At 29.8% G+C, this 72089-nt stretch overlaps 5 protein-coding genes across 10 annotated transcripts; 4 read left to right on the plus strand and 1 right to left on the minus strand.

Annotated features, from left to right (window-relative positions):
- The first annotated feature begins 3749 nt into the window (after positions 1-3749).
- On the plus strand, positions 3750-15124 carry LOC107165159 (charged multivesicular body protein 4-like). Of its 6 annotated transcripts, none has more exons than XR_016189435.1 (7): positions 3750-3943; positions 4000-4219; positions 4298-4475; positions 5800-5914; positions 11078-11149; positions 11222-11377; positions 14239-14376. XR_016189435.1 is itself a non-coding variant. In XM_089216091.1 (7 exons), the coding sequence occupies exons 2-7, from the start codon at positions 4024-4026 to the stop codon at positions 14491-14493; spliced, it is 741 nt and encodes a 246-aa protein (XP_089072217.1). In that variant the 5' UTR covers positions 3750-3943; positions 4000-4023; the 3' UTR covers positions 14494-15124. The 6 variants fall into 6 exon arrangements, 3 of the variants coding, with proteins under 3 accessions (XP_089072217.1, XP_089072218.1, XP_015368744.1); XR_016189437.1 differs by having other exon boundaries at positions 11078-11131; XR_016189436.1 differs by having other exon boundaries at positions 11222-11362; positions 14239-14374.
- A 9095-nt stretch (positions 15125-24219) lies between these two features.
- On the minus strand, positions 24220-27773 carry LOC107165148 (charged multivesicular body protein 4-like). Its single transcript, XM_015513247.2, has 5 exons — positions 27361-27773; positions 27115-27292; positions 25383-25497; positions 24313-24445; positions 24220-24257 (listed from the first exon to the last, which is right to left on the minus strand). The coding sequence occupies exons 1-5, from the start codon at positions 27554-27556 to the stop codon at positions 24220-24222; spliced, it is 660 nt and encodes a 219-aa protein (XP_015368733.1). The 5' UTR covers positions 27557-27773.
- A 10096-nt stretch (positions 27774-37869) lies between these two features.
- Positions 37870-38589, plus strand: LOC149060609 (52 kDa repressor of the inhibitor of the protein kinase-like). Its single transcript, XM_089229807.1, has one exon. It carries the CDS (start codon positions 37870-37872, stop codon positions 38587-38589), a length of 720 nt encoding a protein of 239 aa, XP_089085933.1.
- A 7345-nt stretch (positions 38590-45934) lies between these two features.
- On the plus strand, positions 45935-59902 carry LOC107165161 (armadillo repeat-containing protein gudu-like). The gene is made up of 10 exons (XM_015513261.2): positions 45935-46105; positions 49875-50051; positions 52870-53016; positions 53118-53330; positions 53448-53596; positions 53663-53989; positions 58525-58996; positions 59127-59315; positions 59485-59706; positions 59777-59902. Exons 1-10 carry the CDS (start codon positions 45935-45937, stop codon positions 59900-59902), a joined length of 2193 nt encoding a protein of 730 aa, XP_015368747.2.
- Positions 59903-62611: 2709 nt separating this feature from the next.
- LOC149060610 (uncharacterized) lies at positions 62612-63569 on the plus strand. Its single transcript, XM_089217213.1, has 5 exons — positions 62612-62831; positions 62886-62953; positions 63018-63144; positions 63210-63353; positions 63435-63569. The coding sequence occupies exons 2-5, from the start codon at positions 62889-62891 to the stop codon at positions 63483-63485; spliced, it is 387 nt and encodes a 128-aa protein (XP_089073339.1). The 5' UTR covers positions 62612-62831; positions 62886-62888; the 3' UTR covers positions 63486-63569.
- The last annotated feature ends 8520 nt before the right edge of the window (positions 63570-72089 follow it).

The following is a 72089-nucleotide window of genomic DNA, read 5'->3' on the forward strand; positions in this document are numbered from 1 at the left end:
AGTGAGTAATCGTGTTTTTGTTTTTTACAGGTAAAAAGGTAAAAAGTGCGCAATCGTGTTGCACCAGCATATACCATATATTTGTTAGATTATAAAAATGGTTAGGTTAAGTCGAAGTTTTTTAGAACTTGGGTCTTGTATCTATATTTAGGAACATGTAGGGTAAGTATGTAGAAACCTTTATTTTTCAGGTTGAACTACGCCGCGGGGATTGCTTTCGCATTACTGCCGCGAATAGGTAGATAAGTACCTACCTATAAATTATAATAGATGCCTATTCAATATTTTAGGAAGGTACATAATTGTAACTATTTGAAAACTCTAAGAAAGCTTAACAATATTTTATGATTTTTGACATTTATTATTTGATGGCCTTAATGTCCCTTAAAATCTTGGATACCGGCGTAATATGATTTGTATGTTTTTTTCGAATTTTTGTAGTTTGGAAATATATGGTCTATTTAGTTAATTTTTTTGCTAGTATTAATGTACTTAATTAGTATTATACATTGTGAGATTTCTAATATTTTACTACCTTTGCACTAGTTACCACCCATGAATCAAGGAGCACTTAACTCATAAGTCGCATGTTGACCTTAATCCCAAGTTGGTGGAACTTATAGCCATTATACAGTTTAATTAATGAAAACTAAAATAAAATAATATTAATAATAACAAGATAATAGGTGGTTAAATCATAATAAGATTTTGAGTTTAAGGTAATCATGATGTTTGTATTTTGGATGTCTTTAGAATAATAATAATTTTTTAAATATTAATTTGAGCATGGCATTACAATTTAGAATAATATAATTTGTTTAGATTATATTATAATCTATCATAAGTATAACGAGGTATAATAATAACACGCTGATTCAAAAAAAAAATATAATAAAAATAAATTAATAGGTACACTAACCGGTCACAAGTTTGATCGTCAATTATTAAAAATTAAATTGTAATTATAAATATAAATAATATAAATATAAATGAATAGGTACACTATAATAACCAGTCACGTATTTGATCGTCAATTATTCAAAATTAAATCGTAATTATAAATATAATAAAAATATATATAAACACATAAATGATTTTTTGGGAGTATTGATAGGTACATAATAATATTATAATTCACAATTAAACATTTTTACAATAATAATAACACACAATCTTTAAAAATTCTTTTCTGCTAATTTCGCCAGATTTGTATTTCTCGATATAAGAATTGATTGTTAATTTTTTTGTTAAATATGCTCTATATAATAAATAAAATAAAATATAAAGAGCGCAATTCAGGGGCGGACTGGCCAGGTGTGCTAGTGTGCCGTAGCATACCGGGCCGGCTCAATATATTGGCCGCCGGGCCGCTAGGGGCTCATGAACATCAATTGATAATATTAGTATATTAATAATAAATGTACTTTTAAATTTTAAATACCAAACGGTTAAAGACTACCTACTGCTATCAATTGCCGGCTATTAAAACGATACAGTAATAACTAACTAATAAGTTAATATTTCATAGTCGAACCACAGAATAGATTAAATCTATTCTGTGGTCGAACTATGTAGTTTATAATAATATAATGTACATTGTATCCAGGCTCTGATTTACGCATGTGCAGGCGGTGCTCTAGGACAGGGCCCCCAAATTTAAAGGGCCCCTTCCCATTCCATACTTTGCTACCATAAATAAAAGATATTTTTAATAAGTAATAACTAGTAAAATGTCTATTATAATTAAATAAATGGATTGAACTTATTATTGTTAAATATGTACCTATTATTTTTTTAAATTTTTTGTTAAAAAAGGACCCCAAAGTTTATAGTGCACCAACCCACCAAATATGCATTTATATGCAAAATTAAAATTGGTCTACGGATTCAATAAAGTCTGAATCTCCGACATTTCAAACCATTTTATAAGTGCATGTACTTAGTATCACCATGCAAATGCATAAAATTCGTCTCTAGTTATGACTCTAGCCTATAATTAGGTAATAAACATGGATTTAGAAATTAGTGAAGCTTTCGAATCAAAAATTAATTTCGTAGTGTGCAAACAAGTTATCTTTTTGGTGTTTATGCACAATCCAGTATGGCAGTATCGCCTAATACATTTGATAAATAAATACCCGAAAAAGTATGTAGGTATTATAAACATCTTATTCATAGAGGATGGTATAAACGGGTAGTGCCGGCCCCTCCGGCCGACAGTAGAATACTGGGTAGTTTACCTCCCAGTCCGCCCCTGGCGCAATTGTTATACTAACCGTAAAATATAAGAGGCGCAATTGATACAATGACCCTAAAATGTATGCAGCGTAATTGGTACACTGACCCTAAAATATATGCAGTGAAATTGGTATATTGACCCTAAAATACAAATTTTGTTTTAGGCGCAATTGGTCCATGCCCGTTAAATTTTCGAATATTGCATACGTATAAGGTGATATGCAATATACTAAGTAAAAACATAATTTTGTAGCTTAAATTTTCGAGTTTTTGATAAATTTTGTCAAAATTTGAACAAAAAAATGTTTATGTATAAAAATTACTTTTTAATTTTAAAAATCTTAAATTATTTATCATCTAAATAATATTATACATCATGACCATCATGTACCTAACACAATTCGTTATAGTGTTATACCTTTCTATTGTTTTAAAATATTGATGCGCATTTGATGTACGATAATTTGGTACAGGCGAGCAGACGATGCGAAAATGATGATATATGGCCTAACTGACAGCGTATCATGTATAACGTATCTAGTGAGGAATCCGGGAATTGGGCCATAATTAACTCTTTAAAAAAAAATGTATACGTTAATTATAGTTTAACATTTTTAACAAGTGACCCGGTAATTGGGCTACTTATCACTATTTTTAACGATTTTTTATATTATATAAATTGCATATTGAAATTAGAAGCGTAGGAACAATAAAAGCCAGAAAACCAGCTTTAATTCGAAAACATTATATTTTTAATGAAATAAAAAAATTTGAAGAAGCGAAAATGAATAGATTTAAATTTGTGAAAACGGTATCTTATTATGAAAAAAAAATTGTAGTATTACCTAGATTTAAGAAAGAAAATTGTACACAGATTATCAGATTATATAATAAATCGTATTTTTGTATTTATTAGAAAAAATATTTATAAAATAATAATTATTTGCTAAATTTATTAATCTTATATGTTGAATTCAATTTATGAAATTTTCGTATGGTATTATTTAAAAGTAATTGTTTTAAAAAAATATATATATATTAGGCAAAAAATAATAATTAGTTGATAAATGTTGTACATTCATATATTTTTTTTCTGTACGTTTATGGTCCAATCTCCGTGTACACTTTAAAAATATAGTTAATATAGATTTAATTTGTGTCCTGATCTTCGGGTAGTAAAATGTAAATAGATATTTTATACGAATCAGGTAGATAAAATGTGGCCCAATTACCAACTACCCATCATCAGATGATGGATAAAAATTAATTTACAATTATGCTAACTTATTTATAAGTTAATAAATATATACTACCCTTTATTAAAAAAAAATATATATAATTTGATGATCATATAGTAACCATTAGTACGGCAGCGCTCCCTGCAGTGTTAATTTATCTTCTCAATACACCCCCAGTTGGCATCATTTTTAACAAAGGTTGGTACAACAGTTACTTATTTTATCACGACGCTATCTTATGATATTATGTTATACTATCTCCTTGGCGTTCAATTAGATGGATTCTCTCTAGAAGACTCATTTTCTAGAAGTCTCTACAAGACTCGCCATTGTTATTTTTGTTGATGTAAAATAGTTAAAACACGTTTTTTGAAATCGTTGTTGATGGTTCAAATTTCAGAATGTTTTATAAATTAATGAATAAAAGTCATTGAAGCCCAATCTTTTTGCGTGTATTCTATTTGTTTGTAAGTAAATACACACGTCTATTAGAGTACACTGATACTAATGCTACAATTTACAGGAATTAGTCGCGCCCGACAGTAAAATGAGTTTCTTCCGTAAGTTTTTCGGTAGAAAGAAAAAAGAAAAGGAATCTTCGACTAGACCATTGGATGAAGTCGATGTATTGTATAAATTGCGATCCACCGAACAATTGTTGATGGCTAGACGTGAAATAATGGATACAAATATAAAAAAAGAGTTGGCTATAATAAAACAAAATAACATCAGTAATAAACGAGGTATACATTGGATAGAGTGCTTAAAATTAAAAATACTTAATAATTATTTCTTTAATGTACTGTGTTTTTTTGTTTAAGTCGCCTTGAATGCATTGAAACGTAAAAACTGTTACGAAAAACAGTCATCCCAGATTGAAGGAATTTTATTGACAGTCATAAAACAACGCCTGGCCTTAGAGAATGCTAACACAAACAAAATATTAGTCAATGTAATGAAATCTACTTTAAACACCGTTAAAATGACCAATCAAAATATGTAAGTATCATCAGTAGGGTTAGGATGTTAATGAATTTTGCATATTTTTTCTTTTAGTCGTGCACATCGCAGACCAAGTTATAAATTTGTTTTGTGCAACATAGAATCAGATACATTCAATTTTATTTTGCATATTTAGGGATTTTTATGAATAAATCCATATATTGAAAAAAATTGTAAATAAATGCATATTTGGCCACAAAAATAGTAAATAAATACATATTTTGTCAAAAAATACCTTAAATACAATATAAACCTCAATAAAAACCCATAGATAAGGCACAGTCGGTTTCACATTTAACGAAAATGAGAAAATATGAAACCCGTAGTATATAATTAACTTATCTTTATTACTTACTTAATTAAATATTAATTTACTGTAATTACCTATATTTTTAATTTCAAAATATCATATTTTTATATATTTGTATTTAAGTTTAAAGTTATAAAAAAAGTTGTAAATTAATTTAAAATACATTTCAGATTAGAAATAAAATTTTAAAATGACATGTTTAATTTTTTTTAAGGGCATATTTTGATATTTACTGTGCATATTTGCATGCATTTTTTAGTGTTTGTAAGGTCATAAACATCCTAACCCTAATCATCAGCATTGTAATTGATATGTAGCTGAATAGTTTAAGAATTTAAAATTTAGGTTTATTTATGTTTTAATCAATACTGAATGATATTAACTATTTATATGTTTAAATTAATAAATAGGTAATTTCTTAAAAGAATCTAAAATACTTATGTAATAAACTTATATAAAAATATTAATAATGATCAGCTACTTATGCTCTAAATGTTTGAATCTAACACAAATTACATAGTTATTATATCAATAATAGATATGTTATTACTTTTTACCAATATTGTTATAAATGTGAGTAATAATGATTTGACTGAAAAAAAATTATGGCAGCTGTTCTGTGGCACCATATCTTCCACAATAAGACAGTTGGTGGTGTTCTATTTACACTAAGGATTGCCAAAATTTAACGACTGACTCTAAAGGTTATCAATAATATGGAAAAGAGGTGGAAAATAAGCGAAATCGGTTGCATTTTGGTCAGGGCACGCTTTACTGTTTACTTCTCTCATGGAATGGAGTTGTAGCATGTGTACAGACCTTATTGATAGGAGACATGTTATTTTAATAATCAAATTAATTAAATAAATCTTTATAATTATTAATTTTATTTATTTATCAGCTCTCAGTTTTTTTTTTTTAGTATGATTTCAATGGTTGTTTTTCATGTTATAAACATTTAATTGGCCTAAAAGTAAAAAAAAGAAAATAAGACATTATTTATTTTTACAGCAATATAGATGATATTCAAAATATGATTGACGATATTGCAAAATCACATTGTCTAACTCAAGAAATATCAGAAGCCTTTTGCAATTCAACCACATTGGAAATTGAAGATGATGAGGTAAGATACTATTGCTTTAAGAAGATGTCTCTGTCTTACTTACAAACAAGATGGGGAATTTTTGTTAAAAGTTTTAATAGTGTGCTAATAGTTTTGATATTAAAGTAAATCGACCTATTAGGTATAAAATTTAAGATTAAAAGTTTGGACCCCATGTTGGTTTTTATCAGTATTATTATTTTTAAGTATGCCAAGACCACAGATAAATAAAGTAACTAGATAGTAGACTTAGTAATAAGAATGAAGCAAAGGTAGCCATATGCCAAAAGTGCAATGTTTAAAAAACATTAATAATGATAAGAATTTTTTAGTTGATAATAGTGTTAATTCATTAAATAATTAATTGTTAAATTAATGTTTGTAAATTTTGGGTGTTATTTTCTTAAAATTTAAAATTACAAAGTATAATATTATCATGGTTTATTAATAACATATTTATTTTTACACACAAATCTCAGTATTATGTTTTATTTACAGAATAAAGATATACAGAATAAAGTAAAGAGTAATGTAAAAATAAGTTATTGATAATTTAGTTATATCTACTATGTTTTATAATAACAATTACAATTTCATTGATTTGAAAATAAAATAAGTTTTGTCAACATGCATCTTTGGCTTACTAAATTTAATATAATATCAAGAGAAAACATTTCTCCAAATGATTTTAATCTTATTTTTAAGAACTTTATTGTTATTATAATGATTAATATTAATTTGTATGGTCATTCAAAAAGAGTTAAATTGTAACAATTTAATTCTGGAAATATATTTTTTCTTATATAAAAATGTTGATAACAAGCATGTTTAATAATTATTAATTTTTACATCTAGTTGTGGAACATGAAGAGATTTTAAGTTGTTAGTAAGATATAAAAATATATTTTTTCTTCATTCAAAATTATTAGAAATACTGATTTAGAAGCTGAAATAAGACCACCCCTATATTTAGATAAAAAATGTAGAATAATAATTTTTTTGCAATGACTATGTTCATTGGGGTTTTTTATTAGGAATTAGTATCTACAGCTGAAACAATCTAAATTAATATTTCTCAATGTAACCACCAATACAACATAGAATGTTATGTTTGACACCTTATAATTGACATAAATAATTGGAACTAACATAATTAAGGAGTTTCACTTTTTTTAAAGCAATATCGTTAATTTTATCTATAAAAACTTCTTATCATAATCAATTTATTTTTATTTTACTACACTTATATTCAAAGCGGAACCAATTGGATCATAATCAAAAGTAAAACAATTAAAATTAGACTAATTTTTAATTTAGTTCTTCATTTAAATTTGTTTGATTGCTGTTTGTATTGAAAAAAACGTTAGAATTATTATTTGAGGCGAAATGCCGTCCAATCTGTTCAAAAAGTAACTATAGGTGGTCCTGAGAAAATGTATATGTAATGTAAGTATATAACTAAAATTTGTATTTTGTGAAAATAATTGTTTGGATAAGGAAAAACTGACTTAACTACAATAGCAAACCCTAAAATAAAAGTTTTTTTTATTAGAAGTATATAATAGGGAATTTTTAAACTGAACATTTAAATTGAATTTTTAAGTAAACATATATTTAATTAATGGCACTATAAGTTTATAACTTCTCCAAGTTTAATTATGTTATTAGAGAAAACAGGAGACTAAAATCCTTTCAAAAATTTACTTTTGTAGTCGAGAAAAACAAAATTTCGGTCTATTGTTTGGGAATATTTTATTGTGGTTTCAACATGTTCAAAATTAAGAAAATATGTATTAAATACGTTTTTAGTAAGTACGCAAAAAATCAGCTGTAAATGAGTTAAGGGTTTGCGTTGCATATTTTATCTTCATCTTGTTATTAAATCAAGCAATATAAGCCATACTTAATTTATTACCAAGTTTTAAAACTACTTGTTTTTGATAGTTAAATAGTCGTTTTATATGGTCCCATCAAATGAAGCCTTTTTCAGATTCTAACACAAAATTATTCGCTAGTATATTACAAGCAAGTTTTATTATATGATAGGTATCTGGAATGAAAAATATTTTTGTTTTTTTCTTAGGGTGTTAAAATCAACATTTTATGTCATTATAACTTAAGCCAAATTCACAACCTAATATCATTAAGCAAGAAAAATTAGTATAAGCTAGGGTGACTATATGTCCTGTTTTAAATAGGATTATTCTTTATTTCAGCTTTGTGTCCTGTTGTTCTGACAAACTTCTTCCAGGACGCTTTTTGTCCCCTAATTTCAAGTATGTCCTATATTAATGCCTCCTTAGCTTTAATTACTGTTATTTATAATTTTTGGTATTGTATATTGATATATTATGTATAAAAAAATCGTTTTTTACTATATTTTTGTGCTAAATAATTAAAAAGAATAATTTAAAAGTCTTTACTTTTCAGCTATATATTGTAATTTTGGATATTTGTTTTTACTATAATTTTATTATTGTTGCATTTCATTGTTTTTGGCAACGTAAAAGTGTAATATTTACTATATAATAAATATACCCGATTATAGATCAAAAATAATAATAATAAATACTAATTATATTATTTTATATTTTTGTCCTGTATCTTATTATTTTAAATATAGTTAAGTTATAATATAATTAGTCACCCTAGTATAAGCACCATCACATGTAAAATTGCAAACATTTAAACCAGCATCATAAGCATGGGTTAATGCTGATTTTGTAAGTTCAGCTTGAGATACTTTTGTGATTTTATTTTATAGAAAATAACTACTAATACATTTCAACACTTCTGAGGCTGAAGTATAAATACTTCCAATATCTATTTTGTTTTGACAATCACATTGTCCCACAAATTTCTGTAATTTTTCATTCGATAATATTTATTTTTTATGGACATGGAATAAAACATAAGACTACAATGTTTATAATCAGGATTTATATTTATATTTAAATATCAGTAAATACTTCTTTAAAAACTTGGTTTTCCATTTATACTTAATATCCAACCACAAATAGATTTACAACTAGGTAGGTTCATAAAAGTCCTATATATTGTATATATAAATTATAATTTCATATCTAATACACCTAACCATATTACTAATAAACTATAAAGCTATTAAAGCTGTTATATGTTTTAGGATAATAATAGTTATAAAAAATTCCTTATTTTAATTGGTATAGCGACAGCCAACAGATTTTCTAACTTTATTTCTAAATTCATTAAGAAATACAATTTTTGTCATACCATTTAACTTATTACTTAATAAACTTCCACATTGGTCATCAAGTAATTCCATTGATCGTAGATTTTTCAATAGATCATCAAGGTTTTTATTTTTTTTTCTTGCGAGGCTTTGTTTTAATAATTTAATTTTTTTTCTTAGCTATATTTTTCTTGGTGTATTTTGTGTATTACGTTCACAGTTTTTGATTAGACAACACAATGAACTAATAATTGTTTTTTTTAATGAAGTAGCCCAGTGGCGTGGTGAACTTCATTAAGTTATGAGGCATAGTTATATTGTCAGACCAACCACCCACTCCACCCATCACAAAAAACATTAAACCATTTTTTTAAGATAAAATATATTTATTCATTTAAATAATAATGCTTTTTTTAACACATTAGATGATCTTTGAGGACACCCACCACCCCTCAAACTGAGGCATGTGCCTCAAATATAGTCCTTCATCACGCCACTGAAGTAGACAACACTATTATTGTATCAATATTTGTAAGGGAATCGTTTTGACTGGAGATGTTAAATTCATTTTTATAACAGTTTTCATATCTAATAGTAGATCTTCATTTACTTTTAAATGTGTTTCAACTATTTCAAGTTTATAATGTGTTGGAATTTTTTCTTCAAATGTTGGGCCAGGTGTAATAAATGGAACCGCCAAATCTTTTAAACATAACCGGTAATTTTGCCCTCGGCTAATTTTAAAATATGATGGTGAAAAATGTTCACTACAGAGAACAATACATTTTGGAGGAATGAATCCTTTTTGGCAAACTTGTCTATTCTAAGTTTTAGATATTATCCTTCAAAGGAAAACTAAAAATATAAACTATTTGTTTTAATATAAAACTGTCGGGTTATGATTTTTTCACACAAGTACTTATAAAGCGGACGTAGGTACTTACTTAAAAAATGATCTTTTTTATTTTTTTTTGTCTTATGTTCACACATCCATGTGCAGAGCATGACACTACCATAGTCTTATATTAATATAATTATATTATATTTGGCATATTATAAATTAAATGAAAACAATACAAATGATTTAAAAACTAAAAAATTAAAATTTTTATTACACTTAAATAAAAAATCACAAAAATCAGAAGTGGAAATGGTGAGAATACTAAATTTGATGTCATTTTTATCATAACATTTCAAATGTAAACATTCCCTTGTTGACATATGGTGGCCAGTTTCACAGGTTTATAATATATTTGTATAGCATGGTATACAAAGTCGGCTATTTAGTTGTTTAATATATCTATGGTTAAAATATTTTTGAAACTAAATTTTAAAATTATGATATTAATAAAATCCAACATGGGTACCCAGATCTAAATTTTATAATAGGTTGATTCACTCAAATATCAAAACTAACCGCTCACTATTAAAACTAGTGAACAAAAATTTGCTGTTGTTTAAAGAAACAATAGGTACACACAGGTGCAATATCTAAAATTATATCAAATCATAATTTTGGATATACAGTGTATAACACGAAATTAATTAGATTTTTTCTAAAAATAAATAATAATATAATTTAAACAATTTAAGGTAATATATGATTTCTCAGTCTTTTGTTAATTTAACAGTTACGTTTATGACATTTTATTGTTTGAATATTTAGTATACTTATTATTTAGAATTTTTACATTAAAAAAAAAATCTTAAATTAATTTATCTTTTATAGTATTTAAAAGTATAAAAATTAAATTAAACCAAAAATGTTGTTTTAATTTTGTTAACACATGGTTGTGCTTAATTTAAGTTTTTTTTTCATATATTCACATATTGAGATATTGTGTAAATAAAAACATCTATCTCAAAATGTTTATAAATTTGGTTGAATAAGAAACAGAGGGTAATATTGAAGTATAAATAGATGATTCAATTGCTGTCTGTTTAATAAATTTATTTAATTATTATTTATATAGGAAGAGTTACAAAAGGAATTAAAAAATCTTGAATTTGAAGAATTGGATAAACAAGTAATATATTTTGATCAGGTGCTTAATTTATATAGGTACTGACACATTTTCATAGTGTATAGCTAATTTTATTTAATTGCATTAAAATAGGTTGATATAATACTATGTTTATTTGTATACATTACCAATATGTGGGCGATACTGACTGTTAAAACTTTAGATACAATATTATAAAGTCAATGGCATTAAATCTAAGTATCATGGGGACAACTATTCAATTTTTTTGAATGGGTGGGTATGTTAGTGGTAAGTGTATGTGATGTTGTTAGTAAAATATATTAGTTGTACATTGGGTAAGGGTTGAATGCTAAATGTAGGTACACTCTGCTTTGGTGTAAAATTTTACATTTGTATGTAACTGGCATATGTAATTATATATATGTAACTATGGAAGTACATAATATATAAGTATCTAATTTGCTTATATATATATAAATATATATGTATAGTACTTGTAGTATAATATATAATATATAATATACAACTAACAATTATACAATTACAATTTGAAACATAATAATATAATATGGTTCACTTTGTGAAATCAAATATAAATTATTATTTATAAAATTATAACAGAATACTGTATAAAATATGGATAATTTTCTTCAGAAGTTTAAATTACGATAATATCAGATATAATTTATAAAAAAATCATTTCTCCTCCTATAGTTTTTGTTGTTATACTTATTAATTCAAAAAATTATTAATAGAGGGGACTTGGGAGTTATATTTAAAATATTTTCAATACACAATTACATTTTCAAAATATTTAGATTAACTATCAGCTTTTATATTTTATACTAGGAAATAATTCACATAGTTCCATAATACATCAAGACTGGCTAAGTTTATAACGAATAATAATAATGTGTGATATAATCAGTTCAAACTGGGTTGAAAAGGACCAGTCAACAAAAAAACAATCAAATGTTATAATTAGCCCAGAAAAAAAGCATGCTTCGCACGCAACCAAATTTTCATGTACATAATATATTTTTTTACAAAATAATTACCATCTTGCATGTTAATCATATTGGCACAAATACATACCTCACTAAAATTCCATAATTCAACATATTTACTAGTTCCTCTCAAATGCTAAGACAAGACATTTTATGGTCCTAACTCCTATGTAAATAAAAATAACTAGGAATATATTTTCAGTATTCATTAAAAGCGGCTAAATATAGACAAAAGTTTCATTGGACTGTTTTATTTATTATTAGTCAGGGCAAATCTCTCCTCTCCAGCTCCCAAAATATATGTCGGTGAGGTATAACCCCTACACCAACTACACTACCTGTCATATCAAACAGAATGAATTTCCCTTAAATTGATATTAATACAACTCTTTATATTTTTGTTTAAGTTAGCTTTAAGTAAAGTAGAAACTGCTTAACCATGTGTTTTTTATTGGTCATGTTATTTAACAGTACCATAAACATTTTTTGAATTAAATATTTCTAATCCAGTTTTTAAATTGCTTATGTTTTTATGTCCTGGGAAAAATGTCATATAAGTAGTACAAAATATTTTTTTAATATAAGATCAATAAGCTGATAACCATTTACAAAAAATCATGTTAAGTTAGGGTTTGCTGAACTTTTTCGGTATCATTTAAAGTCTGATAATACATTTTTAGAGAATCAAATGGAATTTTAACATTAGTTAAAACAGGAGGTTTAATAAGATGACTTAAAAAAAAAAGCCAATTGATTTCTACTTATTCATTACAGGTGAATCATTGATTATAGAATGACCTACACTATGACTCTAAATCTACCTTACTGCAGAGTGATTCTCCAATTTGAATAATTTATAGTTAATGTATTTCAGAAGGAGTGACCCTTAGGGAAGGAATCTAAATATTTTGAAAATGTTGTTTTATATAATAAGTAAAGGTTTGAAGATATCATGAATAATATTTTTAAATTACAACTGAATAACTAAATTGTTATTCTCTGTTCTTCTTTTGAATGTTGAAATTTTTTGAACTTCAAATTTATAACAAAAAAAATTTAAATATACATATATTTCTTCAGATTTTGTTGATTTACAGTATGAATTATTTATAAGGAAACTTGTATTACACTTTCAAGTTTATCGACCAAGCTTAAAAAATATTCATCAACACTAAAATATATTTAACAAATATAAATAACAGTAGAATGTTTCAAGTTTCTACAATTTATTCTTTTTGAATTACAACAAAAATTCTAAAGTTATTTAATGAGAAATCGTTATTTTCTTGTGAATTCATCAAATTTTTAACTTCAGAAACTCATATAAAATATTTGTGGAATACCATCCAACTTACATTTTTAATAAAGTTATATCAACATCTATACATTTATTAAACTAGTTAGATAGGTGGTATAATAATATGCTTGTAGCACTAAAATTATTAATAGTTATTATATTATAACCTTTATTTCATTAATTATAGTCACAGATATGATTGTAAATTGTTATACATAATAATCTATAATTGATTTTTGATGTAGCCAAGTAATTTTGTTTTAATAAACCTCGAAAGAGTTATTATTGTTAATGTGCAATGAATTATATATTTTTAGACCTATTTATGAGTATGTAGATTGTGTTGCAAATTATAGTTTCTATAGTTTCTATGCATGGTCGGTAATTTGTTTTAGATGATGTCTTGTAATTAGAGATGTTACGAACTGTTCGATCTTCAAACCGAACCGAACACCCAGAGTACAGTTCGGTTCGGTTTGAAAACCGAACTGGAAATTCCAAATAATCGAACCGAACCAAATATCTAATAGTTCCGGTTTGACCTTAAATATTATGGTTCGTAACATCTCTACTTGTAATATACATTTATACATCATGGTATGATATTAAAAGTGAGATTATTTTTATTAATGTGAGTATTGATGATCCTGTAAAGTAATTTTTTTCCTAGTAGTATATCGTGGTAATTTGCAAATGCATATTGTGTTATTATTGTTTATTGTAATTGAATACGATATGCAACATTAACTCTATTTAGTTATTATGAGTATAATAGAGATTAAATATAAAGTATTTGAAAATGTACTCCTTGGTAACCATGATAAAATAAAATATTATTTGTTTAGGAGGAATCACGAAAAGAATTAGAAAATCTTGAATTAGAAGAATTGGATAAACAAGTAATGAATATAGATCGGATTCTAGCAGTAAATTATCCATTGCCAGTTATGCCAACATTTGAACCTCTTGGACAAGTTGGACAAATTAAAAGTATTATAATTTATTGTTATTTTAAAATAATATATTAAGTATTAAGTATTATTTATTTTAATGAAATTTTTTTAGAAACATTTGAACGGAAAAATTCCATAATGAAATGAAAGAGTTATTTATTCAAACTAAGTATGGATAAATGATAGCGGTTGGTCAAATAAAACATGCTCCACTCAAAATATATTCAGAATTCAATAACTTATCATTGTTTTAATATAAAAATGTGCCTATTAAGCTTACCTCCTGATACTTTAATACAATTTTGATTTTTTTTTCACTTGTTACGACTTTTATCAATACAGTCATCACTAAATATGAAATGATTTTAGAATTTTTTTGATTTTGAAAAATGTTTTGCTGTTTTATTTTGTATTTTTATTAAAGCATTTTTTTTAAATTTATCAATTAATAATTTTTTTCAGTTATATTTAATCCACATATTGTATTTTTTTTTTTATTATTAAATCCATGTACTAAATAGTTTTAGATGATGTATTTATTATTTAATAATGAGTTTGTTATAGGAAAATAAGCCCCCCCTTTAACTTAAACACTTTTAACCTTCATAGAAAATATATGGTATAATTTGCATGCTTTGCCATTTTTAGTATTTGTGTGCCTTAAAACTTTCTTGTAAAAAATTTTACATTTGGTAACTTCACAATGGCTATATTATGTAATGTTAAATTTTATTGGAATGTTTGATAATAACATAATTATAGTATACATACATTATAATTTTTTATGTTTAGTTATTTTCATGCCAAAAAAACCCTAGTCTATAAGTTAAATCATTAATATCCGTAACAGTCCATAATATATCGACATTTCTTATAGATATAATAAAAATAATATAGTCAAATTAAATTATTAGAAACTATCATAATATATTCTTTGTTTATAACATTTCATTAATATTAATTTATGTTTAATACTTAATTTTTTAATAACAATAATAACTAGTGTTTTTATTTCAATACTATCTTTAACATTACCTATACTATGCATATCTATAATATAATTTTTTTACCACTTAATTATGAACTCATATATCTAAAAAGGTATTAAATATTGTTTGTACTAATTTATTAATTAATTATGTTATATTCTAAATTATTAAAACATCATTTTTTTTATGCCTTAAGTTAACTTAGGTACCTAACCAACCACAATGGATATTACAAATAATCTAATAGTGATTAAATCCTACAATTATTTTCATTTTTAAATAAAATTTTATTCTTGAATAGTACTCTAATCATGATAACTATTTTAACTGTAGTAAGAAGGAATGTAGAATAGGATTATGGTAGATGAAATCAATATTAAGGTAGGTATGGTTATGAAGACTTGGATTATATATTACAATGAAATACAAAATCCAACCTTGAGTTAAATGAATAATGCCAGAATAATGATTAATGACTAACAATCAGTGGTTGACTTGGAAATAAAGTAGTAGAGGTACTCTAGACTTTTAAAATGTAGTGTCCCTAGAATTTTAATAAAACTTACATATCCATGGTGGAGGGGGGGTCGCCCCACACCACTCTTTATGGTCGCTTTTAAGAAGCATAATAAATTATTAAGAAACATGTATCAATGAATCATAACATATAAATCATAATTTATTAGGTGTAACCGTGTAACTTAAGGTTCACTTCATATTAGAATTAGATATCAAATATTAATACAATAAAATTACAATTCACATTTTCAAATACAATTTTGTATTTAATTTTAATTATAATAAGGTTAGTTACAATAGGTAAGTTAAGTTTACATTACAATCCGTCCCATGCATTTCCCTCTAAAAAAGAAGTAGGGGTACTAGGGTATCCAAAAAATTAGTTGAGGTGCTCAGTCCCCCCTTTCCCCCCAAGTCAACCATTGCTAACAGTATGTTACAAAATTATATAAAACACAATAATAGTAAGGGCCTTTATTACAATGTTCAGCTAAATTTGATTTAACTGAAAGTTAAGGTAGTGGATGGTTTAGTGTAGCGAGTCTAGTATAAACTAGACCATTATTACAGGGTTTCAGGTGTTTCTATTATTGCTACCTAACTAGTAGTTAGATAACAGTACAATACAATGCTTTTAATTGATTCATAAAAATTAGGTGTTGTAACAATTAATAATTAAACATGATCAATTAAATTGATTATTTTATGTTTAATTATTTGAATTTAATGATAAATAATCTCATACGAAAAAAGATTCTGTACAAAAATATGCCAGTCTTAATTTTTAAGGAGATATCGTACTTTATATTCTATACTTTATATTACTAGGTAATACATTTTTTATTAAACTGTTTTTACTTGTACCTATCAAACAAAAAATATCTAAAATAAAAATAATAAATTAATATTTGAAATGCTTATGAATAGCTTAGAAATGACTAAACTATTTTAACACTATACCACATACCCCTTGGTCTTTAGCTACTGTTTTTAATTTTGTAATTATTATTTTGAAAATTATTAACTATTTTTAATTATTTCTTTTCTGACAATTAGATACAATTTGACATCAGAAACCCCTATGCCGAATATTAAAGCATCTTTACTGCTCCTAAAGACATAAAATATATAAAAAAAACTTAATTATTGTAAAATCTATACATTTATATTCATTATTAATCTCAGATCCGATTTTTATAGTCACAGTCCATCTCCAGATGTATAATATTATGTCGTAGGTACCTATAATTTTTCGTTTATGTGTGATTTGTGTATAATATATACTGTATTTAATTTTTTTTTTTTTACCTTTAACGATTTCTAAATGGTTCCGAAAATTTACCTCTTGGTGATTGTATTCTCACATGCAATCAATTGCACCGAATACTAAAGGAAATTGAGCGATCTTGAACATTTTCATTTTTATTTCAACAATATCTTGTACCTACAGGGATTTAAAAAAATGAACTAATTGATCCCGCAAATAGCATAAGAAACATTTCGTTCAGTTCTACTTGGGGAAGATAACCAAATATATCTTTCACTGTTATAAGCATAGCCCTCAGAACATAAAAACGTAGTGTAGGTACCTAAGTAGTATCCGACTCATTGAGGCTAATGTCACACTCCCAAAAACAGTATTTCGCTTGACGCCTATATTCAGGACTGTAGCTACGTCTCGTTTTAGGCCCTAAACAAATTAATTCCAATCATTGAATGAATTTTACTATGTGGTTACCAGGAAATTCTTTGAAGAGGCAGTATGAAAGAGGTATGTAATATCTCTCTCCATAGAAAATTACTATCTACGGCCTCACCTATATTATATTACACAACAATACAACATAATAAACACAATAATAATAAAATAAAAGTATAAAAATAAATAAAAATACATTCAAATTTTAATCACTTAATAATCAATATCATAGGTAATTAAATGAAAAAATAACTATAGTCCGCGATACGAAAAGTGGCCCCTGTGTACCGTGACCCGTTGCAGCTTCCCTACCCGTTAGCCATTGGTTCTCGACCTATACAACATAATCAGTGGTTGTGCCACTCGTAATACAATTTTAGTTGACTTGTATTTTTTTTTCATCCTACATTTTACAGCTGTCCAGACTATACTCTATAAAAAAGAGCATAATATGAGCCAAAAAGATTTTCCTCTTTTGTCTAAAGGAAGACCATCAATATTAAACCACAGTTCTAGTACATATAGATTCTGAACAGATGCAACATTTTTTAAGATATGTGTTAATCCATGGGATATTCCAAAATTAATATATTTACCACCTCCAATATTGGTTATATCAACAATTAGGCCAGACCAATGGGTAGATAATAATGTTTTTGAATCAATAACAAGAGACTAAAGACATTGTAAGCTATCTACCGATTTCAATAATTTGGTTGCATTGCTTCTTGGAAGTCTTGATAATATAATGAAAAAAGCTAGCTTTAATTGAAAAACCAATGGATCAGATAAAATATTGTTAGAAGTAGAACTATTTTCAGTTTCAATAACATTTTGATTTTGAGATTTTCTGAAGAAACAATAGGTACCTATAGGAACAATAGTCTGACTATCGATAAGAGGGAGAGTTATCATTTCAGTTTCTTTTTTTGTAGGATGTACATTTTCGTAAGATGCAGAGAAGGAAATGTATATTCATCAATGCCAGGAAGTTATAATCTTTTTACTCTACAACCCTTGGATAAATTGCAGCTTGGCTTGAAAGAGTACTTAGGCATATTTATTTTGTATATACATGGTGATTTTATTATCGAAGAACACTCATTATTTAAAAAAGTATTGACTTTTTCAAAAAATTTTTTTACATAGTTTCAAGTTGTTAAAAAACAAACGTTTTTATTAAAAAAATAATTTTTTATGCATAATGAGTGTTCTTCGATAACAAAATCGCCCTTTATACAAAATAAATATAAAAATAAATCGTTTCTATTTAAGAAAATACAAAGAAATAATAATCATTTTATGTATTATATTTTTAACTATTACCAGGAAAGGAGCTAATGACGGGGGCGGGTGATTTAGCCATCCCTAAAAATAGTCAAGCTGAAATCAGTTATCTGAGTAAACATAGAGTGAAGCTGTACTGTTTGAAAAAATCCTAGCCTATATTATTCACAAAAAGTATCTGTTCCACTTCTAACCTCTAACCTAACCAGGAAAAAAATTCTAGCGCCGTGCCTGACTAGTCACTAATTATAACAGTGCTATGACACTCTAAAGTAAAAATTAAATACTCACATTTATAACAATATTTCTTGTTTATTTGTGGCTTGTGCACCAATGGATCACCTATGTAGTTTACTAAGAAATCATTAACATTTAACAGCATATACTTACTAAAGTACATTTATAAAAAGGTTATAAATTTCTTTAGATGATCATATTATTTTCACAGTATTAAAATTTGTTTCAGGGTAGTTTATAGGAAAGATAAAAAAATAAAATTTATAAAATAGCAAACAAATTATATTAAATAAAATTATACATTGACTGTATGTATTAAAATAAAATACCTAATTAATAATTATAATTATAATAAAATTTAATTAACTGTTAAAAAAATGTGTTATTGTAATATTTTTTGTTTAAGAACTAAAATAAACATGTAAAAAAAACCCCACAGTAAAATATATTAATCCAAACAAATATACATATATTATACGTAATTTAATTATTATAATATATAATAATAGTTAATTTAGCTAATTAGATTATATTTTTAGGTAAATCTTTAATATCCCTTTGATTTTAATTCTTCATAACTTCATAAGGAAGGCGAAGTGTTAGATAAATTTGATAACATTTTTGGGATGTTGGTATTACATTCTCTTTATACATCAAATTGTCGTGGTAAAATTTCTTTTTCAGCTTCTTTGATAATTGTTGTCATTATACCATATTTCCAGTTATTTTATTCTTTATTGTGTTTGTTTTATACTATAGGGAATAGAGTTGTTATTCCATCATGTGTGGTCAAAAAAATTCGTGAACGTTATCCTGAGGAGAACATTATATTACCTATGTCCTATATGTTGGTTTTCAAAACGCGTAATTCGTGTAATCTATTACTTAATACAATCCATTAAACATTTAACATTATAATTTATAATGTACTATATAAAAAAATAATATCAAATATGTAAGTTGTTTTATTGTAGTATAAACCTACTATAGACTTATCTGTAATCAATTTTATGAACCCCCCTTTTTTTAAGCACTATATTTTCACACAATAAAAAAAAATTGGATTTTTTTGTTGTATAGTCCTTTAATGTATAGACAATGTCGTGATGGTGTATCTATATTACTGCAGTATTATAATATAATGTTAAACATTAAAACATCACACAGTATTACAGTAATGTCGAACAGACCACAGTCACAGTGTACGACTGTACGCAGAGTAGGTACAGACGGATGCGATCGAAGGCCGACGGGACTTGCTAAGGTGTGGGGGAGTCCTGGCAGCTAAGCAATCGGCCACGGAAAGTTTAATATATTTATAACTTAATAGCAGGCCATACACGAAAGGGTTATCTGTCGGATTTGTCCCTTGGCCGACCAAATCGCTCAAGTTGATATGTACGTAAATGGGATAAAAATATCACAGACCGCGAATCGAACGTTATCGCTAAAGATATTTTTGGAAGATACACGTATATATAATAATAATAATTGACTATATAGGCGTTATCGGGATTGTACATTTAATGTGCATGATACATAGATTATTATATCATATTATTATACATATATTACTATGGTAGATTACAGTGGCGCCCACGTAGGGTACGAAGTGGTGCAATTGCACTGATTTCTCGTAGGTCCCGGGGCCTACATACATTCGAGAGCTCCACTTTGGCCCCTTGATCAGACACTATAAATACATAACTATTCATCTGGTCCATCTGAATATTTAGATCGTTGAATAAAGCGTAAAGAGTTGGCAGTGCCAAATATGCAAACTAATAAATTTGGGGGCCCTATAGTTATAACTGCACTGGTTAGATACCAATATTTTTTTTTTCTTTAAAGCGGGAAACTTGTATATTTTATTCAGAAAATCATATAATTTTGCGTACATTTTTTGAAAAAAAAAAACATTAATAATTGTTTCTATAAAAAATAACAGCAGAAAAACGCAGACAACATATTAATCATAATAGATTCCCAAAAATCTATGGACTATGGGTGTTAGTGTTTCACAGTATATGTAAAATATGTAGGTATACATATACTGTAAACTGTATAGGTACGGTATAATAGTATGATTGTAATATGTGATGAATAAATACCTACTACAAATCGACTTTTTTGAAAGTGGGACATTTTTAGGTTATTTGCGGACAGCGGGGCACTTATCTCGAAAGCGGGTCTGTCCCGCCCAAAGCGGGACGTATGGTCACGTTATATATACCGCCGCGCCGTCCACAAGTAGTACAGTGGCACTGTGGGGTGTGGAACAGTGAACATTGCCACTATTATTATGGTAACGTAAAATATAATTATAATATGTAGGATATGGGTACATATTATAATCATTAAAGATATTTCGACTTAACAATGAATAAATTATGATCAACGTTGAATAAACGTATTTTCATAACGAAAAATATACGAGTATAGACGTCAAGACGACGAGAAACTTTTAAACTGTGTAATTTTATTTTGCAGAATGGATGGCGGCACTATTGTATTTTCGTTATCCAGATTTCTGACTTATCCGTAGATTTTTGTAGAAGATTTTTCATTTAAATCAACGAACACATACTGAAGAAAAATTGTATCCACGTGACTGCGACAAATCTGTCAGTGTACCTAAGTTGCAGTTTAATAAATCATCGGCGAACGTATGGACAGACCATAAGTCCTTAACCATATTGTCAGTGGCGTAACTATGGGGTAGCGACTAGCGAGAGATAGCGGTCGTGACCCCAAACATTTTTATGGGGTCGCAAGAGTATCATTTTGCTACCCCAAACTTATTTATATAATTTAGTAAAAAAAATCCGCGTCAGTGTGTATTTACTATTTATTTATCTTTAAATAGTTATCAAGAAAAAAATACGTTATTTGTGAATTTTCGCGGTACCACACGATTGCGTACGATGTTTCTTTTTGAAAACACGATTGCGTACGTTAATACGATTGCGTACGATTTACTGTGCATCGTTGCCAAATTTATGTTTTTAATTTTGATCAGTAAAATTTTAATTTTGGAAAAATGACTTAAGTTATGGTACCACTTAAAAATCTCAATTTTCGATAAATACCTATGTTATAATATAGTATACAAAATAAAATAATAAAATGTTAAAATAATATAATAAAAAATAGTTATTCAATAATAATAAAAAAAAAAATTATGGAAGTAATCCCTGTTCTATAAGTTCAAAGCAAATGGCAACAGTGCTTCAAAGCTGCAGATAAAAATCGTACGTACGCAATCGTGTTTTACCGGAATTTTCGTGTTATAAAACTGTATAATGATAGTATAATACTATAATGATAAGTATAATATTATAATATTATATAAGTATAATGATTATTTTAAAATAATTTAGGAGGAAATTATGCGTATAAGTGGTACTCATCACTCATTATGCTTATTGGAGAAGGTGAAGTATTTAAAAGTGTTCGCTACCCCAAATATTTGCTGTTAGTTACGCTACTGCATATCGTGATATAATCTTTGACCTATAACATGACGGAATAATAAGGTATGATCAACAGAATTTCATTCAGTCTAAGCATAATAGGGTGAAGTAATCCTCGTCGTTTGATTGGCTAATATGTTATCATAATTTACCGGGATAATATCACCAATGAAAAGTTGAGGAAGACTCCCACTCTTGTTTCTGATACTAAAGGTATGACGTGTATCACAAAGTTGTGATCATACTTTGTTATTTTGTAATGTTTTATAATAGTAGGTATTTAATAGGTTACCTAATAAATATAATATTATTATTATAAAATAATTACATATAGTGTACCTATATATAATGTGTATTGCATTTTAAAAGTAGGTTACTAAACTAGGAAGCTAAACATTTAATATACAAATTGTAACAATGGTAATATCGTACAACATGATGAAATAATTTTATGAATTAAATAATTAAATAATTTGTATAGACAAATATTGTCTCTATTTCAAATATTGGGTACGCATAATATGGCTGAGCTATTAAAAACCAATACTGGGTGTTTGTAAAGTAACCAATAACCCGGGGCAAAGGCATTCTCCCTCCCTTAAAAGTTGGTGACAATGTTTTTTAAGTCAATTCCGTCGGTGGATCAAGGGCGAGGAGATGCAGCAAACCTTTCTGTTATAATAGAAGAAAAAGATGGAAAATTGTACCTATATTACGATGAAGGAAGGGATTCTGAGCAAATGGCTGGAGCATAACAGTTTGGTTGCTACAAAGTACTGTTCCCTAATGACTGCATACGTTCAACATTCAAAAAATGAATATTCTTTACGGGAAGTAGTTCGATTAGGGTCAGTTAGGACCGGACAAGGATACCTGCCGTATGAATTGCACATTTTAGAAGTGTGCATGCAGGAGATGTGTTATTCGGCGTGACACCACGGCCGTAGTTGCCAACATTTATAAATATAAATATTTAACTAAAAAAATTAATAAAATTTCATGACCTTCAATTTTTTCTTTTAATTTTTTGTACGCATTATTTATTATTTAAATTAGATTTTATTATATTTACAGTATTTTATGTAAGATCACAAATATAACACATTAATTTACATTGAATTATGTGTTATCTATTTTTTCAGGATAGTCTTACCGATTTCATGTTGTTGGCCACAGTGGTGCTGACCTCAGGAAATCGGAAATTTTTCTGCCCATTTCATGTAATCAGCAATTTCATTAATTCAGTGTAACATAAACATGCTATGTATTGTGCACATAAAAAAAATTGTCAAATTAAAACTATTATTTTGGAATCTATCACATCTGCAATGATATCTGATTATGAGTATATAAATATTTATACTCACTTGATGCTACTCTGTATATATATAAATACTTTTATGGTATTACAAAATTATATTAGTTTTGATCTATGTAATATTATGAACAAAATACTAGTTGAAACACATTTTTTAATAAGATAAAAATATATCATTAGCTTAGATTTTTATGACTGTATTCCTTAATATAGTAACTAAAATTAATTTTGTATTGTAGCTAGGTTTACAAGCAAAAAAGGTTTAAATTAAAGCCAAAATGTCCGACTAATAACTATTATCTTTTACATACTTAATTACAAATTATTTTGAAGATCTATAAAATAACTATTTTATGTCATCATGGAATTCTTTTGTCTGGTAATATTTTCTGAAAAAATAAGCTGAATTAAAATAAATAATACATAATACAATAATAATAATACTTTTTTTTTGTCCGTTTGATACAAATGTGGGCACAGCTAACATTGGATAATTTGTAGTTAACAGTGGATCAATATTCATTACTTGTTCGTCGTTTGCTAATTTAAGATTTTCTAATTCCTTTTGTAATTTTTCCTGTACAAATAATAATTCAATTTATTTATTGAACCTGTATTACCTGCAAGAGCTACATTTTAAAAACTTCAAATTTAGTCTGTATTGTACCTACATATAATAAGCAGATAAACATAATGAGGGGTATATTAAATTACAATAGAATATAATATAATTACAACATTACATAGTATACATTTACAAATTAGGAACATGGCATTTAAATAAAGATGCATTAAATTTTCAAGTTTTTGACCCAACAAAAACATATTATTAATATTTATTTTATAGAAACACAAAACTAAAAAAAAAATTGAAAATCATAATGTTAATAAATAGTTCAGAAATAGTTCAAATATTTTGAAAGTTGTATGGTATATAAAAACTATATTACAAAATTATATTCCATTATATTCCCCATAATAATGGTTATTAACCATCACCAATAATTTTAAAATTTTTTTTTTGTGTTGGCTGACGCTATTGAAAACTCTTGGAGAATTTTCAAATTGGACTTTTCAATAGATTAACTTTCCAAACTAAAAAGATATAGAAATAGAAAACTTAATCATTATTTCAGCTATTTATTACACATACAAGCATAAGAACCATATAATTTTAAAACCAATACATTCAACGCTCAGCTCTAGTATCTATCAAAGTCTTAAATTTAAGTACAACAGATAATAAATACAACTGTGCATTTACTAACAAAATTAGCACTTATTTCTGTAGAAGACTTAATTTAAGATTCTTCTTTTTGATGTAAAAATTCTAAAATATATTATACATTTTATAAAAGGAAATTATTATTATTATTATTATTATTACTAGCATTAATAATTTCAGATAAATCCATCAGAGAATATAACAAATATATGATAAATAATATTTTTGTTTCAGATTCAGAGCTATCAAAATAATTGTATGCACTTCAAGCAAAAATAATTTTTCTTACTTCATCTTCATCGGTTTCTAATCTAGTTGGATTACAAATTGCTTCTGATATTTCTTGAGAAAATTCTTGTGAAGTTATTATATCATCAATCATATTATGAATACCATCTATGTTTCTGTAAGAAGAAATTTATATATATATATAATAAGCTACTTAAATATTTATTTTAATTTTTAGAATAACCATTAATTTAAAAACTATATGTAAATGAAATTATATTAAGAAATACTAAGGAGTAAGGGCTAATAAATTGATTTCCTAGCAGATCACTTAGTTAGACATTTAAAGATAAAGTGGTAGATATCTCAATAAATTAACTAATTAACAACCTCTGTAGGTAGGGTTCTATTATTTATTGAAACGCTTTTTTTTTTTTGGTACCTATATTACATGTACCTATTTTTTTTATCTTTGTTTTTGTATAGTTACTTTTATAAAATGTATCAATTGCACTGATTATATTTTATTGTAAATAGCAATTTTTTATGTGAAACACATCTATATTGGTGCGGCTTTAGAGTAAGAATGAGTCATATGTTGTAATAACAAACAACATGACCCAATTTCTTCAATTTTTCACTTCTGCATGTGTCCTATGACTAACCTATGTTTTAGTTATTTAACTTTTAATTTTAGTACCTATGACTTATATCAACAAATCTGGATGTAACACTTATTTATTCATTTTTAAATTATAACATTCTTTTATAATATCACTACCTACCATACTATAATAGCAACATATAAAATGTAACGACCAAATGCTACTTTTAATAAGTTACAACCATGATGAGTGACGAAATTTGGCATAATTAAATATAAAATGGATCAATTTAATACTTTTACTAGAAAATTATCAGTAGATACTCTAAGGTACCTACTGTTAGCTGCACAAATGCACAAACAAAGTAGTGTTCAATAAATAGAAAACATTAAACGAAAAAGAATAATTTTTCTGAGAGCAAGTCAGACCTTTTGTTTTTTATGTTTTATTTAAGTATTAAAATACCTAATTAAATTGTTACTAAGTTTTTAGTTTTTATTCTACCTATAGTCTTAATATTAAATTTACCCCTCAACTATCTCTGCATAAACTTTAAATTAATCAATGTATACGTGCATATACACATTAATTATAAAATTTAAATAAATACATTGTTTATTTGTACAGATAAAAAAAGTAAGCTGTTTAAAATTTTTAAATATAGTTAGATGACAGAAAATTATAATGACCGCAGTATTGAATAATAAAATAAACAGTTAAAACTTTATACAGGCTAACAAATCTGTGCTAAATTATTATATTCCATAGTAGATTATTGATGCATCAGAATTTACATGTCTTTAATATTTTTTTTCGGGCATTTTCTTATTTTCTTATATTATAATTAATCTAATAGTATCATGAAGAGTTTGAAAGTAAGATATTATAAACAAAAAATTTTCAAGAATATTTTTCAATTATTTTATACATTAAAAAAAGAAATTATGAACTGTATGTACCTTACCTATTAATTAAAAAAATATGTTTATTGCTTTTTTTATTGCTATTTTTTATATTATGAATTTTGTAATATTTATTGCATAAAAATTAAAATAAAATGAGCAAGTATTTTGCTGTTATACCTAGTTGATATAGTCAAAACCTTATCAGAAAGTAAATCTGAAATTTGGTTAGGTGCCTAACATACATAAATATAATTAGCAAAATAATAACGAGGATTTCACTCACACATTTTGCTTAGCCTTTTTAACAGCGGATGAAGTTGAACTCAATACATCAACCACAATGTCTTTCGTGTTTGCGATGTCCAAGGATGACTGTTGTTTTATAACAGTTGATAACATACTGTCATTCCGGGATAACTGCTGCTCATAACATTTCTTACGATTTAATGCATTCAATGCAACTAAAAAAAAAAATTGAAAAACATTAAGTTAATTGAACAAAAAATTATTACCTAGGTATACTAGTCACCTTGCTTATTTTTTATGACATTCTTTTTTACCGTAGCTTGCTCTTTTTTAATATTTTTTTCCAATACTTCACGTTTTTCTCTTAATAACTGTTCAGTAGATTGTAATTTTTGCAACGCATCAATTATTTCAGTTGAAGGTGACGGCCTTTTTATATCTTTTTCCTTGCATCCAAAAACCTTGCGGAAGAAATTCATTTTTATCGTTAACCACAGTTGAGGTGTAATGCAGGACAATCAGACCATGTGATATACTATGTTGAGTTTATACTAATGGATAGTCTGAGGGAGGATGCAGTTTCGGAGGGAATTTAGCAGGTTATTCACTGCAGGCTTACCACACCCACGTCTTAACCGGAAGTACCGTCTAAAAGTATACGGCAAAAACCAAAAAATTACGATGCGATGTTACCTTTATGAACAATACTGTTTAATGTCAGTCGTACCAACCTTTTTAAAATATATGTTTTAAAGGTTTATAATATAATATGGGTTTTTCAAAAAGTTAGGTTAGGTTACTTGCTCAATTTGATTGTACCTACTTTAAAAAAGACGTCTAAACTTAATTTTATAAGTTATGTGGAAAAAATTTAAAATTCACTATTAAAAAAAAAAAAGTATTTCTGAGATTAAAATATCAATTAACGTTAAAAAAAAATTGTATTGTTATTATTATTATTTCTATGATCAATATTTGCAATATTTGGGTAAAATCAGATCTTACCGATCGGCGCGGCGATCATACTTCTCATATTATTGTTTAATATTAATAAACCATGCGACAATTGTAAAGTTATTTAAAACATTTGCATATTATAGCGACTCAAAATTGACTTTTTGGGAATTTTTTTTTTTCATTTATTATGTGAGTTTTGGTAGAATCCGAATTAACTAATATTGGAATGATTATAGTGGAACTCCCAAGCGTAAAATGCATGATTATTGCATACACCTAACTCCTTCTTAATAAAATATTTTGCAATAAAAAGAAAAATGGCAGCTTAAAAAGAGCCAATAATTATCAAATACATTATCTATCATTCATATTGAGTAAACTATTAAGCGAATGCGCCCTCTATATTATTATGCTTTCCATAAACTCATGCTCGTAAAGTAATATAAGGTTTATAGTTTATACCAGCGGTTCCCAAACTGTATAGTTGTGTGAACTACCTACTAATTATGTAAAACAAAAACATTGAGGCCCACTTACTAAATATACAGGTATAAAATACAAACACACAGCCATAAGACAATAGAAAAAATATGACCTGTATAAAATCATATAAAAATAAATAAATTGAATGCATAAATTATGCAGATATCCAATACACTCAATTCAAAAAGGCTTTGAATTTTAAATTCCTCCGAAAATATTTGGCCAAAAGATTTGGATTTTTTTATCACATTGTTTTATGAGTAAGTTTTGATCCTTTTCATTTAAATTTAAATAATTATATATACCACACATAATTTCCATTTTATTTTTTATCTCATAATCTTTTTTAATGATTTTATATTTTTATTTGTTTGAAAGAACCCATTATAAACTACCAAATAATTTGACCATGGAATAATGTTTTCTTAATTTTGATTCAGAATCTTTAATTATGTTTTAACCCATGCATGTATATTTTACATGCTTGCAAATATTTAAATAAATAATATTATTCATACATGAACATTTGTAGGAATGCACACAAATCTGGCATTCCTCCTCACATTGCAAAGCACAAGCACAATCATCAAATGATTAAGACTTTTTAACTTTGTACTGATCATTGATGTAATTTTCAGAAATAACTTACCAGTAATAATTTACTTTTGCAATCATATCTTGAGATATTCGTTTACTTTTATAATGAGCTGTGTTTATTAGCTATTTTAATGATTTTTTGTTTTTGAAATCTTTATTACTCTTTCAAAACTTTTGTTATGGACATTAGACCATTAACTACCATATCCAAACGTTTACAATGTTTCTAGGTAATAGTATTTTATGTTTTCATGCAATAAATCCAAGTACATATTGGCATCATCCCAATATAATTTTTATTAAATATTGCCCATTTTTCACTCAAGTTAAATAATATTTTTTTTTCATATTTTTCAAAGTCTACCGTGACTGGATGTTTTAAAAGAATATTTAGAATTTGATCAGATTCAACAAGAATTAACTTTTATTCCAATCATTGCCGTTCTTTGTTGTCACATGTGGTCCGTCGATAGGGAAGGTCTTTTTAAAGAGGAATATTATGCTGCACGAGATATCTTTCCAAGAAATAAGTAGATCTACTTCAATTGGAACATCTTAGCCAATTCTTCTAACTATGTTATGTAAAATAGCAGTTGCTGTTATTATGGGCAATGTGTTTTTCACCATAACTTGTATTCCGGGGGCTAATGCAGGAAAACGTTGCTTCTAAACTTAAAATGTTTGTTATACATATTATATACAATAATATTTCTTATTCAGATTTGTCATTTGTGACACAGTTCTGCGTTGGCCGTCGTTCAGTGCACACCTGCGCCGCGCATCGAGTTTCGCTTATCTAATTGCGTATATTTATAGTTATAATTTTGTCTCTAATTTGCAAAATAAACCTAACGACCAACTCGTGACGGATGCCGTGTCACTTATTCGAAGGTCGATTGGCCAAATCTGGCTTTTATATTATGTACCGTTATAAGGCAATTTTAATAAATATTTAAATTCATATACAATATACATGTCTTCACCTAGAAATAGAAATTAACATAAAATAAAATTTAAGAATGTAATCACTTCAATTAAACTCGTTAATAAAAATATCACAAAATCATCAAATTCAATTTCTTCACCACTAAATGTTAATAACAACGATAATTGGGAAATTCAAAATAAATAATTATTATAATAATATAAAATTTGGTCCAGTTTTTAAAATAAAAGTTTATAATATAAAAAGCTAATATAATAAGTGTATAATAAATAAACTTTTTTTTTTTTTGTAAGGAGAACCCACGGCTACATTGGGTGTGGGGTGGTACGGTAGGGATTATTTTTGTATGTTTGTTTGTAGGTTTTTTTAATTGGGTAGGGTTGTAACATGTGTTTGTGTATGTGTGGCAAGGATATGTTGCTAAAAATCCCGGGTGGTCACCCATCCGGGAGCTAGCAACTGCGGCCGGTACGTACGCTCAGTGCGTTTCCGCAGATTGAGCGTATGAACGCGCCTCACCAAGCCACAATAAATAAACTATTGCAGATAAACGGCATGCAATTCGGACAAACCTCTATGAGGTGGCATGCAGTTCGGACAAACCCCTTTAAGAAATCGCATGCAATTCGGACAATTTTTTTTTTTGGTATGCAATTCGGACGCAGCCACTCTAAACAAGGTCAAATTCGAAATTTCAAAATACCCAAGTAAAAAATCACCCGGATACGACCTAATAAGAGGAAAAGTTGCTAGATGTCTTCTAAAAAAAGCCATAGCTTTTCTAACTTACATAATAAATTCAATCATAAGATTTTCTTACTTTCCAATATTATGAACATTTTCCCTCATTATTATGTTCAATAAATCGGGTAATCTAACGCATCCGATGACCCTTCCTCTTTCAGACCAATTAGTCTCTTGCCCTTTTTCTCCAAAATCTGCGAAAAACTCATTCTTAAATTTTATCCTTACACATCATCATCCTCAATAATATTCTCCCTCAATCTCAATTTGGTTTTTGATGCAAGCATAGCATAATTCACCAAGTTCACATGTGTGTGCATTAAAGGAGCACACAACACAAAAATTAAGTTTTTTTTATTTGAAAGAATGTTCAATTATAAGGATAAAGTTATAAGCTTTACGTTTCTACTCACATTATTCAATAAGTTATGAGCAATTGAAAAAAGACGCATGACGTCATTGTGCCTTACTCTCCGTAAGCGCCTATCTTATACGTGTAAAAGTTCCTCGCTTCTCACAACGATTTACCCACCTAAACATTTTATTTTTGAAATTTAATTTACGTATAAATGTGTGGTTTTGTGTGTTTAAGAGGACGCAAGAATCAGAATTTTTATATGACGTTTAGTTTTTTAATTATTTAAAATCTTAAAAGAGAAATTTTGGAATTTTTATTTCGTGTTTAATGGAGCGCCGTTTAACAAAAATATCACTTTTAAGATTTTAAATATTTAAAAAACTAAACGTCATATAGAAATTCTGATTCTTGCGTCGTCTTAAACACACAAAACCACACATTTATACGTAAATTAAGTTACAAAAATAAAATGTTTAGGTGGGTAAATCGTTGTGAGAAGCGAGGAACTTTTACACGTATAAGATAGGCGATTACGAAGAATAAGGCCCAATGACGTCACGCGGCTATTTTACATTTTATAATATCTCTTAAAGTAATAATTTTTTTTGCATCAGATTTTCACTAAATCATTTCATATAGCCATATCTACAATAATTTAACATTTAAAAATAATTTAAATATTTATTTTTTTTTGTGTTGTGTGCTCCTTTAATGTGATTTTGATATCCCAGCGATTGTATTTATAAGTCTCAAATGTGACATCACATAACTACTACTATGTGATTTCCAATAGATGTTATGAAAAAAAGTGTTTAAAAGTATGTTCTCTAAGATTTCAAAAAGTGATTTCTATGTGATTTAATTTTGTAATAACAAATAGAAATAAGTATTCGATTACTATGTGAGTTTTTGTATGCGATTTCGTATAGATTTATCAATTAGCAATCATTCAATTGCCAAATGCAATAACAAACAGACATCTCAATCTCGTCATTGTGTCGTGACTCCATTAAATTATATAGCATTATGTATCAAGATTCCATTTCATCTTGTTTAATTAAATCATTTTATATTGACAATAATAATGATAATTTTTCTAAATCAATTGGCTTAGATTGTTTAAAAAGTAAATGTTTGTATATACCAACAGGTAGCAAATCTATTTGCAGAGTCTTGGATATTATCTCCTCCTTTTTAGAAAAAAAAAACAATACTGCACCTGTGCTTTTCTAAACATCTCCCAATCATTTGACAGGGTTTGGCATCAGGGCTTGTTATTTAAACTCTGGAAATTTTTCCTTCAGCACTTTTCGTTTTAATAAAATCATATCTAGACAATCGTTATTTTCAAATTCGATACGGCTCAGCCTTCTCAAATATCTCAACAATAAAGGCAGGCGTACCACAGCGTGGCATATTATCCTCTATATTATTTAATATTTTAGTCTCAAATCAACCCACACTCGCTGATACTCGAGTAGCGGATTATGCTGACAAGAAAGCTATTATGTCAATGCACGAAAACCGAGTTATAGCTTCACATCTACGCTTCAACTCCATCTGGACCTAATGGCGGACTAGTAGAAAAAATGGAGGGTCAAAATTAATAGCTCAAAATCAGTCTACATTACATTCACTCTAAAACAAGGCCACAGTCCCAACGTTTTCATAAATAATACTCCGTTCCCTATTTCTGACACGGTAAATACTTAGGTCTTCATCTTGACAAACGCTCAACATGAAATATACATTTAAAAACAAAAAGACTACAACTAAACTCACGCTCCCGCATATTTAAATAAGGGCGTCGCCCGTTACCGCACAAATGTGAGAAATACGCATGGGACAAAACCACATACGGTTTTTAAAATACTGGATATCTCATTACCGGACACGTATATTTTGGACGATTATCGTCGCTTATCGACAATAATCTATAACGGCATTATTTATCTGTAAATGATTGTATCTATAGTGTACAAATGTGTAGTGAGTTTTCAGTCGGCTTTCAGTCTTTGAATCATCGCACGTGACATTTTCAATAAAATCAATATTATGTTTAAACTTTTTACAAATAATCGTGGAAATAATTCCATTCATTTTGACAACTATAACTTTCGTTATTTTAGAACTAATAAAACTTCGGGTGATATTGTTTGGCGATGTATGTAAAAAACATGTAGTGAAACTATTATCACCAACAATGAAAAAACGGTTTTGGTTCGCGGTAATATTAATGATCACCAACACGATGAAGACAATGATGAACAAAAAAAAGAACTGCAAATAATTCGTACAGCTATAAAACGTAAAGATATTGAAAATGTATATGAAAAGCCAATAAAAAGAATTCGAAAAGAATTGTCAAGTATCGAAGACTCCCAGGTATGTTAATCTAACATAAATGCTTTCCAAAAATCGATGTATCGAGAACGATGCAAAACTTTACCTACCGTTCCATTATCTATAACCGATGTTATTCAGAAACTTAAAACTGCTTGTATTGAGAATAAATCTAAAGAAAAATTTGTTCACGTATTTGAAGAAGATGAAATATTAATTGTAACTTGCAAAACAAATTTATTATTTCATAATCACAATACGGAAACTCTTTTAGTCGATGGTACATTCACATATTGCCCCTGACATTTTTTTCAGCAATATACAATACATGGTTTGACAAGGAGCCACTACGTTCCACTAGTGTTTTGTTTTTGCCATCTAAAACATTAAAATGTTATATTCGTATGTGGACAAATTTAAAAAATCTATGTTTACAATTAACAGATACAAATTTCAATCCACCATTATTACTTCTTGATTTTGAAGCTGGAGCTCATACTGCATCGAGTAATGTATTTAAAAATATTAAAATCAAAGCATGTCGATTTCATTTATGTCAAGCATGGGATCGTAAAATAAGTTCTATTTCAATTTTCAATACTTCATAAAGAGTACAAAAATAAAAATTCAGAGATCGGAAAGTGGCTTAAAATATTTTCGGATTACCGTATTTACCGGTGAATTTGGTTTCCGACGCTTTTAATGAAATTTTATCTGAAGCTCCAAAGCATAAAAAATGAATGGTATTTGCTAATTATGTACTTGAAAATTATATTGAAACTGAACAATTTCCTCCTGCAATGTGGGCTGAAGAACCTAATTGTACAAAAAGAACGACGAACGGTGCAGCTGAATCATATCATAGTTGATTTAGTATTTATGCCACATCCATCTGTTTTCCAAGTTGTACGTATGAAAACTATTTATTAAAATATTGGTAGTAATTATTTTATATTGATGTTTTAATAGAACTACAAGTGATTAATGAAGCGCAAATGCGAGAAATTAAGAAGGGGGCTGAAGCAATACAGCGGAAAAAAATGTGATCGAGAACGAGAAACCAATTTGGTACATTAGTACTCACTTTTATTGACAAACAAACTAACTATAGGTAATGGAATATATAGAAAAAACAAGTTTAAATTTTAAACAAATACCTATAAGTGATACCTACAGTATTCTCATTTAAATTATAACGTTTTTATTACTATTACTATATTACTACAACTTAGGACTATATTATAGATGATATTTTTTATTATTTAATTATATGTAATATTATTTTAAATTTTTATACTTAATAAATTTATGCGGTATCGTACTATTTGTCATGTACGGAATTTGGCTATACCTTTTTATAAATCTGTGCGGTATCGTACTATTTTTATGTGCGGTATTGGGTCATGTTTGTGCGGTAATGGAAAGCGCCGTCAAATAACTTTATTCTATAAGTATAACCAATGCACAAAATTAAAAACAATAATATATACATTTCTTTTAAAATCTATATGGACTTACGGACTACAACTCTGGGGAGTAGCCAAAAAATCTAATACCAACAATATTCAAACTTTCCATAATATTTCACTTCGCAAAATTACAAATGTCCCTTATTTCGTATTAAATCTTAAGCTCTATAAAGACCTTCATATAAAACAATTAACAAAAATTAAAAGATTTTCTACAACGGATTTCATCTCAAATTTGCGAATCACTACAATCCACTCATAAAAGCTCTCTACAACTCTTCCTGGAAATCCACAACGCAGGTTGAAAAGATCATGGTGTCGCGAACTTCTTAAAATTAATATAACGATGTATAAAAACAACAGCTAAAGTATCACAAATGAGTGGCTTCTTTAATCACATCTTTTTTTCGCCTGTTTTTTTTTTTATTTTGCTTCATTTTTCGTGTTACTTTGTTGGCATATGCTTATTGTAACTAAATTGTACATAATGCATATTATATAATAAAAAAAAAAAAAACGGGTAAGTCGTGGATGTCGCTTTGCTGTACAGTATGTTACAAGTGGGTTACATTAATGGATGGAATTAAATTTGAATCCATATATCATTGTATACGAAAAACGATTCTGAGCGGAAACGGTTTATCTGTCTAGGATATATTATATACATTAATAAAAATTTTCAAATCTTAGATTTAAAAAGAAAAACTTTTATTAATTTCTATCTAAGATAATTTTGAAAATTGCCGTAATTGCCGTAATTTGTAGGTATTTAACCAACATTTGAACTTTAAATGCTTATAAATAAAAATCAGTAGGAGAAGTTTCATTTTCTGTTTTATTAAGATTTGACGAGGAACGTGAACCTAAAACCATTGTTCGAACACGGACGCGTTTTAGCGCCACTGCAGTTTCGGAATAAGTCCCCAAAGCTGCGCCTCGGATGCCGAAGCTCACGAGGTGGCTTACCACCTCCTCGACAGTCCAGCGCCGGGCCGTTCACCGCCGTAGGCTGTGCCGCCCGCTCGTTCTGGTTTTTGTTGTTGTTTCCAGGTGGTCGAGCCCGACGCATCGTTGCGTTCGCTCGCCGCCTTGCGCCGTGTTTTGGCGACCAAAGCACATGTGCCGTCGACACCTCTAGCCAATTTTTATGTGACCGATGTCATCGGGTCTTGCCTCTACGGACGTTGTTTGTGTTCACCTTTTATTGGTGCTCACGTTATTCGCGATAGTACGGCGTGATCGCCGTGCAGATACTTCGATTGTCCGAACGAGACGTTTTCCTCACCGACATCAAATCAACCAACCGTGTGGTCCCGATTGTCCACGGTCTGACGTTGGTTATCGTCTCGCGGATAAAACCAGACACAACCGAAGCTACCACCGTCTTCGTCTGTGTGTGCCATTTACGCCCTGGACGTGATCGCCAGGCGTGTTATCAAGGCCGTATATGGGGGGGGGGTTTAGGGGTTCAAACCCCCCCCGTAATATTTTACAACTAATAAATTTAATTGTATAAGTAACTTAATTATAATAATTTGCTATGTGGCCATTTGGCCATTTGGGTACCTAATAAAGTAATAATATAGTAACTAAGTTTGATGGCGATTTCTATAATATATATTATTATTACTCTGAGAATATAGGTAATATAATATTATTATATTATACATAGATAAGTCATACAAGATTAGAGATGTTTTGTCGATAGACGAAACGTCTATAAATACTTAATATATTATCGAACAATAAATTATCGATCGTATTGTCAATTGTCATTTTATCTCAAAAAACTCCATGATATTGTCCATAGTGTCAGTACTACATAGTTAAAGCATTATTAATAATTTTATCGTGAACATTAAATAAGTACACCACTAGTCCCCTACAAATATTTTAGTACAAATTAGTATCAGTTTTGTGCACACTGTGTAACAATCAAATATTTCTGTATACTTTTTTATTTGATTATTTTAATAAAATGTCAAATCGTAAGCGTAATAATTCCCTTACAAATTATTTTTGTAAAAAAATAAAAACAACCGAGAACGAAACAAGTACAAGTTCTACATCTACCGCAGTAATTACAGATACACTAATTATAACGGAATAAAATAATACAAGATCGTTTAGTAAATAGAATTAATAGGGCAAAATCATTTTCAATTTTAATAGACGAGACAACTGATGTATCGCGAATCGAACAAATGTCATTTTGTGTTCGATACGTCGATGAAGATCCTGAACATCAATTTATTTTACGGGAAGATTTTTTAAAATTTGTGTCAGTAGAAAATACTACTGGCAAAAATATAGCTAATGTTATTTTAGAAACTATTAAATGTCTTGGTATAGATTCGAAGTATATGGTAGGGCAAGGATATGACGGGGCGGCATCAATGAGCGGTAATTTTAACGGAGTGCAAGCAATTATTCGAAAAGTACATCCAGCAGCACTTTATGTACATTGCAGTGCTCATTCTTTAAATTTAGCTCTCTCTCATTCGTGTAGTATTCAACATATTCGTAACTGTATTGGTACCATTAAATCGATAGGTAATTTTATTAACGCATCTGCTATGCGAACAGAATTATTAAAAAAATATATTAAAGAACAGTTTCCTGAATCTAAATGGACCAAACTTACGTCAATATGTGAGACACGCTGGGTGGAAAACCACGACGGACTTATACGATTTACAGAAATTTATAAAGCAATTGTAAATACATTAGATGAATTACAGTTAAAACGTGATATTGAAACGTCATCAAAAGCTGTACAATTAGGAAAAACTATTATAACCAGCGACTTTATTATAAGTATGGTCACAGCTTCTATACTTTTTACCCAAACATTACCACTGTGTAAGAACTTACAGTTGTGATTTGACCGAAGCAATGGAATACGTTGATACTGTGTTACACGAAATACATGATATGCGGAATAATATGGATACTACATTTTCCAAGATTTTTGAAAAAGCAAAGGATCTCATAAAATCGATTGACAGTGAAGTAGACATAAAAATACCAAGAATCGTTGCACGTCAAAAACATCGAACTAACGTCATTACAAATTCACCTGAAGAATATTACCGCATAACAATAGCTATTCCTTTTTTCGACGATTTCATTGAACAACTTCAAGCAAGATTTAATAATCATAAAAAACAAATTTCTTCACTGCACAAGTTGTTACCAAAGATATGCAATAAATATGAAATAGATGCAAACGACTTCGAAATATATTCAGAATTTTTGGATATGGAAGTTTTGCCAACAGAAATTCAACTTTGGAAAAGAAAATGGTCTAAAAAATCAGAAAAAGACCAACCAAATTCAGCTATTGAAGCATATATTAATTGTAATTATGAATATTTTCCAAACATATCTTTTCTTTTGAAGCTTTTAGCTACATTGCCAGTTTCGACTTCTACGCCAGAACGTACATTTTCAACCATGAAAAGATTAAAAAACTATTTACGCAACTCATCAGGCCAAGAACGACTTACAGGTTTAGCTCTTTTGAGTGTTCATAGGCAAATTCATATCGATCCGGCTGAAGTTATTGATCGTTTCGCCAAAGAAAAAAACCGACAAATAGATTTTGTGCTATAAAATATTTTTAAAATTAATAATTGTATATAATATAAATTTACTTTAAAATAATTAAAATGCATTAATAACATAGTAAAATGTGATTTTTTTTTAAATAAATGTTTTTTTAATTACTTAAAATGAAAATATTATTTGATTTAAAACCCCCCACGAAAATTTGTTCCAGCTACGGCCCTGCGTGTTATTACTTTTATTCAAGTTGCTGACGCATTTCCCGCGGGGAGGAGTCACCTTTGGCTGCCTTTCACCATCATTTTCACTTCGCAGTTGTCTTGGTTAAGGGTAACGTAAAGCTTTGTCATATAAACACATATTGTACATTTATATATACATTTATATTGTAACATTTATATACTAGTTAGCTAGTCGACAAATTTGTTATTATTATTTTGTTCATTTGCGGCCTATGTCATATTTAAATATTATTATAATTGCGTGTGCGCATAGCGCTATAAACTGTGTCGTTACGTTATTGTGACACCGACCAGTGGGTAACCTTTTCCAGCCTCCCGTCTCCAACCCACCGCAAGTTGTGCCGTAAACCGCGATATAGAAAGTAGGTGCGGCTCGGCGCCACAACCATAATGAAAATATGAGTTATTTTCTAAGTTAATCAGTGGTGCCTAAGTTAACTGAACCTAGCTGGTATCTGTATTTTTTATTCAATTTTTTTTAGCAAAATATATATCTTATAGGCAATTCAGGGTAGGTACTTATTTATAGTGATAACCAACATTTTTTGTGGATACAGTCTATAGCTCCGATGACTCTTGGTTAGGTATGACATGCATGTCGATATCGTCAGCCGGAACGACTGCTTATCAATTATAAAAAATCATAATTCATCTGGTCAGATCCTAAAAATCTACTACTTATTGACGTCATCTTTTAATGGAAGAAAACATAAATGTTGTTTTTTTTTAACGAATGCGCTCATTGAACCAAATTTGGTAACTATGTGATCATACCTAGTTATTTAACCATGGAATTAACCACCTTATCAAATTTGAGTTTGGTGAATGGAAATGGTAAGTTCCTCATATTAACTCTGCAGAAAAAATTTAATAAAAATATAGTTAAAGTAAATTTATAGCAAAAAATTATAATATAATTTGCACAATAAATACAGTTCAAAAATTATAAATATAGGTATAAAGCTAGAAATAATGTATTCTTATTTATTATTGATAAGAATATTTGAGATAACAATAAAAAAATCTGTGGATAATCCGTTAAATAATATCCGCCGATAAAAGATTCAGTAAAAAATAACTCGGAGATAAAATAATGTGAATTAAAATAATTTCATAATTTAGACTGGTAAATCTAGCAGTAGAGAGTAGTAGTTAGATAAATAGTTACGAATGTTGATATTTAGGCAACTGAATAGCTGATATTAAAAAATAGGTACCTACCATTTTTATATAATTACTTTATTTAAATATTAAGATATTTAATTTATTTAGATGCTTATAAATAATAAATTTATTATTTAAATTGCTAAATTATTTTTAAATTGTACATTCATGGAATTACAGTTTATTTAGTAAGTATCTATACAATATACGTTTAAAATAAAATATTTAGCACACTCATAAAATGGGCTTTTCCTAACATGTTATATAATATTTGTACCGACTACCTAATAAACCATTACCTAACAGCTGTGCATATATTGTAACAAATATATTACTTATATAATGCTTTATTTTTACCGGAGCTATTGAATTGGCTCCATAACTCAGGTAATCGTCATTTTTACGTATTTAATTGGCTCCCAAGATTTATGCATTGAGTTGGCTCCCTATACATTTATTTTATAAATCAATTGGTTATCAAAATTGTTTGAAAATAAATTCATCTATAGGTACGTCTATACGTTAAAAATATAAAAGTTGAAAAAGTACGCGACTGTAATATTTTTAGCGACACAGTGTCGGTTAGTCTTGAAATTATCAATTCGTTAATCCGATGACGTATTTATACAACCTATACAGGTAATATAGTATAGTATTTCACTGATATCATTAAACGCAGTAACCGCAGTATTCGCAGTTCGTTGCAATTTTACGTAATTCGTACCTATACATAGAATATAAAATGAATTTGGTAGAAAAAATGACAAGTGAAAAGGGAGAATTAATTTTAATAGTTAATAACTCTAAATTTAGCTGCCATAAGCTTCTCCAAAATGTATTTAAACGATTCAAATGTACTAAACAAGGATGCAAAGCTTATTTGAGAATTTGTAACCAAGAAAATGTTGTAACTACGGGAATCGTCCAATCTTGACCATAACCACAATCCAGATGAAGAAAACAAACTTGAACGCTAAATTATTAATAACGGACTGAAAAGAAAAGCCGTCGATAGTTTATATGAACACCCTTCCAAATTATTGCATTCATACTTAAGGGAAAATTCAACAAATTCAATAACAACGCAAGATATGTTAAATACATCAAACACAATATGCTCCAAGCTCGAGCTTCAGTACGTCTAAAGTTATCCAAAAACAGACAAGAAGTGCACGATATTACAAACCACGGATGTAAAAAATTTTTACAAACGAATGATGGGGAAAAGCGGTCTTATTATTTAGCACAGAAGACAATTTTAAACTTTTAAGTAAGTCGTCTATGATATATGTTGATTATACATTCTCGTACTGTACAAAATTTTTTTACCAGTTTTTCACAGTCCACGTAATGAAAATTAATCACTTTATACCTTTAGTTTTTACTTTACTTAATGATAAAAATCAAGAATCGTACATAAACATTTATCAAATTATCAATAATTATTGTTTAACCACAGAATAACCAGAAGAGACACTTTTTCAGTTTAACATGAGTTCTTATGGGGTACAGATTTGCAACACCTGGTGGAATATCAGTGCTGCCGGTAGAAAGATGATTCTCATTATTCTTTGTTTCTAGCGCGGCTGTTATTCTCCGAACAGAGGAAATCACCTTTAGCCTAATGAGTAATAAAGTCGTAAATTGCAATATACATGGATAATATGTTAGCGGTAATGTATGTAATACGTTATTGTATTAAATAACTAGTTATTCTATAAAATTCCTAAATATGTTCGTTAATATATAAATTACACGGTTTTACTAGGTAATATATAAAATACCGATTGGGTTTTCGTTAATGTATGAAATTTATATCATTAGGTAGATGACCGGGACTGGATTAGATAACATACAAAATTTGTTACCGTTGTTGTTTTTATTAATAAAAATAATAAGATAAGATAGTATTGAACCACACCATTTGGCATAGACTTTTTTTTTTTTTTTTTTTTTTTTCCTTATGGTATCGAGGACTGGAGGAGGAACTATGGTGCCAGTACTTCTCCTCCAGCCCCCATCGTTTATTGTTCAAAACAAAAACATACGACAATTAGCAGCGGCGGGCCAATCCCCCACTCGCTGCTATTACATGATACAATTACACAATTGGGCTATATAATAAATTACAACGGTTTAACTACGGTGAGTTATGTCGGTTCACGGCCTGTCGCACCCGTTCTTCCTCTTCCTTGGCTGAAAGGATGTTTTCCACCATGCCGTAGAACAGCCTGAACCGCTCTTCGGCTTCTCTTAGGATCGCATCCTTCCCGTGAGCGTCCGCCGGCAGGAGCTCAAACGCCGGTCCACAAATGATGTCCGGAACGTCGTCAGTGCTCGGTCGATGGTCAATCCTGGCACTCAGGGCTTCGCGAAAGCCGTCCCAATGGGGGCAGTCGAACAGAGTGTGTTCAACGGTATCTGACTCGCCCGAACACTGCCAGCAGCGAGGGCTGGCGGCCCTGTTCATGCGATGGAGGTACCATTCAAAGCAGCCATGGCCCGTGAGTGCCTGTGTCATGTGGAACGTCAGAGGCACCCACGGGACAGTCCTTCCAAGCCATCTTGCCAGGTCAGGGATGACGCGGCGCGTCCAGGCCGCCTTCGGGGTAGCCTGCCATCTCGCCTGCCAGGCGACGATCGTGATTCTTCTTGCCTCACGTTTCACGGCCGCCTTAGAAGGCCGTTGTTCGCCGGGCTCCGTTGCGGCGCGCAGTCGGAATCCGATGTACTGTCTCTCCAGTCCAAGCAGATCAACGGGCGGCATACAGGCCAAAACCAGAGCGGCCTCGTCCGACACGGTGCGGTAGGACCGGATTACCCTCAAGGCGGCGGTCCTCTGCGGACGGATCAAGATCGCCCTAGTTCTGGCGACTTCTGTAACGGAAGAGATCCAGACGGGAGCAGCGTACAGCAACTGGCTTTCCACAACAGACGCGAGCAGCCTTCTCTTCCACTGAGCCGATCCGCCTATGTTGGGCATAAGCCTGGATAGCGCAGCAGCCGAACGGGCCGCCTTCGCAGCGACGGTACTAGAGTGTGCAGCAAAGGTCAGACGCTTGTCCAGAATGACACCGAGGTACCTGATCTCATTCCGCAATGGGATAAGGTGGCCGCCGACCGTCAAACGCGGAGGGACAAACGCCCGCCTCCGGGAAAGCACCACCGCCTCGCTCTTCTGATGAGCCAGCTCTAGGCCCCTGCTCCGCATCCAGTCGTCTATGGCCGTCAGTGTGGGATTTATTGCATCTTCGAGCTGCTGTCCGGTCACGGCCGTACCCACAACCGCGAGGTCGTCCGCGAAGCCAACGAGCTGCACCCCGGGCGGCGTTTCCATCTTCAGGAGGGAGTCGTAGGCGACATTCCACAAGGTGGGGCCAAGGACGGAACCCTGCGGCACTCCGCAGGTCACTGGTCTCTCAGCCATTTCTTCGCCAGTCAGTAGTGTTCTGTCAGCCAGCCAGGACCGGAGCATCTCTACCAAGTACTCCGGGGTGTTAATGCCCCTCAGAGCTGCGTCAATGACCAGCCAGCCCAGAGAGTTGAAGGCGTTCCTGACGTCCAGCGTCACCAGAACGCAGAGGCTCTTCCTTCTCGGGGTGGTGGCCGCCTGGGCGGCGATGCTGAGAACCGTGCCGATTGCTGACTCCGTGCTAACTCCCCTCCTGAAGCCGAACTGGTTCGGGGCTCTTCTCCGTCCCCCGTGAGCGTCCAGGTGTTCTTCTAGCCTCTGAAGAAGGAGCCTCTCGAGCAGCTTCCCCGGGGCGTCCAACATACAGATCGGCCTGTAGCTCGACGGGACGTCCGGAGGTTTGTCCGGGCCCTTACGAAGTAGCACTAGCCGTGCCCTCTTCCAACGTGGTGGGAACGTCAACGCGTTGAGGCAATCGTTGAAGACGTGGAGGACTGCGCAGGGCTGGGCAAGCGCGACGGCCCTGAGGATCTCGTTAGGGATCCCCGAATTTGGCATAGACTAGACTTATTCGTGTGACATTGACCACAATTGGCGCAATTTAATTTATGCACAGAAAAGTTTATTACGCTTAATGACGTTCCAGATCTAGATATTTGCCTTCGAAAAGCATCCGAATCCCAATCAATTGGTAATGGACAAGGGTTTTTTAAATGTACATGCCGACAAAAGTGCACCACAAAACGGTGCATATGTTTAAAAAATAATTTACTATGTAATTCTAAATGTCACCCAAAAAGTTCCTGTACTAATAAATAAATTGTAAATTTAAAAAAAAAATTATACAAATATATTGACGTGAAAAAAAAATTAATATTAATATTTTATATAATAATGTAAGGTGTGTTTGACTTATACTAAAATTTGATTTTTTAATTTGTAAACTGATTAAGATTTTAATAATTATTCTAATAAATTAATGTGAAATAAATTAATATTAATATTTTATATAATATTGTAAGGCTTGTTTGACTTAATACTATAACATTTGATTTTTTTTGTAATTTCTAATTTAATTATAACTTTTATTCAATAATAGTTTTAAATACATTAACTAAACTCTTATTGTTAGTTTATAAAATATCTAGTTGGTATGTAGAATAACTAGTTGAAGTATATATTTATGGATTCATTCAATACATTAACTGAAAGTACCCGTAATTCTATAAAATAACTAGTTATTCTATAGAATTACGGAATTTCATACATTAACGCTAACAGATACACTGATATTCCACCAAATTGAATAGTATGTTCCCGATTTTTGAGTGCTCAGCAAGTGTCCATTCTGGTTATTCTGTGGTTTTACTTTTAATAATCAATTCGAAATAAAAAAGTATATGTTGATTTTGAAGTTGCTATACACAACGCAATACATGAAGTTTGGCCGTTGAGTGAAATTCATGGTTGTCGGTTTCACCTAGGACAATCATGGTATAGAACATTTCAAAAATTGGGCCTTTAAACAGAGTATGAACAAAAAACTGAAATTGATGAATATTTGACGTATATATTTGGTCTACCATTTCTAGATCCGCAATCCGTCGGTGATTGCTTTTCATTCAAACTATCTAAGAAACAACCAAATAATAAAAAAGTTAGAAAATTTATGGACTACTTAGTTGAAAATTATATTGACAATAATTCTTTATTTCCACCTCTAATTTGGGCAGTAAAAATCAGTAGTGTTAGTCGTATCACTATTCATGTGAATCTATTCATTCAACATTTTATTCCCAATTTTATTCTACGCACCCAAATATTTTCAATTTCATGAATGTAAGGTATGGTATTCAAGCGGATACTGAAATTATTATAAGAAGCTCCAATGTAGAAAGACCACACAAAAAAAATAAAAGAGAAAAAATACAATTTATAGACAGTCAAATTCATAAATATGACAAAGGTATAGTATCCAGATTTGAATATATAAAATTTCTCACACACTGACTTAAGTCTACTAAATAATATTAAAAAAGTGCAAGTCAGTGAATATTTGTATTTTTAATTATTTTAATGTATAACTTAATTTATTTTAATTAAAATCGAGTACTTTTTGAACTTTTATATTTTGAGAACCACTTGTTGAAAATTATATTGGGAGCCAATTCAAGTCGACTGGGTATCTAACCTAATATTGAGAGCCAATTCAATGGTCACCATTTTTTCAAGAGATTCATAATTTAGTTATTTAAAAAAAAACAGTAATAAAAAAACAAATCCTAAATCTCAATGTGTATATTATATTTACAGTCTTACAAATGTTGTGTGACAAAATTAGTGGAGTTTATATTGGTCTCCACTGTTTTTGTCATAACAATTTAGGAGACCCTGAGTATAATATATATTATACATAACATTTTAAATTTGTTGAAAATTATTTATTATTTCAATTAGGTAGGTAACGCGTACATTGTTTATTTCATATCACTTTAATAAATACTATTATTTTTTTTTTGAATACTTAAGTTTATCTAAGTTTGGTTTTCTATAATATTGACAAACATAAATCATTATGGCAGACGAACAAGTTGAATTAGCATCAAAAGATGTTTTTGTTTTACTGGGAGTCTCTGCTCCTGAAAATCTAGAAATTGGAACTAAACGACAAGAACAAGGTGATACAAAAGGCGATGAAAATGAATCAGTTTTTACGCTTGATGAAGAAGACAAAACTAAATTTATGGTAATGAATATTTTACGATAGGTATCTAATGTTATTTGGACTAATTATTTAAACTAATAGCTCATGCCTAATAACATAGTTATGAATTTATGATTATTTTTTTAGAGTAATAATTGGGTGAAAGATCCTCTAAACTTCTAAAGTAATATGCGTTAATATATTATAGTGTATTAAATTATTATAAGCACCTAATTATTAAATATAATTATATATTTTTACGAATTCCTCACAAATCACGAATTTAAAAATTTATGATCAGGGGCGTACTTAGGGTTGTAAAACAAGGGGGGAGGCTAAATCCCTATGAAAATTACAAACAAAATTCCTACTTTTGGTTATAACCTATATTTGTTTTATACATGTTTTATATAAGTTTTTATATTATAGATATCTTTTTGATTTTTTAATTACAATATTAACAAAATATATTATATATTATTAACAATATATATATATATATATATATATATATATATATATATACAATAGTAATATTTTGTCGTTAGATTTAAAATATAGTCATACAAACTACATTACATAATATATTACAATTTTAATTTCCTTGGCTTTTTAGCAAACTTATCAAGAATTTTTTTTTTGTTTAATTTCTTCAGTAAATCATTTTCAATGTTTAGTATTGCCAAATTATCAAAACGATTTTGTTCCATTCTAGATCTCAGCCAGGTTTTTGTTTTCTTCATAGCAGAAAAAGAACGCTCAGCAGCTGTAGTAACCGGTAATATTAATGCTATTTATTTATCTCAGTGCGGCCAGCTAAAATTTCTTTACATGCCAGATTGTGGAATAGTAGTACGTGCACAGCTCTGAACGCAAATGCGTCTTATTAAGACCATACCTATATACTTATCCATGACTTTAGGTAACTGATAATATTTATTCTATTTTATTCATTTTAATTGAAATATTGTATTGTAGTAGTGGCTACAACTGAAGTTATTACACTAGTTAAAATTTGCAGAATATAAATACATTTTTTGGTATAACTTAAATTGGTTGGGGGGGCTAAGCCCCCCTAGTCACCTTTAAATACGCGCATGTTTAAGATAGGTACCTACTTAAAAAAAATTTTAAATACACATTTCTTCTAATGTTATTGTATTTTTTAAAAATTGTTACTTCAGAAAAGAAGTTTGGCATATAATATAGTTGGAATAATTTGTGCAGAATCATTGTAATTTTATAACTACATTCTAAATTTTCAAATCTTTGATATTAACAGTGGCGTACCTGTGGGGGGGGGGGCGAAGGGAGCATCCCCCCCCCCCCCCCCGTGGGTCTTATAATTATATGTGACAACTGACAATATATGAGAACTGACCATTGTTATATTTTTTTTAGTTTTTATTATAATTTTTTTTTTTCATGAAGTCAATAATATGATTATTGATAACATGATAACATAATCAATCCCTAGATTTTAAAATATTTTTGTTGTCTATAGTCGAATCAGGTGTTATCATTTTGTTTTGGCGGTTCGAACATAGAGTATAGTTACTATTTATCATGGGTTCACAAAAGCATGTGATAATAATATAATATTATAATCTAATATAATAATGGTAATATTAATTCATGGTCTGTGTTCGACTGTTGTCTCTTATTATTGATTCTAGCTACGAAATAATTATTAAATTGTACGATTTGTAGTTTGTACGTGCACTGTGTGTCTGTTTACACAATAGTTTAAAATATTTGTTTTGACGTGTTTTGTAAATTTGAATTATTTGTCATGAACAAGCAAAGCACACTCAGTAGTTGGCTGAGTAAGCAGAATCATCCATATACTGCAACAAGTATAGATGCAATAGTTAAAGATGATAATTCTATTACCTATATTCCGTCTCCAAAAAAGAGGAAAGTTGATATGTCAGATCAAAAGGTATTTAATATGTTGGGTCCTACTGAAAATTCAAGTTATGAAGATCAACCTTTAGGTGTATTTGAATTCAGTGATGATATAGGGAATTTTTTAAAACCTACACATCCTTCTGATCACATAAAGTCTAGGATTCTTGAGAAATTGAATATTCCAGAAGATAATTTTGTTTATCCTTTCTCGGTACATACTAAGAAATCCAAAGAAGAAAAACGGTTTCTTAAGCGCTCACATTTTGAAAAATATAAGTAGCTTGTTTATTCAACATCAAAGAATGGTTTGTTTTGTAAATTTTGTGTGTTTTTTAGCAATAAAGGTGGTAAAGATAATAACATAGAACTTAAAAAGTTAGTAAATTAAATAAGTATGCTAAATTGTTAGGGAAGGATGGTGATTTAGAGAAACATAGTTTAAATTTATATCATTTAAATGCTTTGAAATCTGCTAATGATTTTTTAAACTGTTATAAGAATCCACAAAAGGAAATAATAAATATTGTTAATACCTCAAGAATGATGCAAGTTATAGAAAACAAAGAAAGACTGAAACCAAAAAGTTGAAAAATTAAAATGTCAGCAAACAGCTTGAAACAAATCAAAATATTTTAAAAATCTTATTAAATGTATAAAATGCTTATATAAAAATTCAGTGAAAATTTCAAGCACCAGTGGTCATTTATTTTAGAGATTCACTAAAATAAGAAAATCGCTAAATGAGAAATCTATTGAAAATCCAATGTTTTAAAAATTTAAATTTCAAACGCTTATAAAAACTTAATTTGACTTTCTGGTGGACATTTTTTTTTTTTTATGATAAAGATTGACAAATTTGTAAGGAATCTTTTTTAAATTTTCAAATCTTAGATTTAAAAATAAAATTTTTTATGAATTTCTAGCTTATAATAATTTCCTAATTTTTGCGATTTTTACATATTTTGTCAAAATTCAAATTTTAAATGCTTATAAAAAAAATTGTGATTACTAATTTCTTTTATTTTTCAACTACTATTGTAACAATATTTTAGGAGCCTTGTATTAAATTTTCAAGCTTTTCTACCCAACAAATAAATTTTGATCGATATTAATTTAAAAAAAAATTAATAATGATCGAAAATTGCATATGCCTATAAATAGTTCAACATAAGTCGAAATTTTTTTAAAATTGCATGGTGGATAGAATATACTTACAGTGAAACCTCCTTTAACGGACACCTCCAAATAACAGACGAAATTTTGGAAACGGTGAAATGTGTACTCACTATATTTCATCTCTTAATAGCGGACACCTCCAAATAGCGGACGACTTTTATGCGACCGAGAGTGTCCGGTATTTAGAGGTTTCACTGTATAAACATTCGGTGAAAATTTCATGTATTTATGATCATTTGTTTTAAAGTTACATCAAAAACCAAAATCGATTTTGTCGAAAACTGATTGTGCGTAAAGTTTCCCGTTTTTCTATTAATTTTTAGTTTGTTTATCCCGATTATTTAGAAAAATATTGAGAATTTTTTATTTTTGAGCCCCCAATGTACCAACTAGATTCACTTTCTGATCGAATGAGGTACTGAAGTCGAAAATAGAAGCACTTTTACTGCCCCAAAAAGTAATGATGAAAGGCACAAAAAAAAACACACGCATACATCATGGTAAAATCAATACATTCCTTGCTCCGCTTAGAATCTAAAATATCAGTAGTGTCTAAAGGTCTAAACAGACTAACAATGTTATACCATTAACCATTAATTCGTTCAATGATAATTAGTATTATTTATATTACATTAATGTAATACAATTTAAAAATATGCGGTAAATACTTAAATTAGTAAGTAAATTTAGATGTTGTTTTATATAATATTTTTGTTTATTCAAGACTGTTGTTGCGCCACTGGTTATCGATGTAACACCAAAAGAAGATTTGGACAATAGTTCTACTGATAGTTTAACTCAAACTGAAATAGAAGAACAAAGATGGTATAATCCGGCATTGAACACAGGACTAGAAAAATCCGATTTTGAAAGTTTAAAAAGACTGTTAGCAGAAATTAAGGTAAACAAATTTTAATTAGTAGGGAAATAATTTGTAAAACGGAATATTCGTTAGGTATATCAAATATATTTTGTAGTATTAATAAATACCTATTAAATTTTATATCAAGTTTGTGCAACCTTATAGCACGAATAAGCGGACTGGACACGACGATAAATAACGTTCCCTAAAAGTATGTTTATTGGTAGATTTACGTGTGGTTCTTCCACCTTTTTGCCACACACAGGTGAAATATTGATTTTTATTATTTATAATGTATTTCTCATAGAGTTACTCTATATCATTATTAGCCAATGGTCGACTTGGGAGCGCTAGTGAAACTCTTAAAAGTGGAAAAACCATCTGTAACTCCTTCAATGTACATATTTGTACATATTTTGAAGGAAACATGCCGCACACCTTCCTACCATGTTGAGATCATTCCTCTTAGTTATATCTTAGTTCGTGCCTTTTGGTAACAGTTATTAGATAAGTATTTAACACTATTAAATAGCCACGTTCAAAACCCGTTAATAGATGATAGTATAATAATATATTGTTATTTTTTATTTCATATTATTGGCACTAATATAAAATAATTTTATTTATTATTTTATTATAAGCTAATATAACATATATACTTACCTAAAAAAATTATATTATTCATATTGGCTATTGACGCTATTGTTGTATATTATTTTTATTTGTTTTGCACTTATCTGTGTTAAGCCTATGTATAAACGTGCCTACTATTAGGCAGGTATTAAACATAGATACTTAATATATTATATTATATTATATAAGTAGTCCGTAGTGTAGTGTGATATCCATGTTGAACATTGCGATGATAAAAACCTAAATAGTTGAGTTTTAAACAACTCACAAGTCACAAGTCTTGACAAACTCTTTTCGTCAAAGATGATTTTAATAGGTAGTTAAAACTAGAATTAGCCAGAACCGTCAATTATGAAACTAGTTTTAACTTTGTTTATACATTGGTAAAAACTAGAAATATCTAAAAAAAATTGATTTTCAGAAGTTATTTTTATATCGTTGAAATGGATAGAACTAAAAAAATAGGTACTTACATAATAAGATAAGCATTGATAAACTATTTTTATCATATTTTTTTTAGTCCTAACCTCTTCAAAACGGAATCATAGGCCTCTTTCACAATGTCATTTAAGTGATTATTTTCCTTGAGTTTCTTCAAAAACCATTCTCGAAAATAATTACACTCATTGTTACTAAATCACTCTCAAACTTTCCGACCGTGAAAATTATTAGGCATGTATGTAGGAACGTAGGATAATTATATTTATAATTAATTGTATTTATAGCCATTCGGTCAATCATGATTGTCTAGCCATGGTTGAGTTATATACCCTATACTAAATAATAGACAGAACATTATAAGGCCAGCGGAATGGTCAATGGTTAGGTTAGGTTAGGTATTTTTAGGGGCTTAGATTAAGGCAAAAAAAAATACAACAACGTTAAAATAAAAAACAAGTCAAATTACTAGCAAGACTTCAGACAAATGTATTCATAATTCTATAAATTCGTTCGAAACTTGTACAAGATATTCATAAAAATTGATAAAATATGATAATTACCTAAGTATTTATGTTTTTTACTATGCGCAGTTACGTACAACCACAGAAATGTGTAACAACACAATCAGAATTACCTACGTTCACCACTAGAAATACCACCATGCTCAGTTTAATAATAAAAGTTAGATTGTATACGATTTAGGTTTTATTTTTAGCTGCATTATGTATTAAAAATATAAGTTGATTTTAGTCTTAACTAGGTTGCAGGTTCATACCTACAGGGGAACAAGAGCGGAATAGCTTTCACTGCAACTTATCGTTGCCCCCAGTGGCGTATTTTGTATGTTTTTCGAGGGTCTCCAGGGTCTCCAGGTAATATAGGTATATACTCATTTGTTAATTGGCTGCAATATTTCTCTGGTTTACATCAGTCACCAATGAAAATAATATGATAATATTAATATTTCACCGTAAATTTTATCTGCCTTGTTTTTTCGACGACGATTAAATGAAAAATTATTCAAATTCAAATGATAAATAATAATATGTTTTAAAATATACATTTATTTTAAAACATATTATTATGTACCATGGACGTTACGATTCAACGTATTAATATATATTTAAAAAAAAAACATTATTGTTATGTATTAATATTTAAATATACACAAATTACCGGTGGAAAAATAAGTAACACAGACACATGAAGGCACGGAGCCGCAAGATAAAAATATAAATAGCATGGATACTGTAATAGGATAATAATAACATGATATTATTCAAACATATTAATATACCTACATTAGTATTAGTATTAGTTTTATTATTAGTTATACCTATATAGTTATCATCATCAGTCACAATTATTTAATAATTATTACTATATATTTTGTTTGTTACATTCCATACCAGAGGTGCTTTAAGAATAACAGTTTTATAAATAATTAAAAATATAATAGGATAATAAGTACATTATTTAAAACTAAATTTATGTTCTTTCCTAATTAGTTTAGGACTTTATATAATATTAAAAAAGTTCATAAGGAACCACATATTTTTGTTTATCAAATTACCTTTAAGATTTTCAAATTTGACTATCTAAACCTGAAGATTTGGTCTGGGTGTAGACCAGCTAAGTAGTAATATCAGTTAAGATGAAAGGAGTTCGTGAAAAATAGATTTTTTTTTAGTTAGAGCAAATTTCTGGTTTTAACTGCAGATAACATCGAAGTATTTATTTGTTTTTTATTTACTTTTATTTTTCGAATTCTTTGTAAATTTAGAATACTGATCCGACGAAAACCCTGGCTGCATTGACCAAACTTAAAGCGGAAAAAATATTAGAGGGACCTTATCAAAACATGTTTATTGCTTTAAATGGTTTCAAAGTGTTGATTAACATACTTGAATGTAACAATGACGAATGCATGGTATAACCATCATATTATTATAATTACAGTATAACTAGACGGCTATTTATATATTTCATTACCTATTATTTTTATCGTAATGCCACGATAATATATTTTAGGAAAACGCTTTGATAATTGTACATGAAATGTCCCAACATTACGGAATCCAATGCTCATTGTGTAAATTGGACGCAGTGAAGCCTTTGATTTCTATTTTATTATTCAAAAATAACTACAAAGTCAAATACTTGGCTTCAGATACGTTACAGAACATCGCGAAATTGAAGAGAGGTAGGAAGCTTATCCGACTGAGTGGTGGAATTAAGACCATGGTATGTTCGGAAAATAATTTTAACCACTGTCGATCATATATATTATACTTAACCATAACCATCTAACTTCCGGTTACCGGACTCATTTTGAAATAAAAACTAGGATCGTTGTTTAAGGTGCAAATGATGAATGTATCAAAACATGTATTATCCATGGATTTGAATAGTATGAACGAGACAAATCGGGATACAGTGAGCTTGATGAACTGCTGTTCTGGTACACTAAGACAGTTGTGCCGGTCTTTAAAAAGCCAAAAACAGTTGTGGTGAAGTGAATGTACACTTTATTTCCGTGGCGTATTATTCATTAAACAAAATATACGTTATTATAGGGAAACGGGGTTCGTGCAGCTGTTATCACCACTGTTAAACTCAAAACTTGGCGAAACCCAAGTTTCTATAATGAGTTTATTAGCGGAATGTTGCCGTACTCGGCCAGAGGTCGTCGAACAAAAAATAGACATACATACTAGAGTAGCACTTAAAGAGATGAATATTTTGCAACAAGTCATACAGTTTTTGGTCAGTGATTCTACCCAGCTCGCGGAAAAAGCAGCCGAAACGATACTGTGTATGTTCGACGGTAACCCTGCTATATACGACATTTTGCTGAAACACAAGGGGATGGAAGCCTTATTCAAAGCTGTTATAAAATTCCAGTAAAATAAACCAATATATTAAACATTAACTAATATTATAGAATGCTACTAAATTCTGAAATAATGATTCAAAATTTGAAACTTGAAAGCCATCATAAAATATGTATGTCAGACAAATTAATATTAGTTATCAGCGATATTTATAGTAAATAAATTAACCACAATATACTGTTTGAAATAAATAATAATTATGCTGATGATTGGACAGTGAGCATCTTACAATATTAGTATGTTATATCCGAATGCGTTAAGCCGTTAACCAACTTTTTATACGACTTTGTTCGAATTGTGTGAAATTTCCCAACTATTGAGTATTAAACAGGACTAATAAAATGTCTACAACATGTTCTAAAATGAATTAGTTGAAAATGAGAAAAGAAAATATTATTAAAGCCGGTATCTGGTTAGGCTATCTAACCGTATCGGCAATTGACGATTACACGTTTATGCCGAACTGACTAGTGAATCTCTTGTACTAGCAGTTAATAGGTATATAGTTCCGTCGTACCTACTAGTAAATGTTTGAATAATCGTATCGGCTATTGACGGGTATATGTTTCTGCCGTATCGTCTGAATAATCGGTTGTCTGTCTCTTCTGGTTGGTCGTTTGTCGAGACACGAGTTGGGCGCCAGCTGATGCGGTCCGTCATTTGCCGACGGCCCGAGATTGTGAATAATTAAAATCCATTTCATTATTTTATAAACATATCCGTATATTGGTTCAAGTCTAACGTTATGACAATAAATTAAATGTGGAAATAAGTTGTATCCGAACCGTGCAGTTGGCTTGGATAAGCAGATTGCAACGGACGATGTCAGGCCTGTAGAGGCGCAACCAAAAAAAGTATACAATTTAGAATCTTAAAAATTATACAATGTTAATGAGAGGCGAGTTACACACACTCTGCTACGGTCTTGTATAAGTCATGTAGAGTTCTGTGCACTCGTAGTGAAAACCTGAGTAGGCTCACTAGGGTGGAATTGAACTGATGGTTCTGAAAAGTACCTTTTTTGTCAGTCACGAAGGTAGATCGACTGTGTGTACAAAACCACGTGTGAGCCGCTGGCAGGTGAATGCAAAGTGAATTATCATGTAATGACGTTGCGTGCGCCAGCCGCTGCCTCGTCCAACAAGTGTCTTCGCCGCTTGGGTTCGGATCGTAGTCCGCAGGTAACAGCACGATGTTCGTCGGTTGCCGCCTCGTCTCACGAGTGTCTTCGTTGCTTGAGTCCGGAGCGTAATCCGTTGGTAACAACGCCGAGTTTCTTCGATGATTAGGTCCGGAGCGTTGAAACCAACTCTGTTTTCGTCGTTCGTCATTGTATGTTGACAATTATTGCGATGTTGACGATGGTAGTGTTGATTGAAGAAGATATCATAGGTTGGAATAGTACCCGGTATATATACTATGATCCGTACCGACTAGTAAACCACCAACGTGCCGCCGTGCATACCTGTGCTTTCTGTTGGTACGGGTTTTGCTATTATGGGGTCACTTTTGGACATATATATGTGGGGTGTTATTGTTTTCGTTATTATCTCCTCTATCCATTGCCGTACTTGCTGGGGATGTATGATTAATCTAAAGGTTTTGAATTCTCCGTTAAATCCCTCCGCTGGTATTGTTTTTTATATGCTGTATTGTGATTGGTGGTCCTGAAAAGGACCGCTTTATGCGGTGAAGGCTACGCCGTTACATATCTTGTATAAACTTATGGTTGTATCCTGCCCGCGTAAGTTTAACTGGAGGAGGAAGCAAAGTAAAAAACTTCTAATAACACAGCACAACACAACCTAACATTGTGTACTGCAATAGCCCCACACTGGCTTTAACTAGTTGGTGTGGCCGGGTCCTTCTGGTAGGGGGTTTATCGTTCAACAACCCTACCTAATAAAAAACATAATCATTAGTGTGTCCGATATATAAAAAAAACAATCCACTCAAGTCCAACAATTATAGTAGCATTGCTTAACTCAAAACAACATACAAAGTTTTATCGTATATTGTATCCTAGATAGAATTAAACCAATCTTCGAAGGAATACTGGGAGACTACCAAGAGGGTTTTAGACCAAATAGATATACTACAGACCAAATATTTATTACAAGGCAAATGTAAAATGTGGGAGTTTGATAAGGAGGTGGTCTATACTTTGTTTGTAGACTTTGAGAAAGCCATTGACCAACCCTATTTAATATATTTAAAAAGTTCATTATGCCAAAAAAGTTAATTAACCGGATTAAAGTGACAATAGAAAATTCTGAAATAAAAATAGCAAACTCATCATTTAAATCTTTCAAATTAACATCTGGTTTAAGGCAAGGGATCCCATTATCTCTAATCCTTTTTAACCTAGTTTTGGAAGAGATATGAACATATAAGAAGGTATAACTTTAGGACAGTCAAATATAGGCCTGAAAGCATATGCCGAGGATATTGCCATTATAGGAGACAATATCAAAATATTAAAAATACATTGAAAGAAACTAATGGATGCTGCGAGTAAAGTCGGTCTCAGAATAAATGATAATAGACAGAATACATAAAAATCAAAAGAAGAGACAGGACGTATCGCCACGGAGAAAGTATGAATATAGATAGAAATATATTCCACAGGGTTCCACAATTTAAATGCTTAGGTGTCCTCTTAACTCAGTGTAATGAGTTAAAAGTAGATATTTCAAAAAGAATACAACTGGCCAACAACTGCTATTTTGGTATGGGAACCCTGCTTAAATCTAGATCAATATCGTTAAATTTAAAAATAAAAATATACATGACATTAATACGTCCTGTCATCCTATATGGGTCAGAAACATGGGCTTCAAGAAAGATAGAGGAAATAAGATTGGAAACATTTGAAAAGACAGTTTTAAGACAAATCAATGGACCTTGTCTCGACTCAGGAACCGAATAATGGAGAATTCGATCCGCTGAGGAACTACATAACTTGTTCCAAAGACCAAGTATTTCAAGAGAAGTTGCAAATAGATAACTGATATAGCAGGTCACGCTTGGAGGAAAAAATACGCTGTGATAAGCACAGTAATTAAAGAGGAACCGAAAGGGAAAAGGCCACTAGATACACTGATGATGATGATGGATTCCTCAGATGGGAAGACTGTGTGAAGAGAGAAGTAGACCCTTGGTAACTGGAGAAAAAATAGCTGAAAACAGAATAAGATGGAGGGAAATTTGTTTTACGGGATGGTCTTATAGGTCGGAAAACTCCCCCCCCCCCCACCAAAAAAAAAATAGAAAAGCATGTCTCACGGCAACCCTATACAGATGCCCATGGTTGTATTTAAATTCCACGATAAATGTATCTTATAACGAAATACAATTTAAATTGAAAAAATGTAACTAAAAATCTCTTTGAAATGAAGCTCAATTGTTAGGTTAAGGATGATAACTTATGTTACTGATTTCAGAAATCAGACAGCATCTAAAATTGTTGTGTGATATGAGCACTTATATATAATATAAACAGTTTCCCCCCTTGTATGACTATAGGCCATAATACTATTACTTTTTTCATATTTCAAGTTTCTTCGAATTAATTATCACAATTTTTTACGGTTATTTGCGGCCTCTGGTTTTAACCCCGCAAGCACAAAAGTGGACAGGGTCCAAAGTTTATTAGGATTTGTTTAAAAACTTGTCACTCAGTATGATTTGTTATATGTTAAACAATTTTTAGTATAAATCATTAATTTGGCATTTAAAAATGTTAAATATAAAATAGATGTGAATTGTTTTAAAATTTAGTTTGAGAGTCAATTTGACATTTTTAATACATAATTAAGTGCCCAAGTCCATAATAGTAAGTTTATAAATGAATATGAGTAAAAAGAGTAGATCTTTAATAAGAATAGGTAATTAATATTGGTATTATCAATAATTTCTTTGAAGAAAGATTTTCATAGGCTGGGCCTATGTAGACATTGTAAACTTCCAGTTTTTTGCTACCGATTAAAACGGAATTAAATTTTTATAAATTAAATTTTGCTATATATAACTATATGCTCTAATTATAAGTCATAATTATTCATTTATTAAACTTTATTATATTAATTTGCATATTATACAACACCTATAAAACGCAACTATAATATTGTAATAATAATTATTGTTTATTAACTATTTATAATATTTATTTTACTAACCTAACGATATAGATACTAGTATAATGTATATTGTTTGTGCCTTACTGAAATAACTTGTGTTAGGACTTAGTAGTTCCCTCATATTATAATTAATGAATTTTGACTACAACTAGGTACCTACCTACTTATAACTTTCATAAAGAATTGATAAATATTACAAAACTGCATTTACTTCTAACAACTCAATATGTGTTAATACGCCTGGTTCCTAGAAAAACCATCTAATAACTTTAAACACTTATTATCTACAATGTAATAAATATTTATATATATTGTTAAAGTACTGAAGTACATAATATTTTGTGCTGGTACAAAGACTGAAATTTAACCATCTTAATATAGCGGTCATTCTGTTTCATTCTGCAGGAACGACGAAAACGTTATGGTATTGATCATCACCGTGCTGTGGAAAAGCTCATTGCACACGAAATGCAGAAAAGTAATCGAGAAAGATAACATCGTAAATTATCTGCTGGAACTGTTGACATACAAATTTGATGACCGAGTGATAGGGTATGCAGTCGCCACGCTGTCTGAACTGTGGGAATCTGAGCCATTGCGTTACAAGCTCAGACAATCAGCAGTGCCTCAGTATCTGGAACTGCTCAATACTAGCCTCCATAGCCTGGTGTTGGCGCACGTATGTACAGCTATAGGCCGGGCGTCTAGCGACCCGCAGTGCATGAAAATGATCGATGAAGCTGAGGGATTTCGGCTGATTTTCGTACTGTTGCCGTCCTTGGACGTGGATGAGTTTGACAAATACGAAGATTTCGACGAACCACAAACGATTATAGCCGCTGCTGAATGTCTGGCTATGATGATCGAAAACACTCAGGTAAACATATATATAATTAATAATTATATCTACTATTAAAGATGTTTTATATGCATTTTGTGGGCCATATTATAGTAAATGACGTGATAGTTATTTTTTTTATTCATTTTTCATTGTTCGATTTGTTTAGTTCAGTCTGAACCCTCTCAAGGGAATGTACGAAGCGATTTGTGACCTGGTAGATTTATTGACGCACAAGAATTTGGATATTTTAGCGGCAGTTTGTCATTTGATCGACGTAATCGCTACGTTCGATGAGAATTCGAAAATAATGGTCGACGCTGGAATCGTCGAAAATTTGGCAAAACTTGTATCCACAGTAAGTTTGTATTTTCAAATTATACATTATTCAATGATTAATAATATTTTATCTACTAATGCATAATAAAATAATATCTTAAATTAGTAGATGAGTAATAACAATAAATAACCATATGCGTATTTATAGAAAATCTTTAAGTACCTATTTATATTATTATTTATTACAGGAGCATACGGAGTTGAGAGCCAATCTCTGCAAAGCTTTGGGTAAATGCTGTACCGTTGGTGTAACTGCGCGTAGATTTAGCTGCAAACGCATTATAGATAAATTAATTAAGTACACGCATTCTGAGCACAAAGTAGTTAGAGACAACGTTCCTCTTGCACTTAGCGGATTATCCGAGGACCCATTAAATTGTGTAAGGATCGAAGCGTTAGGATTTCTTCCGGTATGTTAATATTTTTTTAAAAAGAATAATATGATACCCACTCATTTAAAAATGTTCATGAATCATCTAGTTTTTGAAAGAATGCATACATTCGGAAAATTCTCAAACGGCAATGGCTGCTGTTAACTGTTTGAGCAACGTAAGGAAAGCAAGCGCAGCTATAGGCCAGTTTCAAGAATGTACGAAGAAGCATTGAAAATCATCCTGGATCCTTTAATTACCTTATTATCATAAATTATCAATGCCATGTTCAAAAGATATGAGCAAAAAAATTTTTTTAATGTATACATAAAATGTAAATGTATCTTCTAACATAAATTCATTAAATAAAAAATATAATTAAATTTCGTAAGGACTTCGGACATATCATTGTGTATAACTAGTTAATTATCATGCACATTCAAATGTATTCATATTATACATATCTTTAGGGTTATGAGTATGAAATATTGAAAACTTTCAACTTTCTTGAAATATTTCACTGAAATATAAAAAAATATAATATTTTAATTTTTTGTTTTTGGTATATTTGACAAAATCATCACTATAAGTATAATATGGTCACACTGATTTCATAGCTGATGATTAGTGATTATCGGTTCCCGATTATGTTTTTCTTTGATGTCTATCACGGACTACTACACTGGACTGGAAACGATACGTTTACCACCGGGCCTCTTAGTGTCCGCGAAAGAGGTGTACGAGGGGGAATCGTACATGAGTGAATCTGGCGCCTTCTATACTTTAATAATAAACCATTCCCGCCAAATAAACCTACATAATAATACAAAACATAATAAACACTAACTATAACATAGTATCGTCATATATTATGTTCCACCCGAACATTCCTAACTCTAAAGAGTAAAGACTAAGATAATTTACCAGTTAGCACCATAAACAATATTGTCGAAGTACATCTTATTTTTTAAAACAATTTTGCCTTAATTTATTTTTGAAATGCGTAAATGTTCAGTTGCTGGGTGTAACAGTCAAGATCGTGATGTTAAAATGATACTTTTCAGTGCCACAAATGCTAATCAATCATCTTGGGACACTGCAATGCGTAGTTCAATAAGTTTAATAATATTTTTAGTACATTTTTTACCCGAAGATATTTGTACTACATATGCATTACCATCAGATGTAATTGAAGTAAGAGTTAATATCGGCGATTGTAAACTGCGCTCAAAATACAGGTAAACACAAAATCACACATGTTAACTGCACCCGAGTTTTTATCAAGAGTAAAAAGGTAACATGTAAACTGCGCCCGGGTAAAATTACAGGTAAAATACTTCATTCATTACAGCCATATAATATGAATAATTAAAAATAAAATATAATTTTAAAAAGCAAAATAAATACAAATATTACAAATAATAACGTCATATTGTTATAAGATATTAGGAATTAAAAAAAATATAATTATAAATATTACAAACAATAACATATGGTGGATACATATTCATCAATTGGAATTTAACTACTATTGTATTAATTATGAGCTAAATTTTCTCGTTTTTTTGTTTTTTTTTTTTTTTTGTTTTAAGAGTTTTGGAATTTAAACGGTTCATTTATACTATTTAGTTTAACGTATACTTATATTTGAATTTCATTTACCTTTTCTATGAACATGAAAATATATGGATGAGTTGTTTAAAAGCTGGAATTAAAGTGAGAATTTAAAAAAAAATGGAAGAATTAGAAACTAAAAAAATTAATCAAATTGAATTTGTGAGGTAATTGTCATTCAAGTTTTTACCTACTTTTATATAGACTTATAAATTAATAATTGACAAAGTAAGAAAAATTCAACAGCTTAGTACCGATAAAAATATGCAATTTTAAATAATAATAAATAATAAATAAATACCTACAACAATAAATATTTTTAACCATACCAACATTATAACAGTAATGTTGACAGTCCTAAGTCTGATAAAATGGGAAGGAAAATATTGGTTGTAAATTGTTAATATAAATTTTAATATAAAAATACCCGGGACGCAATTTACATGTACCCAAAAAATACTCGGGAAGCAATTTAGGTACATCAAAAAGGTACATTGGGACGCAACTTACAGTCACCCGGGTCGCTTTGCTCCGGTTGGAGGTTAACAAACGTTAACGTTACGTTTTTGGGTTCAGACATCATAATATAATAAGTAAACAAAACCCAAATCAGCTGACTGATACGTTACTATATTATTGTATTCATATTGTAGGTATACCTATACCTACCCGGTTACTAAGAAACCCGTGAATATTTTCTGACTTAGATAATGATTTTATGCATAGAAAGATTTCTCTTATTATTTAATTTAACAACAAAACTGATCACCGACTGACTAGTGATGACCGTCAGGCGATAGACAGTGGTATAGGCGTGCACAGGGGGGATGCCGGGTATGCCATGGCATCCCCTGCAGCGTTCTGCTCAGCTAGCTTGTTTTATGTTTTTACTTTTAATAGTGAAAACTATCAATATTATCATAATTTTTATCACAAGCGTAACAGAGAGTTTTGTAGTTATGTAATACATTTTTTTTGAAAAAATGTTGATTTATATGTATTTTTTTTTTTAGAGAGTTAAAAATTGAGTTATTTCGAAATATTTTGGCATCCCCTGCGAATAAAGACTGCGCACGCCTATGGACAGTGGGTACGAATGTACGTCAGTGTAGGGGCGACAGTGGTGTCTGGACTGGTGGCCAGGCCCGTAAATTGTTGGTTGCACTGTTGCCAGTTAATATTGTGTGCATTCCGTTTTGTGGCAATATTGTACGCCGCAGCGCTGTCTCCACCATTCGTAACTACAGATCGCGATAGTACTATCTTTAATCGTACGAGTCTACGAATACATAATTTTAAGACTGTTATTAGTAACACAATTTGTGCTCGTCATCAACAGGTAACCTCACTGCCACACCGATATCAAGAGACAATATAATCAAATGTATTATTGTTTAATCGACTCGTGGTGTAACGCTATTTGAAATTTTGATCTTGTCTGTGCCCTGTGATTGTTTGTAGTGTTTGCACCCTATTATAAGAATAATTCATTAATTTGTGTTCAAACCATTCACGGAGAAACGATTTAGAATTAGTCTCCATCTAGCCACGTGAGTTTTATTATATTGGTTTAGACGTTTTACTAACATTTCGTTACTACCTAGATCATGAACATAAACGCTGAAACTAGATTTTTTCTCACCAAACGCATCATGACCTTGGAGGAAACAAAGTAAGTTCAATTTATTCACGTGACCCTTTGTAAATCCTAATAATTGTGTTTCTTGTATTTTAAGAAAATTAAACGACACTCGTGAGCTCTTAGACTTTTCACTCTTGGTCGGCGAGTCTACCATTGATCAACTGTACACCCAAATCAATGTGGAAATCGACATATTTCTGAAATGTCGTGAGATAATGGAGGTGAGACTACCATTTTTTTATTGATGTATAGAGTTATAATTTATTTTATTTATTAAAAATTTTAGAAAGAAAACAAGAAAGATATAGACACATTATTATTGATCATCATGTTGTTTGATCGCATAAACAATATGTTTGCCTATTTGTTTTTCTTGTTCCCCGTCAATAAAAAGCATGTCAAGAAGTACTTTCAATTTTGCTTGGCTCATGTAAGTATAAGTAAAATATTATATCCAACTATATCAACATTAATATTAATTTAAATGTTGTTTTTTTTTTTTTTAATTAAGATCTCGCTTACCAATGTGAACAAGCTTCAGAAAGAACACATTTCAATTTAATAACCTAGTTAAATAAGCATTTTAATATTTTAATCATTACCTACTTATATTAAGACCCAATCCCATTTGCCATTGTGTACTATTATTATTATTATTATAAAATTAATATTTTACAATCAACCACATGAAATCAATATAAAAATCTCTGTACAATTTATTAACTTACCTATTATAAGTTTTTTTTTTGAAAATTTTAATATCTTTTATAATATTATGGATATTTATTAATATTTTTGTTTCAAGTTTGTATAAAATCTAATCATAATTAATCTCCCATCACACTTAACTTTATTTATACAGGTATACAGCGTATATTATACGTACATCGTACATATTTAGTTTAAGAATAGTTTAATTGTAATTTATTTTTGGGTAAAACGATAGATATTTCGCAAATATTATACATTTAATAAAAATTGACCTTATCAAGTTTATACGTTTATTGATCGTATAATTTACATATAGATTCAATCAAAACATAATGTATATTTTCCGTGTAAAATTGGTATTGATCAAAATATATATATATTATTAAAGTGTTATGTTAATCACCTATAAAAATTAATGCAAATAATAATATTTAAAACTATTTATAGTAAATTATAAAATATTATGTGTTTAAAAACAATTAACATGTGTGTATGGTGTATCAAATAATAAGAAACATGTCAATTATTTGCAAAGTATCTAGTATCATATTTCAGTAATATAAAAAATATATGGAAAATAACCAAGTGTAATCATTATTTCACAAATTGTCAATAAGAGCATTATGTGAGTTGTATGTAAAAAATAATACTCCTAATAGGTACTTAATTTCTACTTCAGTTGAGTTATGATGACTCAAATTTTGTAAACTAAAATAAGTTAACATGTTAAATTTATTTTTATTCCCTATGAGAATCTAGTTATCGAGGCTCGACTGTAATTGCATCATATATGATTTTTGTGTACTATTGTAATTTTTTTTCTTACATGCGATTAATGCTGTATTTACTGTTAACTCAGCTTATATAATTTACATTCAATTTTAATTGTATATTATTATTACGGCTAATATTTTTTCTTTATTATTCTTGTAATTGTTATTAATATTAAATCAGTGTTTGTCAGAATGCAAGATACCATACTCTTTTAATATTAACTCGAGTCTCTAATACATTTATGGTAAATGGTGATTTATGGTTCTATTGTAAAATTCACTTTTATTTACTAGCTTAAAATAATTGTTGGTGAATACATTTTATATTATAATTTTCTATATTTATAATATTTTCATTTTTTTAAGAAAAAATGGCACCTAAATAGATAACAATTTATAGATACAATATATTAAAATGTCTAGGCTGAAAAATACTAATTAATAAACCCATAAATAGCAGTTATTGCATCAAATTAAAACAATGATCATAAATCTATAGTATAGAAGAAAAGTAAAACAAGTCATTATATTTGTGATGTTTGGACCCAAACAGCTGATCTAAGGATTATATTATCCTTCTTGTGATCTTATACTTGTATTAGATATTAAATACATATATTTTTATGTTTTTATGTTAATGTTAATACCATTTTCATAATTAAAGGAGAGATTTGAGTGTCATATCCTTTGATTTTTTTCAAAACTGGCTAATCACATATATGTACTTATTTAACAATAAATATTTTATTTTTTATTGGTGGGGTAGGATAAATGTTTGAATCCTCCCCAACAACATATATTATAATACACCTATACCTACCCGGTTACTAAGAAACCCGTGAATATTCTCTGACTTAGATAATGATTTTATGCATAGAGAGATTTCTCTTATTATTTAATTTAACAACAAAACTGATCACCGACTGACTAGTGATGACCGTCAGGCGATAGACAGTGGTATAGGCGTGCACAGGGGGGATGCCGGGTATGCCATGGCATCCCCTGCAGCGTTCTGCTCAGCTAGCTTGTTTTATGTTTTTACTTTTAATAGTGAAAACTATCAATATTATCATAATTTTTATCACAAGCGTAACAGAGAGTTTTGTAGTTATGTAATACATTTTTTTTGAAAAAATGTTGATTTATATGTATTTTTTTTTTAGAGAGTTAAAAATTGAGTTATTTTGAAATATTTTGGCATCCCCTGCGAATAAAGACTGCGCACGCCTATGGACAGTGGGTACGAATGTACGTCAGTGTAGGGGCGACAGTGGTGTCTGGACTGGTGGCCAGGCCCGTAAATTGTTGGTTGCACTGTTGCCAGTTAATATTGTGTGCATTCCGTTTTGTGGCAATACTGTACGCCGCAGCGCTGTCTCCACCATTCGTAACTACAGATCGCGATAGTACTATCTTTAATCGTACGAGTCTACGAATACATAATTTTAAGACTGTTATTAGTAACACAATTTGTGCTCGTCATCAACAGGTAACCTCACTGCCACACCGATATCAAGAGACAATATAATCAAATGTATTATTGTTTAATCGACTCGTGGTGTAACGCTATTTGAAATTTTGATCTTGTCTGTGCCCTGTGATTGTTTGTAGTGTTTGCACCCTATTATAAGAATAATTCATTAATTTGTGTTCAAACCATTCACGGAGAAACGATTTAGAATTAATCTCCATCTAGCCACGTGAGTTTTATTATATTGGTTTAGACGTTTTACTAACATTTCGTTACTACCTAGATCATGAACATAAACGCTGAAACTAGATTTTTTCTCACCAAACGCATCATGACCTTAGAGGAAACAAAGTAAGTTCAATTTATTCACGTGACCCTTTGTAAATCCTAATAATTGTGTTTCTTGTATTTTAAGAAAATTAAACGACACTCGTGAGCTCTTAGACTTTTCACTCTTGGTCGGCGAGTCTACCATTGATCAACTGTACACCCAAATCAATGTGGAAATCGACATATTTCTGAAATGTCGTGAGATAATGGAGGTGAGACTACCATTTTTTTATTGATGTATAGAGTTATAATTTATTTTATTTATTAAAAATTTTAGAAAGAAAACAAGAAAGATATAGACACATTATTATTGATCATCATGTTGTTTGATCGCATAAACAATATGTTTGCCTATTTGTTTTTCTTGTTCCCCGTCAATAAAAAGCATGTCAAGAAGTACTTTCAATTTTGCTTGGCTCATGTAAGTATAAGTAAAATATTATATCCAACTATACCAACATTAATATTAATTTAAATGTTGTTTTTTTTTTTTTTAATTAAGATCTCGCTTACCAATGTGAACAAGCTTCAGAAAGAACACATTTCAATTTAATAACCTAGTTAAATAAGCATTTTAATATTTTAATCATTACCTACTTATATTAAGACCCAATCCCATTTGCCATTGTGTACTATTATTATTATTATTATAAAATTAATATTTTACAATCAACCACATGAAATCAATATAAAAATCTCTGTACAATTTATTAACTTACCTATTATAAGTTTTTTTTTTGAAAATTTTAATATCTTTTATAATATTATGGATATTTATTAATATTTTTGTTTCAAGTTTGTATAAAATCTAATCATAATTAATCTCCCATCACACTTAACTTTATTTATACAGGTATACAGCGTATATTATACGTACATCGTACATATTTAGTTTAAGAATAGTTTAATTGTAATTTATTTTTGGGTAAAACGATAGATATTTCGCAAATATTATACATTTAATAAAAATTGACCTTATCAAGTTTATACGTTTATTGATCGTATAATTTACATATAGATTCAATCAAAACATAATGTATATTTTCCGTGTAAAATTGGTATTGATCAAAATATATATATATTATTAAAGTGTTATGTTAATCACCTATAAAAATTAATGCAAATAATAATATTTAAAACTATTTATAGTAAATTATAAAATATTATGTGTTTAAAAACAATTAACATGTGTGTATGGTGTATCAAATAATAAGAAACATGTCAATTATTTGCAAAGTATCTAGTATCATATTTCAGTAATATAAAAAATATATGGAAAATAACCAAGTGTAATCATTATTCCACAAATTGTCAATAAGAGCATTATGTGAGTTGTATGTAAAAAATAATACTCCTAATAGGTACTTAATTTCTACTTCAGTTGAGTTATGATGACTCAAATTTTGTAAACTAAAATAAGTTAACATGTTAAATTTATTTTTATTCCCTATGAGAATCTAGTTATCGAGGCTCGACTGTAATTGCATCATATATGATTTTTGTGTACTATTGTAATTTTTTTTCTTACATGCGATTAATGCTGTATTTACTGTTAACTCAGCTTATATAATTTACATTCAATTTTAATTGTATATTATTATTACGGCTAATATTTTTTCTTTATTATTCTTGTAATTGTTATTAATATTAAATCAGTGTTTGTCAGAATGCAAGATACGTGGGGCTAACAACCCCACCTCATAAAACTTATTTGTTATGATACCATCAGAAAATCAGCCTCGGACATGGAGAAACGGTTATAAATTAGGACATGGAAATCGGAAAACTGGAATTAAGATCGCGACCTGGAACATGTTGAGCCTTTTTAGAACTGGAGCTTGCCAAAATCTTACAGATGTTCTAGAAACATATGGAATACATATAGCAGCCTTGCAAGAGATAAGATGGGCTGGGAATGGACAGATTAAAGTAGTGAAATATGTAATTTACTTCTCTGGGATGGAGGGAAGGCACATTTTTGGAAGCGGATTTGCAGTGCATGAAACCCTGGAACCATACATAAGAGAGTTCAACCCCGTCTCAGAAAGAATAGCAGTATTACGTGTGGACACAAAACCCCTAAATATAGTACTAGTGTGTACACATGCTCCAACAGATACAAGAGATGAGGATATCAAGGATGCGTTCTACGAGGAACTGGCACATACTTATGATAATATACCAGGGAACGTAATCAAATTAGTGTTAGGAGACCTAAATGCCAAGTGTGGAAGAGAGACACAATTTAGCCCCACCATAGGTAGTGAAAGTCTACATGAGACAAGCAACGGAAATGGACTAAGACTCATATTCTTTGCAGCGGCAAAGAATATGACAATAAGTAGTACAACGTTTCCACACAAAGACATACACAAAGCCACATGGAGGCCACCGGATGGAATAACAGCTAACCAAATAGATCACATACTCATTCAAAAGAGATTTCGCTCTTGTATAAAAGACATACGAAGCTATAGAGGAGCTGACTGTGATACAGATCACTTCCTAGTAGTGGCAAAGTTCGAGATAAAGCTACAAAGTCGAAAACAACTAGAAAAAGTAAATAGCATAAATATAGATCTAGAGATGCTAAAGGATGAAGAAATCCAACAAAAATACTCAAAAAGTATTGGTGAATATATAAAAGGCATCGAATTGAATGACATAGATGAAGACTGGGACAAAGTTAGCAAAGCCATTAAAGAAATCGCAGAAAAGGACATTGGAAAGACAAGAAACAAGAAGAAAAAATGGTATAATGAAAACTGTCGACAAGCAATAAGAAAAAGACAAACTGCCCGTGAAAACTATATTAAAGAGGATAGAACAGACAGAAAAAGAATATACATCTTAGAAAGGAAGATGTGTAAAAGAGTACTCCAAAGAGAGAAGAGAAAGTATCTAAGTGATATATTACAAGAAGCAGAAAGAAATTATTCGATGGGAAGTGTTAGAAATTTCTTTAAGACCATAAAACAATACAAAAAGTTCAACCCAAGTCTAAAAACTATTAAGAATCGTCATGGCGAAGTACTCATGGACCCTAAAGAAAAAGCCGAAAGATGGAAGGAATACTTCACTGAACTGTTGAACGCAGATATCCCAGATAACGCAACGAGAAGTGAAAACCTATGTGGAGCAGAGCCAATGGTAAGTGAAGTGACTAGGGGAGAAGTCAACGAAGCAATAAAAGACCTAAAAAATTGGAAATCACCAGGATCAGACGAAATACCAGCTGAACTCATTAAATATGGTGGAAAAGAGATGCAAAACCTCCTCTTTAGGTTTTGCCAGAAGATCTGGAAAGATGAGAGTATGCCAAGAAGCTGGAACGAAGCCATAATTATTCCGATTCACAAAAAAGGTGATAAGTCAATTTGTGAAAACTATAGAGGAATATCACTGCTTAACTCAGCTTACAAAGTGTTTGCCAGAATACTATTAAAACGGCTAAAGCCGTACGTAGAAGAAAACTTAGGCAGATATCAGTGCGGATTCCGAAAAGGGAAATCAACAATAGAACAACTCACTATCATAGGCCAATTAATAGAAAAAAAGTATGAATTCCGCCAAAACATCTGGCAGCTATTTGTTGATTTCAAAAAGGCCTACGATAGTATACACCGACAAAGTCTCTACAATATAATGGAGGAGTTCGGGATCCCACAAAAATTAGTGACGCTAACAAAAATGTGCATGGAAAATACACAGTATAAAATAAGGGTTGAATCTACGGTGTCAGAAGCCTTTGAAGTAAGAACTGGATTGAAACAGGGAGATTCGTTATCACCTTCCCTATTCAATATAGCTCTAGAAAAAGTTATAAGAGAATTGCAATCAGAAACAACTGGAGTGGAAGTCGGTCAGCAACACATACAAGTATTGGGATTTGCAGATGATTTAAATATACTAGGAAACTCCCTAGAGGAGACAATAAAAGCAGCCCAAGCCCTTGAACAAGCAGCTAGCAAGATAGGTTTGAAAATCAATGCAGAAAAAACCAAAGTAATGGAGTTGCTAAAAAATGGAGACAACCCTGACACGGGGCCCCTAACCTTCGAAAAAGTAGATGAATTTCGATATTTAGGAGCTATGCTGAGCGCTAAAAATGATTGGTCGAAGGAAATAGGAGTGAGGATCGCCAAGGCGGAAAGAGCGGCATTTGCCTTAAATAAGTTCTTAAAATCAAAATTATTTTCAAAAAAGACGAAAACTAGACTATATACTGCAATAATAAGACCAACGCTCACCTATGGCTGTGAAGCTTGGACTACCACCAGCACAACTGAAAGAAGACTTAGGACCTTTGAAAACAGAATTTGGAGGACAATTTGTGGACCAATTTATGATAGCGTTAATTTAACTTGGAGAAGAAAATACAACAAAGAACTACAAGACGAATTGGGAATTGCATCAGTTATCAGCTTTATAAGAGGGCAAAGGATCCAGTGGTTAGGACACGCGATGCGAAGAAGTGAAGAGGATATAAGTAGAACAATCCTAAACTGGAAACCAATGGGAAAAAGACCGCGAGGAAGACCCAGGAAAAGGTGGTTGGATGTTGTGGAAGAAGACTTTGAAAGATTGGGAGTACAAGAGTGGAGGGAAATAGTACAGGACCGTGAAAAATGGAGAGATATTGTGATGGCGGCCAAAACTCTTAGAGAGTACTAAGTGCCAGAGGAAGAAGAAGAAGAAGATACCATACTCTTTTAATATTAACTCGAGTCTTTAATACATTTATGGTAAATGGTGATTCATGGTTCTATTGTAAAATTCACTTTTATTTACTAGCTTAAAATAATTGTTGGTGAATACATTTTATATTATAATTTTCTATATTTATAATATTTTCATTTTTTTAAGAAAAAATGGCACCTAAATAGATAACAATTTATAGATACAATATATTAAAATGTCTAGGCTGAAAAATACTAATTAATAAACCCATAAATAGCAGTTATTGCATCAAATTAAAACAATGATCATAAATCTATAGTATAGAAGAAAAGTAAAACAAGTCATTATATTTGTGATGTTTGGACCCAAACAGCTGATCTAAGGATTATATTATCCTTCTTGTGATCTTATACTTGTATTAGATATTAAATACATATATTTTTATGTTTTTATGTTAATGTTAATACCATTTTCATAATTAAAGGAGAGATTTGAGTGTCATATCCTTTGATGTTTTTCAAAACTGGCTAATCACATATATGTACTTATTTAACAATAAATATTTTATTTTTTATTGGTGGGGTAGGATAAATGTTTGAATCCTACCCAACAAATATGACCAAATAATACCACTGGTTAGTATAATCTTGATTAGTTCTTATACCTATATGCTTGTTACTTAATTACTTGATCAGTCGTAAGTGAAAAATAGAAACTAGAAATCTATAATAGTATGGACATCTTTTATTTTTTTGTTTTTGAAATTTTTTGAAAATTATCAGATATACATTTTTGCTATCATAAATAAACAACTTAAAAAGTTGAGATCATTGAAATTTATAGCGCATCAAACTTATTTACACTAAAATTTGGCACTTCTATTGGAAAAAAGTTTGTGTAATGAGCTTCAAACATGAATACTTACATAGCTGCATACTATTTCCAACATGAATCAATTTTAATAAAGAATAGTTTAAGACAAAAACATTATTAAAATAAAATGTACACCATCGATTAGGTGCTAAATACAAATATTTATATAATATTTAATATACTATATCTACAAGACTACAAATTGTAATATCACACACTATATATTATAAGACTTATAATATTATAAGAAAATTTCAATGTTTTTAGTACCTATATTTTTTTACTATATCTTGCTCCTAAAGTAGTGTATTTAAAATAAGTTTTCTAC

Source organism: Diuraphis noxia, unplaced genomic scaffold (genome assembly GCF_037042655.1).
Source record: "Diuraphis noxia isolate RWA-SAM2 unplaced genomic scaffold, SU_Dnox_SAM2 contig0001, whole genome shotgun sequence".
In the NCBI taxonomy this organism is placed as follows: domain Eukaryota; kingdom Metazoa; phylum Arthropoda; class Insecta; order Hemiptera; family Aphididae; genus Diuraphis; species Diuraphis noxia.

What these genes read in the sequence shown, in the direction of transcription:
- LOC107165159 (XM_089216091.1), top strand. Translation starts at nt 4,024, where the DNA reads ATGAGTTTCTTCCGTAAGTTTTTCGGTAGAAAGAAAAAAGAAAAGGAA. An exon ending in TGGAAATTGAAGATGATGAG is followed by an intron (nt 5,915 to 11,077) that starts GTAAGATACTAT and finishes TTATTTATATAG; the next exon opens with GAAGAGTTACAAAAGGAATT. An exon ending in ACAAGTTGGACAAATTAAAA is followed by an intron (nt 14,384 to 14,458) that starts GTATTATAATTT and finishes AAATTTTTTTAG; the next exon opens with AAACATTTGAACGGAAAAAT.
- LOC107165148 (XM_015513247.2), bottom strand. Translation starts at nt 27,556, where the DNA reads ATGAATTTCTTCCGCAAGGTTTTTGGATGCAAGGAAAAAGATATAAAA. An exon ending in TAGAAACCGATGAAGATGAA is followed by an intron (nt 24,446 to 25,382) that starts GTAAGAAAAATT and finishes TTATTTGTACAG; the next exon opens with GAAAAATTACAAAAGGAATT. An exon ending in ATCAAACGGACAAAAAAAAA is followed by an intron (nt 24,258 to 24,312) that starts GTATTATTATTA and finishes TTATTTTTTCAG; the next exon opens with AAAATATTACCAGACAAAAG.
- LOC149060609 (XM_089229807.1), top strand. Translation starts at nt 37,870, where the DNA reads ATGGAATACGTTGATACTGTGTTACACGAAATACATGATATGCGGAAT.
- LOC107165161 (XM_015513261.2), top strand. Translation starts at nt 45,935, where the DNA reads ATGGCAGACGAACAAGTTGAATTAGCATCAAAAGATGTTTTTGTTTTA. An exon ending in AAGACAAAACTAAATTTATG is followed by an intron (nt 46,106 to 49,874) that starts GTAATGAATATT and finishes TGTTTATTCAAG; the next exon opens with ACTGTTGTTGCGCCACTGGT. An exon ending in GTAACAATGACGAATGCATG is followed by an intron (nt 53,017 to 53,117) that starts GTATAACCATCA and finishes AATATATTTTAG; the next exon opens with GAAAACGCTTTGATAATTGT.
- LOC149060610 (XM_089217213.1), top strand. Translation starts at nt 62,889, where the DNA reads ATGAACATAAACGCTGAAACTAGATTTTTTCTCACCAAACGCATCATG. An exon ending in ATGACCTTGGAGGAAACAAA is followed by an intron (nt 62,954 to 63,017) that starts GTAAGTTCAATT and finishes TTGTATTTTAAG; the next exon opens with AAAATTAAACGACACTCGTG. An exon ending in TTCAATTTTGCTTGGCTCAT is followed by an intron (nt 63,354 to 63,434) that starts GTAAGTATAAGT and finishes TTTTTAATTAAG; the next exon opens with ATCTCGCTTACCAATGTGAA.